The sequence below is a fragment of the Chanodichthys erythropterus genome, chromosome 19, assembly GCF_024489055.1.
Source record: "Chanodichthys erythropterus isolate Z2021 chromosome 19, ASM2448905v1, whole genome shotgun sequence".
NCBI lineage: Eukaryota > Metazoa > Chordata > Actinopteri > Cypriniformes > Xenocyprididae > Chanodichthys > Chanodichthys erythropterus.
The window spans coordinates 23,223,388-23,281,226 of NC_090239.1; the positions used below are offsets into that span (position 1 = coordinate 23,223,388).

Here is a 57,839-nt window from a genome sequence, read left to right on the forward strand (position 1 = left end):
GTATCCAATGGATCAGATAATTGGTTCAAATGTAGACAATATGCAGATGAGGCCAGTCCTTTTGAATTTTCCCTCTGCATGCATGATTTTGCACTAGTCTGAAATGCAGCCCACTAGAAATCAAATAAACTATTTTGAGTTCCTGTGTAATTGTTTTTGTTGTGTTTAATCCCAAAAATTGGATACATTTTAAGATATGCTAAAGTAAAAATAATATATTTCTTTACCATTTTTTCATTATTTGTTGATATCTCTTGAATAAAATGATTCATTGTTTCATGACAAGAAAATACCTTCATGGTGCTTTTAGCTGAAATTTATTTCCAGAAAAGCAAAAGATACACAACCGTTTAAAAGTTTGGAATAATTATGCAGTTTTAATTATTTACTGTTTTGAAAGTAGTCTCTTCTGCTCACCAAAGCTGCATTTATTTGATCAAAAATACAGTTAAATCTGTGAAATATCATTACAATGTAAATCAGCTGTTTTCTATGTGAATATATAGTAAAGTGTAATTTATTTCTGTGATCAAAGCTGAATTTTCAGCATCGTTACTCCAGTCTTCAGTGTCACATGATCCTTCAGAAATCATTCTAATATGATGATTTGCTGCTCAAGAAACATTTATGATTATTATCAATGTTGAAAACTGCTTCATATTTTTGTGGAAACCGTCATACATTTAATTTTCATTATTCTTTGAAGAATAGAATTTACTTGAAATATAATCTTTTGTTACATTATGGATGTATTTACTGTCACTTTTGATTTAAAGGGTTAGTTCCATTAAAAAATGAAAATTCTGTCATTAATTACTCACCCTCAAGTCGTTCCACACCCTTAAGTCCTTCGTTTATCTTCAGAACACAAATTAAAGGTGCAATATGTAATATTTTCTGTCCGCTAGAGGCCTATTCAAAACAAAGGCGTAGCTTGATGATGCCAAGTTTGAGAGTGGAATCTTGGGATATGTGGTCTTCACCTCACAGCCGGTGGAAAAGAATAGGGATTGGACTCGTGAAGAAATCATGTTCATGGATGTGATTATTAACGTTACTGTAGTATGAAGCAGAGCAGGAGCGAGTGTTGTGGAGCTGAATGAGGAGCTGGAGCGATTGATCAACATACGCCTCACGAGCAGAGGGACTTTTATTATGACAGTCGTCGGTGCCGCTGCCGCTTTTCCGGTCATGAGTATGAGGTAACGCAGCTCTGTTTATCATATTACTTACATTTGAGAGTGTTGAAAATGATGTTATAACGTTACTCTGTGCGTTCGCTCGCCGGCTGCTGTGAGACACTGTTACACACTGCAGTAAGATAGATCCATTTTACAATATCAGATTAATGCTGGATGATTGTGTTGATAAATGACATGCAATTAATTTTAAAACGTATTGTATGATGGAGAAAATGCTGTTACTAAAAATAAAGCTGCATCTGATTATGCTATGTTAGCTACTTCACAAAATAGTGTTTTTCTCTGAGGCATGGTAGTCGCAAAAAAATCAAGAAAATTAGATTTAAACAATAAGACTAAACGTGTTGAGCTATATAACAATAATTAGTTTTCTGTCTATAAATATATCAAAACAGTTGTCTATTAAAACATGTAAATATTAAAGCGTCTTTGGTGTTTCCATGGTTTCTACAAAATAAAACTGGAAACCGAGGGTAACGCGGGTATGACGCCATTGACAGGCGACTCCTCACACGTCCCGGGCCTTGGTTAAAATTGCAATTTTCTTACGATTTACAAATAGTTGCAAACATTTGGGATATTGTAAGTACTCAAGTGAACAAAATATATTACACTGGCCTAGTGGTTTTTGGATATTTTACTGCAAAAATATTACATATTGCACCTTTAAGACATTTTTAAAACAGTCATGTGACTGCAGTGGATCAACCTTAATGTTATGAAGAGATGAGAATACTTTTTGTGCACAAAAACAAAACAAAAATAACCACTTTATTCAACAATCTCTTCTCTTCTGTCATTATCTTATGCAGTAACACAGTGAAGCTTCCATGTTTACATCCGAATGCCGGCTCAGTATTGGCCAAAGCTGGTCATGTGATCAGCACGACGCATGCGTGTGAAGCCGGCCAATAACGAGTCGGCGTTCTGACGATGAACCTGGAAGTGCTGGACGTAAACAACGTTTGAGAATGACACAGAAGAGAAGAGATTGTTGAATAAAGTGGATATTTTTGTTTTTGTGCACTAAAAGGATTCTCGTCTCTTCATAACATTAAGATTGATCCACTGCAGTCACATGACTGTTTTAACGATGTCTTTAGTTCCTTTCTGGACCTCAAAAGTGTTGATTATATTGCCGTCTATGGACGAGTCTCGGATTTCATCAAAAATATTTTAATTTGTGTTCTGAAGATGAACGAAGGTCTTACGGGTGTGGAACGACATGAGGGAGAGTAATTTATGACAGAAATTTAATTTTTGGGTGAACTAACCCTTTAATTTAACCAAACTATATGATATTTTCAATAGTTGAAATCAATATGCTTGACACAAATAAGAGTAAATTACGTTATTATATTGATTATAATTCAAATGCATTTTGTCTTATTAACCACAGTTGTTGATACATTGTTTAGAGGGGTACTTTTGATTAAGTTAATCAAATCACCCGCTGAATAAGCGCTTCAATTAGTGTCATTTAGATTTTGGATTTCCAAGAAATCATTTTCCTCCAAATATAGCAGTGCATTATTCTGTCAGTGGGTTCAGTTCCTCCACAGAACGGGTCTGTAGCGCCACCCTCTGGCAAAAACAACAAAGTGTTTCTATGCAGAAAATAAACTGATCATTTCAGGTTATAAAGGTTCTTTTTATTATAAAGCATTGTTCAGTGCTATTACTCTATGCCTGGCCGCTTTTGTAAAATACTTAACTTAATATACTGTACATTTCATCAACATAAAGTCGAAGGAAACCAATGAAGTGAAAATAACCAACCAAACAAATACAGCAATTGCCAAATATCAAATTAATCTTACAATCTGACATGCATTTAACACCATTAGTCTACAACACAGTACAGTCTATGCTTTACATTACTGTAAAAAACTATATGAATCATGTATATGTCATTCATTATTGCACATAAAATGTAAACAGTTCATTTTGGCAGTGCAAAGACAATTGTTACATTATTTATTCTTATGGATTTAAATGAGATTAAATATGCAAAGCCTAAAGAGTTGATGAAGGATTCAAGTAACGTGACCTCATGGATCATGTTTTCCTACGGTAAAATCAGTTCTTTTGTACTTTTTTCCCAAACATTTTGCTGGAATTCTACCTTTTCTCTTCACAGTGACATTCATACTTTGCATTTGACTGAATGCAAAATGATTCATTAAAAGCAAATAAGTTAACAAAATAATTTAATATGTATTGAGATTATTATAGATATGTCGATGATCAAACTGTTCCAGGACTTTTGCATGCTACGGTTAAAGAACAGGGATCAATAGCACAAACAAAGGCACTCAGCAATGTAATTTGTGTCTCATTAGAACTGACATAGAGAAAAGATACAGAACCTCAGGATCGATTCGGTAATGACTTCTTAATACAGCACAGAGGGCAAATACAGCAGCAGACAGTTTCAACACGTTTCTACTGAATCAATTTGGCTGAAAATACAGAAAATACTGCAAAAAATTATTTTCTCATTCAGTGTTTTTGTCTCATTTTCCAGCACAAATATCAAAACATTCTTAAATCAAGATGCATACTGGAGAAGCAAAATGACTGAAGATATTAAGTGTTGTTTTCTGAAAAATGTGTCAAAATGAAGTGAAAACGAGAACAAATATCTGAAACGTACAGTATGATAACCTCTTATATATCAAAAGCAGGAAAAGTTGATTTCTCCTGTAATATCTTCAGTCATTTTGCTTCTCCAGTAAATAAATCTCCTTGATTTAAGAATGTTTTGATATTTGCACTGAAAAACAAGACAGAAATATTAAGAAAGAACATCATTTTTTGCACTGTTAATGCATGTTTCTAATGTGATTTCAGTGTTTAGATGAACAAAATTGGCTTGTGTCACATTATATTCTCTAAGATTGAGGAAAATGGTTCATTCATCCCAGTTCCGGTTCCAGAATATGTTTTACACACACATTGTCAGCACATTAATAAACTAAAACTCACAGCGTCACCTTCAAACAACAGCACAACAAAAACACAACATTATGCCACAGTTATGAACCGCCTCGAATCAAAGCTTAAAGCCGTGGTGTGAATGCGAGCCGGTCTTCAGCAGTACTCTTCTCCCTGTGCTGGAGCCGGCAGATCATTGAGGTCCAGGAAGACGGAGCTGGAGGAGAGCTTGCGTCCGGACGCGGACAGGTCCAGAAACTCCTCGGCTGTGCTGGGGACGGAGCTGATGTACATGTCCCACACCTGGTCTGGAGAGTCCAGGTCCAGCAGCTTCTGCTTGATCTTCAGGTTCTTCTCGATGTTCTTTCGCTTGTGTTTGAACTCCAGAATAGTCTTTGTGTATCTGTTTATGGTGGTGACGGACGACGCCATGCAGGCGGTGAACGAGCTCCAAGCTAAGCTGCGGGAAAGACCGTCGACAGGGTTTCAGATCAGCATTTTAATTAGATATCAAACAATGAGGCATCATCAAAGATGGATCATTAAAAATACCCATGCATCTTGGAAGTAATACAGACACTAACATGGAACGTTCTGGCAAGGTTCCCTCAAAGTTATGAACAAACGTTCTTCCAGTAACATTAATAGAACATTTGTACGAGAACCTTTGGAAGCCTGTTCTTGCAATGTGAATTATATTATATTATATTATATTATATTATATTATATTATATTATATTATATTATATTATATTATATTATATTATATTATATTATATTATATTATATTATATTATATTCTTATGTTAAATAAGAATCTATGATTTATTTGGTCAAGTTAGGGCTGTTCAACGATAACCGTGGTTATCTACAAAATAAGAGTCTGTGTTTATGTAATATATGTGTGTTTGTTTTGTGTATAATTAATATGTATATATAAATACACACACTAAGAAAATATAAGCATGTATGTATAAATATATAAATATATTTTATTAATATATTTACAGACTCTTATTTTGTAGATGATAACCACGGTTATCGTTGAACAACCCTAACTTGACCAAATAAATCATAGATTCTTATTTAACATAATAATATAATATAATATAATATAATATAATATAATATAATATAATATAATATAATATAATATAATATAATATAATATAATATAATATAATATAATATAATATAATATAATATAATATAATATAATATAATATAATGAAAGATTTTCTGTTAAATGTTTGGACACAAAATATATCAAGAAGTCACAAAACGAGATTCTCTATATTATATTATATTATATTATATTATATTATATTATATTATATTATATTATATTATATTATATTATATTATATTATATTATATTATATTATATTATATTATATTATATTATATTGTTTTTAGACTTATTTAACTTAATGTCCCTTAACCAAGTATTGTGTACATTTTTATTTATGTGAAATTGAAATAAGAATCTATGATTTATTTGGTCATGTTTATCAATATTTTATATATATATATATATATATATATAATACAAGGAAAAGGTATTATTATATTAGCCTTAACTTTTATTATATAATATAATATTATATTTTAGTGTTTAATATTATATCTGTCTTATTTAAACTCCCCCTGTAGTCAATAATTTTATCCCTTAAAACTAATCTTTGATCACCAATAATACATATTTAAACATTTTTTCCTGTGAAAATAATCTTCATGCCTTAAAATAGCTTTAATGTAACTCTACACCCTTGCCTCATTTAGTATACACGGATCTATGAATATGCTAATTAGCCCCGCCTCCACTCACTCACACGAGCTCAGAGATCCACTCGGTCAACTTACTGAGGTAAACCAGGGCCGTCGGCAGAACATATAGAATGGGGGGGCATTCGGTTTCCATAGGGGGGCACACATTTTTATAATCTGATAAACAGACGTTCGCCAAAATAATAATGCCCCGTATTTATTATTAATGAAATAGACTTCTATAATGAAATAAAGTTCTATATTACCACAAAAACACAAGATACTCGATCCTAATTAAACTACACCAAAAACGAAACCCCTTTGCACTATGGCAATATAATTTGCAAACACGAGACACAAAAGCTTTTCAATTCCTCGAACAGCACAATAATAAAAATGATACATACCAAAACAGCAATAAATAGGCTAGCCTACATCTATAGCATATTTAAGTGTAACTAAGACTTTTGAGTGCACTCACCATTAAAATAGTTGAAGGCGGCAGGTCTCCGAGTGATAGTCATTAATAAATACGGCCTAATTATGTTTCGAGTTCCGTTTTGTGTAATAATGCGTTAAATATGAATTTTATGCTCAGGCGGAGGGTGAACCAACTCCAGGAGATGCGATTTCCATTTAAAAACATATTTAAACAGATTTCCTCGAAATAGCTTTAACTTACTTGTCACAGCACAACCTACATATCCCAACATAAACACTGCTGATAAATTATTATTTGTTAATAAAGTGTTTACGTTCACAAACCACTGTTAATTTTAACAGATTACGCACACGGAATTTGGCACAGAGTGCGCAAAAGGCGCTCTCTTTATAATCAGTAAAAAATCTCGCTCATCTTAGTTCATTGCGATCTCAAGAAGTCCTGTAACAATGAATTAAACTGACTGCATAATTACGTAACAATTTACATAATTTTTTGTTAACCAAAATCTGTTTATTTCGGGAACGCAATGACCAGTCAGAGGTGTTTAAGTTAGCACTGAACAAAAACTCGTTTTCGGCGAGTGGATTTTGAGTTGTAGACGCTGGCAAATATTCCCTCATTATAATTCGTTCTAGAAATCAACAGATTTGTTCGTGATTAGCTACAGCGCTCAACACTCCAACGTTCTAAAGTATTGTCGTTCTTCAGAGCGCAAACACAGAGGCGCACTGGATCATTTGCCAAATATGTTTCGCCAATATGCTAATATTAACTGATCCTAGACCAGTAGTTATGTGCAGTTTTTCCCTCTACAAGCAATCAGAAGCAGCAGCAGGTAGGCAGTGGTTTGAGTGAGAAAATAGTCTCAAGTCCATCGCCGAACCGTTGTAGAGAGAGTTTTCCTATGAGCTAAATGCTGCTGAAGACATTTCGTTCTGGAATATGTAAATAGCCAGATCCACAAATAAGGTTTTTGCTCTCAATCAGAAGTTTGCTGGATGACTATTAGGGGGGCACGTTGTGTCATCTGGGGGGGCACTGCCCCCTAATGCCCCCCCTTGGCGACGGGCCTGAGGTAAACGCTGCACAATGTATCGCTCTTTACAACGTCGGACACATAACGGTAATTAATATGATTAGGCTTTTACTTTAGTACATTATCAAACAGCCAATAATAATGTGCTGCTAATGTTATACAAACAATGTTCCCGTTCCTGTTTCTATCCTCAGAAACACTTTGAACACCTTAGAGAAAGCCATATAGATCATAACATCGTAATATACATCATACACCTGCTAAATCTACACTTCATATCAACTGAAAAATATTCTGGGATAACCTTCGCTTGAGACCCCCTTGCTTCAGATCGGTCATAGTTAATAATATGCTAAAGCCCGCCCACACATTGTTGTGATTGGTTACAAGGTAGTTTGTGACGTCAGAAACACCAGTGATTTCAAACCGTGTTTTTGAGAAGTTGCATGTATTTCATCCTTGCACTTACTGAACCTAGACAACACAGAGCATGAGTGAACGCACATATAAGACCAACTGTAGTCCCAGTTCTGTGGTTTCCAGTCCTCAGGGCCCAGACTCACGGTCAGCTGGAACGCTGTTGTGAACATCATGTGTGCTACCATACCGAGAAGACCTGTGAGAGAGAGCAGAGCAAACACAGTTACAGACTGTTCCCTCTCTCACCAGCAGGAGTCAGTGCTGAGCTGTGATAATAACACACACTCACATCGAACACTGAGTTAAAGGGCATTTCATAATTCATTATTTAATGTAGTTTGTATGAGTTCATATCAATGAACCACATTAACTAGTGTCTCGTTAAATAATTCATTTCAAAATCCTGTGCATGATCACAAATTTAATAGAATGTGTAATAGAGTATTAGAATAATTATAATTGTATCATGTCAAATATATAAGTATTTTTAGTAGCACTTTACAATAAGGTTCATTAGTTAAACATTAGTTAATCTAACATGAGCAATACATTTGTTACTGTATTTACTAATCTACGTTAACGTTAGTTAATGAAAATAGAGTTGTTCATTGTTTATTTTCATGTTATTAAGAGAGTAATAATGTATTAGAAAATGTTGAAATTAACATGAACAAAGATTAATAAATGCTGTAGAAGTGCAGTTCATTAATGAACCTTATTGTAAAGTGTTACTGTATTTTTTTTTTAAGTAATACTTAAAAAAGATTCACTTGAGCAGCAAAACTGTGTAAGATTATATATGGATATATTGTTTATAGAGTATATATATATATATATATATATATATATATATATATGGAAGCTTGTTTCTGCCACTGAATAAAACATAAAAAAGGTAATTGCAACTTTTTTATCTTGCAGTTCTGATTTTTTTTCTCATAATGGACTATATGAGCGTTCTTTAGAACTTCCGCATTAATATAATCCAGCTGGGAAACTTCCGGTGAGAGTCATTTACTGGTGTGTTGAGCATCAGTAGTGTAATACTTAGTTTATAATCAGAATATAATCACTTAAATAGTCAGGCATAGCATAATTTAGTTATTCAAACACAAGACGGCATTAAAAATAAATAAATAAAGACATTCCTCAGTGTTGTTCCTCGGCTAAATTCAATGCGACCATCAGTTTTCACACTTTTATGTGAAAAAAAGCTTCAAAAATTAAATATTTATTGTACACTTTAGTTAGATAAATTGAATAAAGTGTGCTGAAATCATTGATCTTGTGCCGCTCTGACTGACAGCTGCTGTGATTATAAAGAGAGAGCGGCGCTCGCTTTCTGTCATTCATTCACAAGAAAAGTTATTGTTTTTCAGGAGATTTTCTGAGTGTTTCATACTTCACATCGACAAAATGTGTTTTTAAACCTAGTTATTTTATGTTTAATATTTAGTCAAAAACGATTAGAGGAAATGGCTGATATATGCGCAAATAAATGCTACTTTGCCGCCACCTGCTGGTTAAAGTGGTAATTATTGTCTTTTTTATTTTTAAATAGGTTTTTTCTATCAAATGTTGAATTTCCTACTTTTTTGAATGTTCGGTTTTACAATGGAGACAATCTCAGAAGGATGAACAGATAATGTTTGTGTTCATCACATTAAAAATAACATTTGAAGTGCTGGAGAAAATAATGCGTGTGTGTGTCTAATTACAGACACTGTGTTTTTAAACGATCCCAATAGCTTCATCTTTATCGCAATCAATAAAACTGGTTTATTAGGTAAATGTGAAAACTGCATTAAAATATGAATACAACATTAAAAAGTCAACCATTGATAGTTTTGTGTCGATGTACAGCGACTACAGAATGAACATTTAACAGTTCACCAGAAACGCCCGAGCTGGCTTAACAACAACCAGGAAGTAACTGTGCATATAGCCTATTGCATGACAATAAACTTTTTATTTTTTATTCAGTGGCGGAAACAAGCTTCCATATCTATCTTGAGGAATTGTCAGGATAAAAATAGGGGTATTACCATGAAAAGGTTCACCCAGTTCTACTAAAATGGATCGTCTAAGCAAATTTCATAAGTGTTTCTGCACCTGCTAGTGAAATAACATGTTCATTAAAGAGTGTGTTTAAAGCTGACACACACACCATGGGTTTCCATGTTTTATGGGGACTCTCCATAGGCATAATGTTTGTTATACTGTACAAATCGTTTATTCTCCCCCCTACCGTCACAGAAAACTTTTACATTTTTAATAAAACATCATTTAGTATATTTATTAATCCATTTCCCCCATGGGGACTGCTGGAAACATGCAGTATGTTACTCTCAATGTCAATCAAAGGACACAGTCCGGAATATTTCTGAATGAATGAACGAGTGTGAAGCAGTTTCACAGGTCAGAATCCTGCTTAATGGAGTCAAAGCAGTCTAAACGCTCTTACCAGATGGCAAACTGGACATAATCCACACCGCCATCATGTCAGGACAATCAAAGTCACCTCTCCAAAAACAGCAAGGACAGAGGTAAACCTCACATTATTTACAGCCTACTAAGTGTGCATACTGAGCTGCTGCAAACACACTGAAGAAAGGTGAATCAGAGAATCCAGTGGGGAAAAAAGGGATCACAGAGACACAATTTGTGGCTCTTATAGTATCATGTCCGACTAAATCCAGTCATGCGCGTGTCTGAGAGCATCTGACCGATAACCCTTATGTCTCCATGACAACTACCGTGAGCCGCCTGCATGCAGACATCATCATAAACACACACACACACACACACACACACACACACACACACACACACACACACATAGCGAATGATAATAATAATGCACTTGTTAACTGCATTATTTCATGAATCAGCAAAATCCCAGGACAGTGCAGCCCCCGTTCACCACAACAACCCTTCATATTTCAGCACAAATAGAGCAGAGTATGTGACTGATTCCTTCAGGATGAATATATAACACTAAATAGATTCTCAAGAGCCCTTCTTACTTGTCAAATAATCTTATTTGCCCTTCTGGATATTCAATCCTGCCACATTGCATTTGGGCACGAGGCACTTGAAAACCAGTGAGCTGATTTAAATTTCAGTCTTTTCCCTCATACTAAACTATATTACTTGCCATAAAACGACTTGTTAATGGTACTTTTATGGTGCTTTTTCTCCTTTTTGGAGAACATCAAATATTCTACATGAGAAAGAAAGTCATGCAGGTCATTTTTGGGCGAACTTTAGGAACATACAGAATGTTTATTGGGCATTAAAGTACTTTGGAGTTTTGGCAATGGGTTATTAGATTCACAAAACATAATTAGCTATGTGACTAAGCTCATTAAACGCAAAACTTTTCAATATACATCATGCATGAATGCATCTAAATGCTGCGGTGTGTGTTCAGAATACAGCCGAGCGTCTGCTGATTGTGTCAGATGAAGACAGGAGCTAATTGAGGTTTAGTTCCCTTCCCATGATGCACGGCTTTCACGAACCCATTCTCTCACGAAGCTCAACAAAGACATGACAGTAAGTCATAAGTTCATCCCTCATTATGCAATAATAAAACTCTAACGTGAGCACAGAAGCTCTCTGAGCAAACTCACTCGCTGATGCAGCGCTTGACAGATCAAAGCCTCGTTTCAGTGCAGAGGTGTGATGATGTCATGAGTCAGTCTCAAGTGTGCAAGAGGTACGATAATATTACAAACACATTAGCATTTTTATATTATCACTTTGACTACATAATATAATATGTAAAAATTAGAGATTCTTTAAAGATTCTTCATAATATAATATAATATAATATAATATAATATAATATAATATAATATAATATAATATAATATAATATAATATAATATAATATAATATAATATAATATAATATAATATAATATAATGTCAAAATTATAATATCTTACCTTTAGATCTATAATAATAATATCTTATAAATTCTTCATAATATAATATAATATAATATAATATAATATAATATAATATAATATAATATAATATAATATAATATAATATAATATAATATAATAAAAATAAAATATATAATATAAAATTTAAAGAAATTATAGTCTTACCTTTATTATTTTTATTATTATTATTATTAGTAGTAGTAGAAGTAGTAGTAGTATTAATAATAATACTAATATTATTAATAATATTTAAAAGGTGATATATTACCAGTTTGACTATTCATATAGATTCTTCATAATATAATATAATATAATATAATATAATATAATATAATATAATATAATATAATATAATATAATATAATATAATATAATATAATATAATATAATATAATTATTTTTATATTATATTATTTTATATTAAGATACTGTAATATTAATAATAATAATAACATAAAGGTAGGATACTGGCTGTGCAACTCCCACTCAATACAATGTACATGTATAGTATTGCTACACTGAAATATATATTATATATATATATGTAGAGCAGGATTTAAGCAGATTGAATTTTGATACATATGTCACCATAAGCCCTTAAATTGTGAAACTGTCAAAAATAGCCTGGATGACATTCAAGAGCTTCCCAATACTGTGAAGCTTATATGGGATTTTGAGCCGGATGTTTTTGTATGTATCCAGGGAATAGTCAGGGCTCTGAGATAACACACAAACGCAAAGGCATTCGCCACAAAAGACAAGCAAAGGGTAAATCTACCAATAATTGCATCTCTTTAGTTGTTTTCATACATTTTGGGATATTGCACAAACCAAATGCTGGACATAAACAGCAATGAGCGCATAAACTATAAAAATGCACATAAAAATATATGAGGCGGATAATTTCCTTGTCCAGTAAGAAAACGAGCGCATAAACTACAAAGGAAAAAATTAACAGGAAAAAATAAATCCCTTGATGCAAAACAAAACACTCAGCAGAGGCTGTGATTGGATAACTGGACTGACCAGCGGACCAATCGCATCGCAGCATCTCAAATGTTGTTCTGGTGGTTCTGAAACATCTGAGTCAAAGTCTGTCATCAGAATGATTTGGTTTAATTCCTCCAGAAGCGTCTCGCACGATTGTGTTCCCAAACACCAAGAGAACATGACAGCGTTTGTTGTGTTTCGTCTGACGCTCTGAGACCAACTCATTTATGATGGAGGAGAAAGAGCCTGACTGAAGAAACTTACATTTATATTACTGATATTCTGTGGCAATTTAGAAGAAAGTGATGAATTTGTTCTCTTGAACACTTGGGACGGAAATGCTGCTTTATTAGCAAATATTTTATGCCAAATTCCAAGTGAAATTCACAACTTTGGATGGAAATGCAGCCAGTGAATGTTTTTAGATAGCTAGTATGGAGGCGGGCTATTTGCTTGACCTGTTTTTTAAATTGGACACAATATGCCTTGAATGTGGGATTTAATCACAATGAGTCAGGTGACCTTTGAAGGGCAGAGCCGAGGATAACATATACAGCAGGACGTCAACAAGTTACCTGACAAGACTGTGAATATGGCTGCAAAGGCATTCAGTTTGAGTCCATCGATGACGTTTCCGAAATGGCAGACCTCTATGGACATGAGGATCCCTCCGGTGGCCAGCAGTAAGATGTAGAGACACTCGGCCACGATGCAGAGCCACAAGACACCTGTGAGGATTGGAGAGAGAGAGAGGGAGTCGCTGACGGCCCCGGAGGGAATTATGGATGGAAGACTCTGGTTTTATCAGGATGAGCTCTAGGAAGCGGATCGAGTCGCTGATTAAGATGAGGCGGCGCTGCAGACGCTCATGGAGACTGGCAGAACCGCTGGGGCTCATTTATGGGGAGCGTATGAAATATTTATATATGAGGAAACTTGACACGGAGATTTAAAAGCAGGATTCCATTTTGAAAGCATGCAGATACATCTACATATTTCATAGAGTTCTCCTGAAATGTTCATGATGCTACATGCACTTTAGCTGGGATGATGATGATGATGATGGCAAAAATATTCACACAAAAGTATGAAATATGTCATCTGTGTCCAGTTACCTAGTTTCAGACAAAGTACAAATGAAAACAAGGCTGTGAGGGACAGAAATACAGGTTACTGAATATAATGAAATACTTTTTTATTGTTATTTATGCTCACCGGGGCTTCATTTATTTGATTTAATACAGTAAAAACAGTGAGATATTTTTACAATTTTAATCAGCTGTTTTCTATGTGAATATATAGTAAGATATAATTTATTTCTGTGATCAAAGCTGAATTTTCAGCATCATTACTCCAGTCTTCAGTGTCACATGATCCTTCAGAAATCATTCTGATATGATGATTTGATGCTCAATAAACATTTATGATTATTATTAATGTTGAAAACAGTTTCAGATTTGTGTGGAAAAAGTCATACATTTGATTTTTCAGGATTATTTGATGAACAGAAAGTTCAAAGAACGGCATTTATTTGAAACATTACTGTCAGTTTTGATCAATTTAACGCACCCTTACTGAATAAAAGTATTAATTTCTTTAAAACATATTACTAACCCTATAATTATATTAAATTATATATATGGAAATCTGCTTCCAACATGCAGAAAAAAAACCCATCATAACATCATAGAGATGGAAAATGGCAAGTTTTATAAAATCACATGAAACCATAATTTCAAAAAAATTTTAGAAGTTATTTTTTCTACCCAAGTTCTGGGTTGAGCCTTTTGGGGCAATTATTTTGGGTCATTTTCCCAGCGTTTGGGTCATTTTCATGTTACCCAGATCCTGGGTCGGACGTAACAACCCCGTGTTTTTTGTGTTACCCAAATCCTGGGTCAAACGTAACAACTTGGCGTTTGGGTCGTTTTCATGTTACCCAGATCCTGGGTCGGACGTAACAACCCCGTGTTTGGGTCTTTTTTGTGTTACCCAAATCCTGGGTCAAACGTAACAACTTGGCGTTTGGGTCGTTTTCATGTTACCCAGATCCTGGGTCGGACGTAACAACCCCGTGTTTGGGTCTTTTTTGTGTTACCCAAATCCTGGGTCAAACGTAACAACTTGGCGTTTGGGTCGTTTTCATGTTACCCAGATCCTGGGTCGGACGTAACAACCCCGTGTTTGGGTCTTTTTGTGTTACCCAAATCCTGGGTCAAACGTAACAACTTGGCGTTTGGGTCGTTTTCATGTTACCCAGATCCTGGGTCGGACGTAACAACCCCGTGTTTGGGTCTTTTTTGTGTTACCCAAATCCTGGGTCAAACGTAACAACTTGGCGTTTGGGTCGTTTTCATGTTACCCAGATCCTGGGTCGGACGTAACAACCCCGTGTTTGGGTCTTTTTTGTGTTACCCAAATCCTGGGTCAAACGTAACAACTTGGCGTTTGGGTCGTTTTCATGTTACCCAGATCCTGGGTCAGACGTAACAACCCCGTGTTTGGGTCTTTTTTGTGTTACCCAAATCCTGGGTCAAACGTAACAACTTGGCGTTTGGGTCGTTTTCATGTTACCCAGATCCTGGGTCGGACGTAACAACCCCGTGTTTGGGTCTTTTTTGTGTTACCCAAATCCTGGGTCAAACGTAACAACTTGGCGTTTGGGTCGTTTTCATGTTACCCAGATCCTGGGTCGGACGTAACAACCCCGTGTTTGGGTCTTTTTTGTGTTACCCAAATCCTGGGTCAAACGTAACAACTTGGCGTTTGGGTCGTTTTCATGTTACCCAGATCCTGGGTCGGACGTAACAACCCCGTGTTTGGGTCTTTTTTGTGTTACCCAAATCCTGGGTCAAACGTAACAACTTGGCGTTTGGGTCGTTTTCATGTTACCCAGATCCTGGGTCGGACGTAACAACCCCGTGTTTGGGTCTTTTTTGTGTTACCCAAATCCTGGGTCAAACGTAACAACTTGGCGTTTGGGTCGTTATCATGTTACCCAGATCCTGGGTCGGACGTAACAACCCCGTGTTTGGGTCTTTTTTGTGTTACCCAAATCCTGGGTCAAACGTAACAACTTGGCGTTTGGGTCGTTTTCATGTTACCCAGATCCTGGGTCGGACGTAACAACCCCGTGTTTGGGTCTTTTTTGTGTTACCCAAATCCTGGGTTAAACGTAACAACTTGGCGTTTGGGTCGTTTTCATGTTACCCAGATCCTGGGTCGGACGTAACAACCCCGTGTTTGGGTCTTTTTTGTGTTACCCAAATCCTGGGTCAAACGTAACAACTTGGCGTTTGGGTCGTTTTCATGTTACCCAGATCCTGGGTCGGACGTAACAACCCCGTGTTTGGGTCTTTTTTGTGTTACCCAAACCCCGTGTTTGGGTCTTTTTTGTGTTACCCAAATCCTGGGTCAAACGTAACAACTTGGCGTTTGGGTCGTTTTCATGTTACCCAGATCCTGGGTCGGACGTAACAACCCCGTGTTTGGGTCTTTTTAGTGTTACCCAAATCCTGGGTCAAACGTAACAACTTGGCGTTTGGGTCGTTTTCATGTTACCCAGATCCTGGGTCGGACGTAACAACCCCGTGTTTGGGTCTTTTTTGTGTTACCCAAATCCTGGGTCAAACGTAACAACTTGGCGTTTGGGTCGTTTTCATGTTACCCAGATCCTGGGTCGGACGTAACAACCCCGTGTTTGGGTCTTTTTTGTGTTACCCAAATCCTGGGTTAAACGTAACAACTTGGCGTTTGGGTCGTTTTCATGTTACCCAGATCCTGGGTCGGACGTAACAACCCCGTGTTTGGGTCTTTTTTGTGTTACCCAAATCCTGGGTCAAACGTAACAACTTGGCGTTTGGGTCGTTTTCATGTTACCCAGATCCTGGGTCGGACGTAACAACCCCGTGTTTGGGTCTTTTTTGTGTTACCCAAACCCCGTGTTTGGGTCTTTTTTGTGTTACCCAAATCCTGGGTCAAACGTAACAACTTGGCGTTTGGGTCGTTTTCATGTTACCCAGATCCTGGGTCTGACGTAACAACCCCGTGTTTGGGTCTTTTTAGTGTTACCCAAATCCTGGGTCAAACGTAACAACTTGGCGTTTGGGTCGTTTTCATGTTACCCAAATCCTGGGTCAAACGTAACAACTTGGCGTTTGGGTCGTTTTCATGTTACCCAGATCCTGGGTCGGACGTAACAACCCCGTGTTTGGGTCTTTTTTGTGTTACCCAAATCCTGGGTCAAACGTAACAACTTGGCGTTTGGGTCGTTTTCATGTTACCCAGATCCTGGGTCAGACATAACAACCCCGTGTTTGGGTCTTTTTTGTGTTACCCAAATCCTGGGTCAAACGTAACAACTTGGCGTTTGGGTCGTTTTCATGTTACCCAGATCCTGGGTCGGACGTAACAACCCCGTGTTTGGGACTTTTTTGTGTTACCCAAATCCTGGGTCAAACGTAACAACTTGGCGTTTGGGTCGTTTTCATGTTACCCAGATCCTGGGTCGGACGTAACAACCCCGTGTTTGGGTCTTTTTAGTGTTATCCAAATCCTGGGTCAAACGTAACAACTTGGCGTTTGGGTCGTTTTCATGTTACCCAGATCCTGGGTCGGACGTAACAACCCCGTGTTTGGGTCTTTTTTGTGTTACCCAAATCCTGGGTCAAACGTAACAACTTGGCGTTTGGGTCGTTTTCATGTTACCCAGATCCTGGGTCGGACGTAACAACCCCGTGTTTGGGTCTTTTTTGTGTTACCCAAATCCTGGGTCAGACGTAACAACTTGGCTTTTGGGTCGTTTTCATGTTACCCAGATCCTGGGTCAGACATAACAACCCCGTGTTTGGGTCTTTTTTGTGTTACCCAAATCCTGGGTCAGACGTAACAACTTGGCGTTTGGGTCGTTTTCATGTTACCCAGATCCTGGGTCGGACGTAACAACCCCGTGTTTGGGTCTTTTTTGTGTTACCCAAATCCTGGGTCAAACGTAACAACTTGGCGTTTGGGTCGTTTTCATGTTACCCAGATCCTGGGTCGGACGTAACAACCCCGTGTTTGGGTCTTTTTAGTGTTACCCAAATCCTGGGTCAAACGTAACAACTTGGCGTTTGGGTCGTTTTCATGTTACCCAGATCCTGGGTCGGACGTAACAACCCCGTGTTTGGGTCTTTTTTGTGTTACCCAAATCCTGGGTCAAACGTAACAACTTGGCGTTTGGGTCGTTTTCATGTTACCCAGATCCTGGGTCGGACGTAACAACCCCGTGTTTGGGTCTTTTTTGTGTTACCCAAATCCTGGGTCAAACGTAACAACTTGGCGTTTGGGTCGTTTTCATGTTACCCAGATCCTGGGTCGGACGTAACAACCCCGTGTTTGGGTCTTTTTTGTGTTACCCAAATCCTGGGTCAAACGTAACAACTTGGCGTTTGGGTCGTTTTCATGTTACCCAGATCCTGGGTCGGACGTAACAACCCCGTGTTTGGGTCTTTTTTGTGTTACCCAAATCCTGGGTCAAACGTAACAACTTGGCGTTTGGGTCGTTTTCATGTTACCCAGATCCTGGGTCGGACGTAACAACCCCGTGTTTGGGTCTTTTTTGTGTTACCCAAATCCTGGGTCAAACGTAACAACTTGGCGTTTGGGTCGTTTTCATGTTACCCAGATCCTGGGTCAGACGTAACAACCCCGTGTTTGGGTCTTTTTTGTGTTACCCAGATCCTGGGTCAGGTTTTGGACAGGTTTTGGAGTCAGTCACAGCATTTTTCGGCTATGAGTGAAACGCAGGCAGCAGTCTGAAGTTATCAGTTCCCCCGCCGAATGCGAGTCATCTCCGGCACGAGATCCAGCACCCTTACGGTGGAAACAGAGACTGGTCCATTACACTTGAATTATTTCTAAACGTTTCAGTTTTAATTCTAATATTAGTTAAACAAGCTTCAATGTAGGCAATATGTATTAAAAACAATATAAAATATGCTGTACTATAATATATGATAATATAAAGTAAAATTATTATAAAGTATAAATTATAAAGTAAAAAATAAAGGAATTATCATGCAAACCAGTGTTGTGTGGAGTATTTAAAAAAAGTTTAGAGGATTTAAGTTAATCCGTAAACATTAATTAATGTATGAAGTAAAGGATAAAATAAGCTAGTATTATAGTAAAAATGAATAAACCCACTATGCTGGGTTAAATAAACTTTAACCCAACATGTGTTCTGTCCTACAGTATATTTACCCAGCCCTTGGGTTGAAAATAACCCAAACAGAGTTGTTTTTAACCCAATGTTTTTTAGAGAGTATATTCTTTATAATAATTTAGCACATGTTTAAATTATATTTTTCTTTTCTTTTATCATGGACACTCCTATTTGTCATTGACCCATATATCAACAGACTGTACATGTTTCCCCCACAGCTAAACACAGAGTAATCATAATCTCATCAATAACACTGAGACTATAATCCACAAGAATATGATTATATGGATACTACATGCGTTTAATTTCCAGGGATATAAAACCTAAAAGTGATTATTTCTCACTCCTGATTTAGACTTTATCTCTGCGTTCAGAGCAGAATGTTGAACTGAGCTGAAGTCAGGCTTTTATTGTCATGATTAATTATCATTATAGCTGATGGATCGTTTGCCTGGATCATGTATCTATCAATTATCCTCAGAAACAATTGTGCTAAAGATGCTGGCGCTGCCTGCTGAGCGAGTGAAACTGTATTGGCATGGTCATATATCCACATGAATGAGAATGAGGCGGGTGTACAGACTTGATTAAAACTGAGTGGACCTCCAGACACGAGCCGACAGCAGGAGAACGGCTTTCATCAATGACCCAAACGACACCCTGTTTAATACATCATGCAGAATCTGAATTCCCCACAGTTCGTAATTAAGAATGACAGAACGTACCTCTCTCATGGGGAGGAGCGACGTTTATGAAGCTTCTGCATTTCTCACCTGCAAGAGGAAAAAGAGTTTGAATACACTGGTGTGAGATTAATGGACTGTGAGAGATCAAAACTGAAACATTTGATTCATTTTCCTTTCAGTCATATCAATGCTGTAAAAAAAGTTTGTCTTTTTTTTTTTTTTTTAAGAGAGAATGTAAATGTTACTGTAAAAACCTGTTGGTTACATTATTATATAACAGTTTCACTCTGATATACGTCATAATAGGGAAGAAAAGTCTAGAACAACTTCTGTTTCATGCTGATTTTAATACTTGTTTTATGTAATATGTGCATTTTACTCTCATGTGTTTTACCTGTTTTGTGTTTGTGTCATTAACACCGTACTCTGTTATTATCTGTTGCTGAAGACTCATCGCATGGTCTTCCATTGTGTTACCAACACATTTCACAGTAACAAAAATATTTTAATATATTAAGCAGTTTGATATCACACTCTAAAAAAACAACCCAAGTTATGTTGAAAATGGACAAACCCAGCGAATGGGTTGTTTTAACCTAACAATTGGGTTGATATAACCTAGTTATTGGGTTGTTTTAATCCAGCAAACAAGTTGATTTGACCCAGCAATTGGGTTGTTTTGACCCGGCGATTGGGTTGTTTTAACTCAGCGTTTGGGTTGTTTTAACCCAGCGATTGGGTTCTTTTAACCCAGCGAATGGGTTGTTTTAACCCAGCGAATGGGTTGTTTTAACCCAGCGATTGGGTTCTTTTAACCCAGCGATTGGGTTGTTTTAACCCAGCAAATGGGTTGTTTTAACCCAGCGAATGGGTTGTTTTAACCCAGCGATTGGGTTGTTTTAACCCAGCGAATGGGTTGTTTTAACCCATTGTTTTTGTGTTCATGTTCCTGTTCATGTTTGTATTTTGGGTCATCATTAAATACTGCACTTTGGTTCTATCTACACACACCTTCAGTGGACTCCTACGTTAGATTGGGTTGATTTAACCCAGCGATTGGGGCGTTTTAATCCAGCAAACAAGTTGATTTGACCCAGCGATTGGGTTGTTTTAATCCAGCAAACAAGTTGATTTGCCCCAGCGATTGGGTTGTTTTAACCCAGTAATTAAGTTGTTTTAACTCAGCAATTGGGTTGTTTTAACCCAGTGATTGGGTTGTTTTAACCTAGCGATTGGGCTGTTTTAACCCAGTGATTGGGCTGTTTTAACCCAGTGATTGGGCTGTTTTAACCCAGTGATTGGGCTGTTTTAACCCAGTGCTTGGGCTGTTTTAACCCAGTAACTGGGTTGTTTTAACCCAGTGATTGGGTTGTTTTAATCTAGCGATTGGGCTGTTTTAATCCAGTGATCCAGTAGTTTTAACCCAGTGATTGGGTTGTTTTAATCTAGCGATTGGGCTGTTTTAATCCAGTGATCCAGTAGTTTTAACCCAGTGATTGGGTTGTTTTATCCCAAAGTAAGTTGGAAATTAACATTTATTAATATGTTTAATGAATAATAATTAAACAGTAACCGTATTAAAATAAATGTTCACCTTTTGATTATTATTGTTGCCTCTAGTAATTATGTGTCTGATTTTTAATTTTCAACCTATTTTGGGTTAATTTTAATCCAGACATATAGTCATTTTTAAACAATAGTTGAGTTAAATTAAACTACCCAGCACATTGGGCAAACATTTAACCCAACTGCTGGGTTGTTTTAATTGCTGGTTGTTTCACCCAGCATTTTTTAGAATGTAATATTATATAATTTAAATGACACATTTATGAACTGTACAATATACACTGACCGGACACTTTATTAGATACACCTGTTCACCTGCTCATTAACACAAATATCTAATCAGCCAGTCACATGGCAGCAACCCAGTGCATTTAGGCATGTAGAGATGATCAAGACGGTCTGCTGTTCAAACGGAGAATGAGGAAGAAAGGTGATTTTAGTGACTTTGAACACTGTCATGGTTGTTGGTGCAAGACAGGCTGGTTTGAGTATTTCACAAATGGCCCAAAGGAAGAAAGAAAGAGAAAGGTCCAAAAAAAGAGAAAATATCTAGTGAGCGAAAAATGCCTTGTTGATGTCAGAGGTCAGAGGAGAATGACCAGACTGGTTCAGCTGACAAAAAAGCAGCAGTAACACAAATAACGAGGTCTGCAGAAGAGCATTTCTGAACGCACAACACGTCCAACCTTGAAGCAGATGAGCTCCAGCAGCAGAAGACACACCGGTGACACTCCTGTCAGCTGAGGCTACAATTCACACACGCCCACCAAAACTGGACAATAGATGGTTGGAGAAATGTGAGTCTAGATTTCGGCTGTGACACTAGGATGGTAGGGTCAGAATTTGGTGGAAATGACATGGATCACATGGATCATACTGCCTTGCATCAGTGGTTCAGGCTGCTGCTGGTGTAATGGAGTAAGGGAAATTTTCTTGGCACACTTTAGTACCAATTGAGCATCGATTAAATGCCACAGCCTGAGTATTGTTTCTGACCATGTCCATCCCTTTATGACCACAGTAAACCCATCATCTGATGTCACAAAGCTCAAATCATCTCAAACTGGTGTCTTGATCATGACAGTGAGTACACTAAACTCCACAGTCACCAGATCTCAATCCAATAGAGCCGCTTTGGGATGTACTGGAATGGGAGATTCACATCATGGACATGCAACTCAGTGATGCTTTCATGTCAATATGGACTAGAATCTGTGAGGAAAGTTTCCAGCAGCTTATGAATCTGTGACATGAAGAATTAAGCCAGTTCTGAAAGCAAAACGGGGTCCGACCCGGTACTAGCAAGGTGTACCTAATAAAGTGGCCGGACACTTGTGCAGCATGCAGTTAATAATCAGAATAATTCCTTTTAAATAATAAAACAAATACCAAATGCATTTATTTATTTATTTCAAACAAGGTAAATCACAAGAAAAATAGCCTATTTAAAGAAAAAATATTATAAAAGAAATACGCACTATTCAAACACAAAATTTCTGTTCCCAAAGGGAAGGAGCTGTATTTGACTGAATGAGTAATGTGGGCAGAAATAGGTCAGTGGGTCCAGTAACTGTGATAGACAGAACTATGAAACAGCCAAACAAAACCCACCCAAAAAAACAAAGATCACCTGTCAAATAGTTCATCACAACATAAGAAAAAGAATGAGAGCATGTTGGGTTAAAAACAACACAAATTGGGATGAAAATAGACAAAACCAGCGATTAGGATGTTTTAACCCAGAGGCTGGGTTAAATGTTTACCCAATGTGCTGGGTAGTTTAATTTAACTCAACTATTGTTTAAAAATTACTCTATGTCTGGCTTAAAATGAACCCAAAATATGTTGGAAATTAAAAATCAGACACATACACTCTAAAAAATGTTTGGTTAAAAACAACCCAAGTTGGGTTGAAAATGGAAAAACTCAGCAATTGGGTTTTTTTAACCCAGTGGTTGGGTTAAATGTTTGCCCAACCTGCTGGGTAGTTTTATTTAACCCAACTACTGATTAAAAATGACTATATGTCTGGCTTTAAATTAATCCAAAATGAGAAATTAAAAATCAGACACATAATTACTAGAGGCAACAATAATAATCAAAAGGTGAACATTCATTAATAAGCAATTTAATAAATGTTTATTGTATATTATTCATTATGTTATTAATAAATGCTCATTTATTAAACATATTAATAAATGTTAATTTCCAGCATATTTTGGGTTCATTTTAAGCAAGCAATACAGTAATTTTTATACAACAGTTGAGTTAAATAAAAACTACCCAGCACGTTGGGCAAACATTTAACCCAACCACTGGGTTAAAACAACCCCTATTGTTGGGTTTGTCCATTTTCAACCCAACTTGGGTTGTTTTTAACCCAGCATTTTTTAGAGTGTAATTACTAGAGACAACAATAATGAAAAGGTGAACATTAATTAGCAATTTAATAGATGTTTGTTTAATTATTATTCATTAAACTTATGTTCATTTATTAAAGATATTAATAAATGTTAATTTCCAACGTATTTTGGGTTAATTTTAAGCCAGACATACTCAAACTCAAACATTTAACCCAGCCGCTGGGTTAAAACAACCCAGTTGTTGGGTTTGTCCATTTTCAACCCAACTTTAACCCAGAAGGAAAACAGAAATGTTAAAATCAGGCTTAAAACAAGCTTCAAAAAAGCGTTAATAATAAGGAATATCTGATGGGAATGAAAGCCGCATCCTTACCGACAAGGTCGACGTTCTGCTCACAGGAGAACCAGATGCCGGTGTGGAACTTCCTCAGAACAAACTTATCCTCGCCGGTCTCCCAGATATACTGAACCAGCCGGCTGTCGTTGATGTTCGAGCTGTTGTACCGAATGCAGTGCGACTGTTTCACGGTCGCCGGTCCGGTGCAGAAGGGCTTGACAACTTTCCGGTTGCCCTCGCACCAGTAGCTGGTGGTCAGAGCGCATATGGCGAGGATCAGCGCGAGCAAGTTCAAGGTGAGCGCGAGCGAGGCTCTCCGCCGCCGGTCCATGCCCATGATTGAAACACAAATCCAGCTGCTGTGAGTCCCGTCCGACCCTCAAACCTGGTTCGTCATGTAGAGTCCTCCAGTGCGCTGCGTGCTCCTCAGTCAGTTCTGCACACTGCGCTTCAGTTCTCATGTGATGTCAGCCTGACACAATGAACGCAGCGAGCTCACGGTGGCCAGTCAGATCATTCCCGTCAAATATGTAAATCAGCATGGATCCTACATCTCTTTAGAGCTGAAACTGAACTGAATGTTTGCTTTTGTCTCTGCAGCAGTATTCACAAGACACTCCGTTATTTCCTTGCGTGCACAATTTAAGTAACAGGCCAGAATAACTAAATATAATCAATTATTGGAATTAACATGATATTTTCTTACAAAGCATGTTTTTCGCCTTCTCAGCTAACAAAAATATGTTGAAATCGCATTATGTATAGTAGACACTACATTTGGATTGAAGCTCTTACATAAAAAAAAAAAAATGAAATTGTGTGTAGTAGCTATGAATGAAATTAAGGCTACTACAGCCGCCATTTTATCAGTAGCTGGGTTCCAAACATGAAGCAAATCTTTTCAAAGTTCAAAAACAAAAAAAACAAAACAAATGCGAACTGACGTTTCACCGGGAGTTTGATTGACAAGCAATCTAACCAATCATTACGCCGAATCCGCCATTTTGTCCGACAAAGCAGTCAGGAGTTAAAAGATTAAAGGATTAGTTCACTTCAGAATAAAAGTTTCTTGATAATTTACTCACCGCATGTCATCCAAGATGTTCATGTCTTTCTTTCATCAGTCAAAAAGAAATTAAGGTTTTTGATGAAAACATCCGGGATTATTCTCCTTTTAGTGGACTTCAGTGGCCTCCAGATGGTTGAAGGTCAAAATTACAGTTTCAGTGCAGCTTCAAAGAGCTTTTTGTGTTCATAAAGCATATATAGTTGTATTTTTTTAGTAAATGGCCAATCGTTTCTCTAGATAAGACTCGTATTCCTCGTCTGGTATCGTTTAAAGCTCTTTGAAGCTGCATTGAAACTGTAATTTGGACCTTCAACCATTTGGGCCTAATTGAAGTCCACTATAAGGAGAATAATCCTGGAATGTTTTCATCAGAAACCTTCATTTCTTTTCGACTGAAGAAAGAAAGACATGAACATCTTGGATGACATGGGGCTGAGTAAATTATCAGGAAATTTTATTTAAAAGTGGACTAATCCTTTAATCTCAGTGGACTTGAACTTGAAAAATGGTGTGTACTGACGTTTTTCCGCGTTTGAAACAACATTCTTTCTGATGTTCATTCATGTTTATTTGATGCTATAATTAACTAGTAGGAAGAGATGATCGGTTCACGAGCCGCTTGAGCTGAGGCGCTACAGCGATCGACACATTAAAGAGCCACAAAACAATTTTTATTGTTTGAATTTCTTAAAAAATGACATGGTTTGAAAGCTGAGACTTTGTTTAATATCATAAGAAACCTGCTCTGTCTTGTCTGTCGACGTGTTGTCAGTGTCCTCTTTGCTCCGCGATGTATTTTTCACTCTGGACAAAGCAACAGTAACTAAGGCTGGCGGGTCTTTGTGAAGAGTCAATCAGGTGCGTTTCCATCAAGTTCCAGTAGATGGCGGTGGTATTGGTAACATAGTAACCAACAGTAAACATAGTAACCTATTTACTGTTGGTTACTAAACCACCATCAGCGGAAATAGCTGATTAGTCACGTCAGAATTTATTCGGCAAATGTGTTAACTCTTTTTCGCCAAAAAGTCAAAAACCACCTGAAAATGTGCAAATTAAGGGATTTTCTCTGAAATTTGATGTCGTTTCTGATGTGATACTTCAAAATGCGCATAAAAACAGCATTTTTATTAGCGTAAAATTAGCTAGCTATAACAAGCTAATCAGAAAAGGATCATTTGCTAACATGTTAACAATAGCATGTTATAACACTTGCTGAATGAGTACAGCAATATAAAGCACTTAACATTAATCTTGCACAAAAAACATTATATAACACTTCATTTTAGCATTTACTCTCCCTTTTGAGTGCCATGGGCAAAGCATGCTGGGAAATAGAAATCCCAGCCTAGTTTGAAAAGAAAAGTTACGACACTCAAAGTTCAATGCAAAGAGAGATATTTTTTTTTTTACAGAAATCATTTTAAGGACTACAACAAACGGCTGGTAGGGACTACAATGAGCTTCTTCCCGGGTTAGTGACATCACCAATCCTAAAATTTACATAAACCCCGCCCCTGAGAACACTCAACAAAGGGGGCGGGGCCATGTTGGTCTGCTTTAGAGAACAGGAACAGTTGTTGTAGTCGAGTGTTGTTGTCATGCCGTCATTTTACGCCGGACTGCTTCACAAACGAGGGTCAATTCAACACAAAAGATGAACATGACGGCACATGCTAGTGGATGAGTTGAATCAACTCCACAGCAACTACATCAATTTATCCACTAACCATTCAGAAACGTCTAAAAGTTGTAACTTCTTCCTGAGTCTCTCCATCAGTGTCGACTCCGGTTTGAACAATGTAAGGCTGAACACTTTCCTCATTTTGGCTGCGTGAGATTCTCCAGCTTTGTTGTTGTTGAGCTGTTAAAGCTCCGCCCTCTTCTGGAAAGCGGAGCTCATTTGCATTTAAAGGGACACACACAAAAACGGCGTGTTTTTGTTAGGAACATTTTAGTGCAAATGTTGCAAACTCATGGCAGGTAAAGCTGTGAGTGTTTTATCATGTGTTACATGAAGGATGTGGTGCAAAACAAACTGCTTCATTTGTGACCTAATTTATTTCTGTGTGTTGGATATGAGACCAGCTGATCAATACTAGCGACAGAGCGCTGAAGGATTTGAAACAGCCTTGTGTCGACTGCAGGTCTCTGGAGAATAAAGTCAGCATCGCAAGTCTTCGACATGTTGACGCCCAAGGACAGAAAACTTACAACATGAGAGATGCATCATCACAGTTTATGTTCCCAGTGTCGATACAGTACTGAAGTCTTGTGATGAACGTCATTTTGTCTCAGTTCCTTCCTGAACTGCCTATTTTTGATATCAGGTTTGAGTAAGGAAATGGCTTGTGATTTGGTGTGGAATTGCTTGCCATGCTGGAAACAAAATTGTGTTTATAATTGACATACGTGTTTACTATTGTTAACTAAAACTACAGAACATGAACATGAAAGTATTAAACAATCATTTGACATAAAGTGTTCTTTAAAATTGAGTCGAGAACCCTAGAGTTCTATATGGAAAGTCACTGAACCTTCTAGTATCTGAATAATAGTGAAATAACTCTGTTGTCATCATTAGTTCGATTTATCTGTGGCCTAGAGAGCAAAAGGCCAGGAAAGAGCAGCGCAAACTCTATCAGCGAGAAGAATGCTCCGGTTAGATTACGCTTTACCTGACCCTTGGGAAATCACCACGGACACATCATGAGTAGACATGGAAAAAGCTGGAGAGGTTTATTACACATACGTATACGTGTGAAGTCAGAATCAATATTTTTAAAGAAAACAGACCTGTGCGAGTGATACAACGAGACTGACCATTAATGAGTGGTAAACCTCTCTGTCAGTCATGGTTTACGGTGTCTTTGGGACAGTTATTTGCTTAATTAGGTGAAGCTTAGCCATTTACAGAGGATCGTATGTTAAAATGGTGGACAGTAACCTTACTTTACTACACTCTAAAAAATGATGGGTTAAAAACAACCCAAGTTGAGTTAAAATGAAATTGGACAAACCCAGTGATTGTTAAATGTTTGACCAACGTGTTGGGTAGTTTTATTTAACCCAACGATTGTTTCAAAATGACTATATGGCTGACTTAAAATGAACCCAAAATACACTGAAAATTAAAAATCAGACACATTATTACTAGAGGCAACAATAATAATCAAAAGGTGAACATTTATTAATAAGCAATTTAATAAATGTTTATTTTTTAATTCTTATTCTTTAAATTTCTTAATAAATGTTCATTTATTTAATATAATAAAAGTTAATTTCCCACATATTTTGGGTTCATTTTAAGCAAACAATACATTAATTTTTAAACAATAGTTGAGTTAAATAAAACTACCCAGCAGGTTGGGAAAACATTTAACCCAATCGCTGGGTTAAAACAACCTAATCGCAGAGTTAAAAAAAAAAAAAACAGATGCTGGGTTAAAACAACCCAATCACTGAGTTAAAACAAACCAGTCGCTGGGTTAAAACAACCCAATCGCTGGGTTAAAACAAACCAATCCCTGGGTTAAAACAAACCAGACGCTGGGTTAAAACAACCCAATCGCAGGGTTAAAACAACCCAATCGCAGAGTTAAAACAACCCAATCGCTGTGTTAAAAAAAAACAGACGCTGGGTTAAAACAACCCAATCGCTGGGTTAAAACAAACCAATCGCAGGGTTAAAACAACCCAATCGCTGGGTTAAAACAACCCAATCACTGGGTTAAAACAAACCAGACGCTGGGTTAAAACAACCCAATCGCAGAGTTAAAACAACTCAGTCACTGGGTTAAAACAACTTGGGTCATTTTTAACCCAGCATTTTTCAACATGTACTATGTTGACATTATATAATAATGCGGTATAGTATGGGTATTTAGTACTGTAAAAATTATATGATCAGCATGTTTTTCCATTACTTCAACTCATCACCGGATAGATAGATAGATAGATAGATAGATAGATAGATAGATAGATAGATAGATAGATAGATAGATAGATAGATAGATAGATAGATAGATAGATAGATAGATAGATAGATAGATAGATAGATAGATAGATAGATAGATAGATAGATAGATAGATAGATAGATAGATGAGTCTTATTAAGAGATACGATTGCTTTATGAACAGATTTAATTTACACAGAATTTTCCATATTAGGTTGAATTAAGTGTAATTTTTTTCCAGTGTTTGTTTCCGCAGTCTCCACCAGGTTTGTTTGCTGTACGTGTGTTTTCACAGCAAGTAAACATCTCTGAGGAATGAGAAAGCTGGATGACAGATTTCTGTGAGATAACAGAACCTACTTTTCCATGAATCTTCAAAGAAAATCTTTTAGCCCTTTTTCGAATGCTTCTGGGAATGCAGACAGAGCCGAACCGCATTTGCAGCAACTGTGTCTTTAATTGTCGTCCAGAGTTTGTTTTCAGCACACACACACACACTGTACACACACACTCTTCTGTCCAGAAAGATGAGGTGGAGGTCAGAAAGTCTACAGCGTCCTTCATGCCCATGACGTCCAGCTGATGAGATGATGCTGCCGCTTAATAATGCGTCTAAAACGTCCTTCCGTTTACTTCAAGGTCACAACAAGAGCGGAGAGACTGAGTGTGTGTATCATAACAAAACATTAAGGGTTCTCAGATGACTGGTTGGGAAGTGAATTTCCATCAGAAAATCCGTATTGTGTAATTGCATATCTGTGCTGAAGCTCTGATGAACTGAGTCCCCTAAAGGCACAAGTGAATTATTTACTCGTTAACTTTGACAATAACGGAGACTCCTCGTGCTCCTATAGTTGTGTCTCCTTCACAGCAAGCCATGGAGCTCATTATTATGTCCCGCTATCATAGAAGCTCATTACAATAAGTATGTCATTTATCAATCTTAGGAATGGCGAGTTACAATTACAAGATGGCCTCGGAGAATGTGGTGAAACTGAATTTAAGCTTGGATTTTATACCATCGCAGATGCCAAATGGCTTAAGGTTACTAATCTGAATATGATTTATGAGTCACAGCAGAGAAGCATGAGGACGTGCGTTTGTTTTTAAAGCAAAGTTTGCTCCGCTCAAAGCTTACAGTGGGCCTCAGGTGGCGGAACAGACTTCCCAATCACTTCACGGATATTATCCCAGTGGGAATGAAAGGACTTTGCTATATCAAGGTACATTGAATTGCTGAATGTAATAAAAATCGCTGGGATGCTCAGGAAACGTATGTGTGCGATGATCCATCAGAACACCAGAGAGAGGATTTTAAACATTATATTCATGTAAATAAGTTACAAATTTAAAGGTGCCCTAGAATTAAAAATTGAATTTATCTTGGCATAGATGAATAACAAGAGTTCAGTACATGGAAAAGACATACATTGAGTTTCAAACTCCATTGTTTCCTCCTTCTTATATAAATCTCATTTGTTTAAAAGACCTCCGAAGAACAGGCGAATCTCAACATAACACCGACTGTTACGTAACAGTCAGGATCATTAATATGTACACCCCCAATATTTGCATATGCCAGCCCATGTTCAAGGCATTAGACAAGGGCAGCCAGTATTAACATCTGGATCTGTGCACAGCTGAATCATCAGACTAGGTAAGCAAGCAAGAACAATAGCGAAAAATGGCAGATGGAGCAATAATAACTGACATGATCCATGATAACATGATATTTTTAGTGATATTTGTAAACTGTCTTTCTAAATGTTTCATTAGCATGTTGCTAATGTACTGTTAAATGTGGTTAAAGTTACCATCGTTTCTTACTGTATTCAGGGAGACGAGAGCCGTCGCTATTTTCATTATTAAACACTTGCAGTCTGTATAATTCATAAACACAACTTCATTCTTTATAAATCTCTCCAACAGTGTGTAATGTTAGCTTTAGCCACGGAGCGCTATCAAACTCATTCAGAATCAAATGTAAACATCAAAATAAATACTATACTCACATAATCTGACACATACATGCAGTATGCATGACAAACACTTTGTAAAGATCCATTTTGAGGGTTATATTAGCTGTGTGAACTTTGTTTATGCACTGTTTAAGGCAAGCGCGAGCTCAGTGGGTGGGGAGCACGAGCAATTAAAGGGGCCGCAGCCTGAATCGGCACATTTCTAATTATGCCCCAAAATAGGAAGTTAAAAAATTAATAAAAAAAAATCTATGAGGTATTTTGAGCTGAAACATTTAGGGGACAACATTGATAATCATCATAAATGTTTCTTGAGCAGCAAATCATCATATGATGCTGAAAATTCATCTTTGATCACAGGAATAAATTACACTTTACTATATAGTCACATAGAAAATAGTTATTTTGAATTTTAATAATATTTCACAATTTACAAACTCTGAATCGCTCGTCATCGGAATTGCTTGTGAAATTTCTAAGTATTTTTTGTATTTTTTGAAAAAACGTTTTTTGGCCCTATCGGAACCAAACCAGTGCAGAAAGATTCTCTGGAGTCCGATTGTCAATAATTATCAAAAAATGTTGAAATTTCGATTCATGGTCTCTAAGGGCCGCCAAAACGTTTGAAGTGGGTGGAGCCACTTTTACTTAGTTTTTTTTCAATTGCTAACATGCCTTTGTCCAATCTGTAGTCACATTTTCAAAACTCTAAACACATTTAGCCATACCATTAACACAATTCATGTCGTTTTCACACAAAATGCAGTCAATTAACATGTTTCTAAAATGCTTACATTTTCTTTTCGTATAAGCTTACCCCATACCAAAATCATGGATCTTTCTCATCTTATTTGCAAATGCTTAAACACAGCAAGTCAGAAATGAAGACCTAATGTTCCAATCACTAAATATAGGATAAAACCTGTACTTCTGCAACAACAGCAGCTCAAAAGTATTTGAAAAATATGTAAGACAAATACTGAAACAATTGATAAGCAGTTTTAATTAGCAGATCACTTAAATATTTGGCAGATTCCAGTCTCAGTAAAATAGGACTCTTTGAATCGTATTTGTTCAGTGTGGATGAAGAACAACACAGAGGAGCAGAGAGAAAATAATATCTGGGTGAGGGAGAGGAATTGATGAAGGAGGAGAGGAGAAGTTGGATCAGGACAAGGGAGAAGAAGAGGTAGAGGAGAGGAGGAAGAACGTGTGCTGGATTGAGCATCTCTATGGTTTTCCCCCTTACACATGATGAACCTATGATAGCTTATTTCTGCCATAAATAGAAAATAAAAAAAGGGTAATTGTGACTTTTTATCACAATTCTGAGAATAATAAAAGTCAGAACTGGGAGATATAAACTCACAATTGCTTTTTTTATTCTGTGGTGGAAAAAAAGCTTCCATAATAACCAAAGGCCATGTATGTTGGATTTGTTGTTAATCAATGGCAGCAATTTCATGTTTTCATTTCAGTAAAAGCTTTATACTACAATGATTCCACGACCATTGTTCCATATTTACACAATATATGGTCTGCACAGGGCACTAGCTACCAAGTAGACACCATCCCACCCTCATGAGTGCTCCATCAACACCACACACCCACCCCCAGAAAGAGATTTCAACCAAGAGGGACACTATAGTTCTGCATAAGGGACTCATTTGACCAGTAGCTGCCCTGAGCAATTCTGTTACTTTCTTCTTCTTCTCTTTTTCTACTGCACATTATATAAAATAATGACTCTCTTCTATTGCCAAGAATGCACACATTCAACACTCAACCAAACATGTAGAATGGCTTACGTGCATTATACTTTTACTGCAGGAAAAGGAAACTGAACTTTAAAAACTATGGATTTCATATTGTCTGCAGTTTTCATAATGCCATCAACTGTTAGTATTTTGACAGTCATTGCTTTGATTGACTTTATGTTCATGTTGGATAGAAAACTAGTGCTATGTTTTGACAGAACGAATCAGGTTTGCTGTGTTTTGATAGAGTTAGTATATGTTGAAAAAAGTTTTTGAGCATTTTGAAATGCAGAGTTTGTGTTTATTTAACAAAATATGGTTTTGGGCAGAAAATTAACTATTTGGCTAATTGTGTGATGTAGGTGTGTTGCTGTGTTAAGAGTTTAGAAAAAGTACTTTAAGTATTGGTAAATGCTTGTTAGCAATTGAAAAAAAATGTAAATGGCTATAACTCGTGAACGGAATGAGATATTTTCACCAAACTTGGTACATCTATGAAAGAGCTCATTCTGTGGTCGCGTGAAAAAGGACGCAGTAACTGGCCACTTGGTGGCGCTATAAAAGCAAAAAAAACATGAAAATGGCTATAACTACTTCAACGTTAGTCTTGAATCAACTTGAAAATTGGCATGCAGTGTCTTTACCCAAGATGCCATGATTGTCTGTGAGGACATTGGCGTATCTCAAAAAACATGTCCGACATCGGCCAATGAAGTTTGAGCAGCTATCAGACAAGCTTAACAGAGGAAACTCGCTGGGTCTGTTTGACTCACGGCTCTAATCTGTGAGTAAACGCTTGTGTATCACATGATTTTTCGCACATGCCCATGACATTCGCACCACATGGTAGAACTGCTCATTTTGAGCAACTTTGCCTCTAGGACCACCATTGCCATTCGAATAATTTGTCTTATTTCAAAAAACCAACTTAGTTGGCAAACTAGTCCTTTTTTGGCTCAATCTTGATAACTGTTAAAAAGCTTTAAAAACCATATCTTTTCTATGGTAAATTGCCTGTATTTGCTGTAAATGGTCTTTTCCATCTATGATCGAGAAGGTTACAGGCTTGCTAAATAAAACATAATACCTTTTTACACATATGCTTAAAGGCTTGAACCCCAATAATTGCTGCTCGCAGCTATATTTATTATTTTTATTTTATTTATTTATTTTGTGCATGATGCTGAACCACATTTTTCAAAAACATCAAAAGGAGTTTTAATACATAAATGACTTTCATTCACAGCAACTTTCAGTGCATTTGCGCTGTACATTTTGCCAGTATGTGTCTTATTTTAACAGCAGGCTACTTCAGAAACGTCTTAGTTCAATCATGTCAGGAACTCATTTTCAAAAGAGACCTTTGCTACAAAAGGCAGTAAGTCAGACTGACATATCTGGGCTGAAGTCTGATGTGGTAAATCGCCAGCGTCTTTGACAGTCCATTCAAGCTGCTGGTGAGAAATAATCAGTTCTGTGAAGATCATTGAGCAAACTGACTTTAACATTCACGTTTCATCAACAGCTCTCGTTTGTTAACATTTGTTAATGCAATAACTAATGTACAACACCTGATTGTAAAGGCTGCGAAAACATGAATCACAAAAACATGCAAATCAGATGCTGTAAATCTGTTTGATCAACCTCTTTATGAAATGAGCTATAAACTGGTTTGTGTTTGCCTTTCACTCTTTCTGTTTTGCACTGACTGAATGTTTATACACACAATGAAATTATTATTCTGCACTGTGATGACAACCACACTCATGAATAAGAGGGTTGAAAACCTCCCTGTTAGTCCCTGGCAAACAGACACTCCATGTAAGTCATCCTGGATGAAGGACTGGGCAGAGCAGATAAATAATGCATGTTATCAGTGATAGTTGGAGGATTGGACGGATGGAGAGCGACAGAGACACCTGAAGACTGATCGGACGAAAGAAGAAGAGACAAAACACTTTAAACATGATCTCAAATTCAAAGCTGGAATGAGCAATATGAAATATCATTTCAATGTAAATCAGCTGTTTTCTATGTGAATATATAGTAAAGTGTAATTTATTCCTGTGATCAAAGCTGAATTTTCAGCATCATTACTCCAGTCTTCAGTGTCACATGATCCTTCAGAAATCATTTGATGCTCAAGATTTATGATTATTATCAATGTTGAAAACAGTCATATTTTTGTGGAAACTGTGATACAATTTATTTTTCAGGATTCTTTGATGAATAATTCAAAAGAAATGCTATTTTTATTTGAAACAGAATATTTTGTAGTATTATAAATGACTTACTGACACTATTGATCAGTTTAATGAGTCCTTGCTGAAAAGTATTAATTTCTTTAAAAAAAAAAAAAAAAAACCTACAGACCCCAAACTTTTGAACAATGGTATTATTTATTTTTTGTATATCCTCTCAAGACTGGTTGGAACTGAAATCGCCTGAACATTTGAGATTGCGTGTGAAAAAGAAAAGGCTGGTTTTCTACTCTGACATTTGCACACTGTTGTTTTTTGAATAAAGGAACTTGCAGCAATCTCTCTGTCCTCAACCGAAGCACAAGCTCCATTCATCAACATAATGGAAAACCCAAAACAAAACCATATCAGGAACTTCTAAATCCCCCCCAAAAAACAGAACAATAAACACTCCTTCTTTTTCATCTTGCTCAAAAAGCATTTCATTTTAGCATTTACTCTCCCCATCCTATGGAAGCTCCGCCACTCAAAAAAAAGTAAAGAAGGTAATTGTGACTTTTTATCTTTAATTGCGAGAAATAAAGTCAGAATTGTGAGATATAAAGTCAGAATTATGTGATATAAAGTCAGAATTATGTGATATAAAGTCTGAATTGCGTGATATAAAGTCAGAATTGTGTGATATAAAGTCTGAATTATGTGATATAAAGTCTGAATTGCGTGATATAAAGTCAGAATTGTGTGATATAAAGTCTGAATTATGTGATATAAAGTCTGAATTGTGAGATATAAAGTCAGAATTGTGAGATATAAAGTCAGAATTGTGAGATATAAAGTCAGAATTGTGAGCTATAAAGTCAGAATTGTGTGATATAAAGTCTGAATTGTGAGATATAAAGTCAGAATTGTGTGATATAAAGTCAGAATTGTGTGATATAAAGTCAGAATTGTGAGATATAAAGTCAGAATTGTGTGATATAAAGTCAGAATTGTGAGATATAAAGTCAGAATTGTGAGATATAAAGTCAGAATTGTGTGATATAAAGTCTGAATTGCGTGATATAAAGTCAGAATTGTGTGATATAAAGTCAGAATTGTGTGATATAAAGTCAGAATTGTGTGATATAAAGTCAGAATTGTGAGATATAAAGTCAGAATTGTGTGATATAAAGTCAGAATTGTGAGATATAAAGTCAGAATTGTGTGATATAAAGTCTGAATTGTGTGATATAAAGTCAGAATTGTGTGATATAAAGTCAAAATTGCGAGTTATAAAGTCAGAATTGTGAGATATAAAGTCAAAATTGCGAGTTATAAAGTCAGAATTGTGTGATATAAAGTCAGAATTGTGAGATATAAAGTCAGAATTGTGTGATATAAAGTCAGAATTGTGTGATATAAAGTCAGAATTGTGTGATATAAAGTCAGAATTGTGTGATATAAAGTCAGAATTGTGAGATATAAAGTCAGAATTGTGTGATATAAAGTCTGAATTGTGTGATATAAAGTCAGAATTGTGTGATATAAAGTCAAAATTGCGAGTTATAAAGTCAGAATTGTGTGATATAAAGTCAGAATTGTGAGATATAAAGTCAGAATTGTGTGATATAAAGTCAGAATTGTGTGATATAAAGTCAGAATTGTGTGATATAAAGTCAGAATTGCGTGATATAAAGTCAGAATTATGAGATATAAAGTCAGAATTGTGAGCTATAAAGTCAGAATTGTGTGATATAAAGTCTGAATTGTGAGATATAAAGTCAGAATTGTGTGATATAAAGTCAGAATTGTGTGATATAAAGTCAGAATTGTGAGATATAAAGTCAGAATTGTGTGATATAAAGTCTGAATTGCGTGATATAAAGTCAGAATTGTGTGATATAAAGTCAGAATTGTGTGATATAAAGTCAGAATTGTGAGATATAAAGTCAGAATTGTGTGATATAAAGTCAGAATTGTGAGATATAAAGTCAGAATTGTGTGATATAAAGTCAGAATTGTGAGATATAAAGTCAGAATTGTGAGATATAAAGTCAGAATTGTGTGATATAAAGTCAGAATTGTGTGATATAAAGTCAGAATTGTGTGATATAAAGTCAGAATTGTGTGATATAAAGTCAGAATTGTGAGCTATAAAGTCAGAATTGTGAGATATAAAGTCAGAATTATGAGATATAAAGTCAGAATTGCGTGATATAAAGTCAGAATTGTGAGATATAAAGTCAGAATTGTGTGATATAAAGTCAGAATTGTGTGATATAAAGTCAGAATTGTGTGATATAAAGTCAGAATTGCGTGATATAAAGTCAGAATTATGAGATATAAAGTCAGAATTGCGTGATATAAAGTCAGGATTACGAGATATAAAGTCAGAATTGTGAGATATAAAGTCAGAATTGTGAGATATAAAGTCAGAATTGTGAGATATAAAGTCAGAATTGTGAGATATAAAGTCAGAATTGTGAGATATAAAGTCAGAATTATGAGATAAAGTCAGAATTGTGAGATATAAAGTCTGATTTGTGAGATATAAAGTCTGATTTGTGAGATATAAAGTCTGATTTGTGAGATATAAAGTCTGATTTGTGAGATATAAAGTCTGATTTGTGAGATATAAAGTCTGATTTGTGAGATATAAAGTCTGAATTATGAGATATAAAGTCTAATTTTTTTAAACTTTGTATACAGTGGTGAAAACAAGCTTCAATACCTTTGAATACTAAGAAAGTCATGTTGCTGTAAATCTCAAGTCTAAATCTCACTGTGAATATACTGTATATGCACAACTGACTGGTGTGTGTAATGTACATAAAACTTTCCTTCATTTCTTAGGTTCAATTCACACTTTAAATTGGCTGCTGCCAAAGGCACTCATCTGAAACTTGTGACAAAGGGGATTTTATGTGGGTCAAGATCAAGAGCGAATGCTCGCGGGTCTCAATGGGGAAAAGATAAGGCAGAAACAAAGAGACGTCGCACACATTGATCTCACAAGAACCATTGAGTCATGATATATTAAAACCGTGAGTCAAATCGGTCAAACCCACTTCAACAAGTGGCAGAAAGCAGGTTGAACCCTCACCTCGGGCACGAGCGCTCGCAGTCGGCCTGGCGAAACCTACTTCATCACACTCGGCTATCCGCACCGCATCACTGGATGGAATGGATTCCCGAGGCTGCTGGAGAACCACAGATTGCCTGAGACCTTTAATTTGCCGCTTTCCAACCTCCAGCCGTGCCGCAGGGATTCAGCGTGTCAAAATTCCATACCACACCTCACCACGATCGTGCATTTAATTAAGATTCATAATCCATAGCAGTAATTACTGCTAAACTCAGTTTTGAAGGAATACTGTGAAATGTACATCAAAGACCAGTCATTTAATGAGTTTAGTACCAGACATCATTAAGTATTACCTGAAGTCGAAAGCCATGACCCAGATATTAAATCATGAGACGTGAAAAAATACATCACTGATTCATAGACTCTCTCCATCTCAACTTCATCTGTGCCGGAAGAAAGCAATCCAAAACTTCTGCGCCAAAATTGCTGTTGGTGAACTCATTATTTCTGAGTCAACGACTAACTTCAGGGCTTTGTATTTTCTTCTTGAGAAAGAATCATGGGAAGTCATCAAATTCATATCAGGTTTACATTAATTGCCCTACAGGAAGAAGCTCACTTCTTTTGTCACGCAGAAGGTGTTTTTTCACCATTAATAAATCTTAAAACTCTAAAGCCAACTGTTTCATAATTTATGATCAACCCGATCAAAACCTTGCTGATAAACCTGACACACACAACCTTCTGTCGTCTGATTGATAGTTGATAGCAATTAAAAGCCTTTTTACTGATTCTTATGAAGGAAACGTAAGATTAACTAGTTAATATTTCAACTGAGGTACATTTGATTATCCAGAAATCATTTTCTAGAGTATCAAATATGATCATCAGGCTTTTGAAAAAGGTTTATTTATTCATCTGTCAATCATCATTGTATTGCAACCGCACATATACCGTTTCTTACAGTGTACCAAAGTATTTTTACTGCAGGTTTGGCGGACGATGACCAATAACGTTCACCCAGTGCGAACAAATAGATTTATTCATAATGTTGATTATTTTTTAAGGATATGCATTATTGTTTTGCTGATTATTGTGTCATTCATGCATAATTTACATTAAGAAGCATTTCATTTTAGCATTTACTCTCCCCATCCTATGGAAGCTTCTTTCTGCCACTGAATAAAAAAGGTAATTGCGACTTTTTATCTCACAATTCTGACTTTTTACAGTTCTGAGAATTGCGAGATATAAAGTCACAATTGAGTTATAAAGTCAGAATTGCGAGATATAAAGTCACAATTGAGTTATAAAGTCAGAATTGCGAGATATAAAGTCAGAATTGAGTTATAAAGTCAGAATTGCGAGATATAAAGTCAGAATTGAGTTATAAAGTCAGAATTGCGAGATATAAAGTCAGAATTATGTGATATAAAGTCAGAATTATGTGATATAAAGTCAGAATTATGTGATATAAAGTCAGAATTGCGAGATATAAAGTCAGAATTGCGAGATATAAAATTAGAATTGAGTTATAAAGTCAGAATTGCGAGATATAAAGTCAGAATTATGTGATATAAAGTCAGAATTGCGAGATATAAAGTCACAATTGAGTTATAAAGTCAGAATTGCGAGATATAAAGTCACAATTGAGTTATAAAGTCAGAATTGCGAGATATAAAGTCAGAATTGAGTTATAAAGTCAGAATTGCGAGATATAAAGTCAGAATTATGTGATATAAAGTCAGAATTGCGAGATATAAAGTCAGAATTGCGAGATATAAAATTAGAATTGAGTTATAAAGTCAGAATTGCAAGTTATAAAGTCAGAATTGCGAGATATAAAGTCAGAATTATGTGATATAAAGTCAGAATTGCGAGATATAAAGTCAGAATTGAGTTATAAAGTCAGAATTGCAAGTTATAAAGTGAGAATAATGTGATATATAAAGTCAGAATTGTGTGATATAAAGTCAGAATTGCGAGTTATAAAGTCAGAATTGTGAGATATAAAGTCAGAATTGAGTTATAAAGTCAGAATTGCGAGATATAAAGTCAGAATTATGTGATATAAAGCCAGAATTGCGAGATATAAAGTCAGAATTGCGAGATATAAAGTCAGAATTGCGAGATATAAAGTCAGAATTGAGTAATAAAGTCAGAATTGCAAGTTATAAAGTCAGAATTGCGAGATATAAAGTCAGAATTGAGTAATAAAGTCAGAATTGCAAGTTATAAAGTGAGAATAATGTGATATATAAAGTCAGAATTGTGAGGTATAAAGTCAGAATTGTGAGATATAAAGTCTGAATTATGTGATACAAAGTCAGAATTGTGAGTTATAAAGTCAGAATTGTGTGATATAAAGTCAGAATTGCGAGTTATAAAGTCAGAATTGTGAGTTATAAAGTCAGAATTGTGTGATATAAAGTCAGAATTGTGAGTTATAAAGTCAGAATTGTGTGATATAAAGTCAGAATTGCGAGTTATAAAGTCAGAATTGTGAGTTATAAAGTCAGAATTGTGAGTGATAAAGTCAGAATTGCGAGATATAAAGTCAGAATTATGTGATATTGTCATGATCACCGTCTGTTCCTGTCACTGTTCCTGGACTACATCTCCCATCATCCTCTCTGTCACTCACCTGCACACACTTCACACTAATCACTGATCACCACACCCAGCTGCAGCTCATTACCTGGACTATAAAGGACTTCCACACACACCACCTCACCGCGAAGTATTGTTTCCCCAGTGTACAATTTCCGAGTGTTTATTCCCTGTTTGCCTGTCTGTTCTCGACCTTGTCTGTTCCTGTTTTTGATCCGTTGCTGCCTGTCCTGATCCTTGCTTTGTATACCGACCTGTGAGTGATATCTGCCTGCCTTGTGACCTACCGCCTGTACCCTGACTACGACCCTGCCTGTCCTTTGCTGCTCCTGTTTGTTCCTGATTGACCCTGCCTGTACGACCATTCTCATTCTTAATAAAACGCTGCACTTGGATCTCCTGCCTGAGCCTCCCATTCGTAACAGATATAAAGTCAGAATTGAGTTATAAAGTCAGAATTGCAAGTTATAAAGTCAGAATTGCGAGATATAAAGTCAGAATTGAGTTATAAAGTCAGAATTGCAAGTTATAAAGTGAGAATAATGTGATATATAAAGTCAGAATTGTGAGGTATAAAGTCAGAATTGTGAGATATAAAGTCTGAATTATGTGATATAAAGTCAGAATTGTGTGATATAAAGTCAGAATTGCGAGTTATAAAGTCAGAATTGTGAGTTATAAAGTCAGAATTGTGTGATATAAAGTCAGAATTGCGAGTTATAAAGTCAGAATTGCGAGATATGAAGTCAGAATTGTTAGTTATAAAGTCAGAATTGCAAGATATAAAGTCAGAATTGCGAGATATGAAGTCAGAATTGTTAGTTATAAAGTCAGAATTGTTAGTTATAAAGTCAGAATTGCAAGATATAAAGTCAGAATTGCGAGATATAAAGTCAGAATTGTTAGTTATAAAGTCAGAATTGTTAGTTATAAAGTCAGAATTGTTAGTTATAAAGTCAGAATTGCAAGATATAAAGTCAGAATTGCGAGATATAAAGTCAGAATTGCGAGTTATAAAGTCAGAATTGTGAGTTATAAAGTCAGAATTGCAAGATATGAAGTCAGAATTGTTAGTTATAAAGTCAGAATTGTGAGTTATAAAGTCAGAATTGTGAGATATAAAGTCAGAATTGCGAGATATAAAGTCAGAATTGCGAGTTATAAAGTCAGAATTGTGAGTTATAAAGTCAGAATTATTTGATATAAAGTCAGAATTGTGAGTTATAAAGTCAGAATTGTGAGATATAAAGTCAGAATTGCAAGATATAAAGTCAGAATTGTGAGTTATAAAGTCAGAATTGTGAGATATAAAGTCAGAATTGTGAGTTATAAAGTCAGAATTGTGAGTTATAAAGTCAGAATTGCAAGATATAAAGTCAGAATTGCGAGTTATAAAGTCAGAATTGTGAGTTATAAAGTCAGAATTGTGAGTTATAAAGTCAGAATTATTTGATATAAAGTCAGAATTGTGAGTTATAAAGTCAGAATTGTGTGATATAAAGTCAGAATTGCGAGTTATAAAGTCAGAATTGTTAGTTATAAAGTCAGAATTGCGAGATATAAAGTCAGAATTGTGAGTTATAAAGTCAGAATTGCGAGTTATAAAGTCAGAATTGTTAGTTATAAAGTCAGAATTGCGAGATATAAAGTCAGAATTGTTAGTTATAAAGTCAGAATTGCAAGATATAAAATCAGAATTGTTAGTTATAAAGTCAGAATTGCGAGTTATAAAGTCAGAATTGTGAGTTATAAAGTCAGAATTGTGAGATATAAAGTCAGAATTGTGAGTTATAAAGTCAGAATTGCGAGTTATAAAGTCAGAATTGTTAGTTATAAAGTCAGAATTGCAAGATATAAAGTCAGAATTGTTAGTTATAAAGTCAGAATTGCAAGATATAAAGTCAGAATTGTTAGTTATAAAGTCAGAATTGCGAGTTATAAAGTCAGAATTGTGAGTTATAAAGTCAGAATTGCAAGATATAAAGTCAGAATTGCGAGTTATAAAGTCAGAATTGCGAGTTATAAAGTCAGAATTGTGAGTTATAAAGTCAGAATTGTGTGATATAAAGTCAGAATTGCGAGTTATAAAATCAGAATTGTAAGTTATAAAGTCATAATTATTTGATATAAAGTCAGAATTGTGAGTTATAAAATCAGAATTGCGAGTTATAAAGTCAGAATTGCGAGATATAAAGTCAGAATTGTTAGTTATAAAGTCAGAATTGTGAGATATAAAGTCAGAATTGTGAGTTATAAAGTCAGAATTGCGAGTTATAAAGTCAGAATTGAGAGATATAAAGTCAGAATTGTTAGTTATAAAGTCAGAATTGCGAGTTATAAAGTCAGAATTGCGAGATATAAAGTCAGAATTGTGAGTTATAAAGTCAGAATTGTTAGTTATAAAGTCAGAATTGTGAGATATAAAGTCAGAATTGTGAGTTATAAAGTCAGAATTGTTAGTTATAAAGTCAGAATTGTGAGATATAAAGTCAGAATTGTGAGTTATAAAGTCAGAATTGCGAGTTATAAAGTCAGAATTGAGAGATATAAAGTCAGAATTGTGTGATATAAAGTCAGAATTGCGAGTTATAAAATCAGAATTGCGAGTTATAAAGTCAGAATTGCAAGATATAAAGTCTGAATTGTTAGTTATAAAGTCAGAATTGTGAGATATAAAGTCAGAATTGTGAGTTATAAAGTCAGAATTGCGAGTTATAAAGTCAGAATTGCGAGATATAAAGTCAGAATTGTTAGTTATAAAGTCAGAATTGAGTTATAAAGTCAGAATTGCGAGATATAAAGTCAGAATTGTTAGTTATAAAGTCAGAATTGCGAGATATAAAGTCAGAATTGCGAGATATAAAGTCAGAATTGTGAGTTATAAAGTCAGAATTGTGAGTTATAAAGTCAGAATTGCAAGATATGAAGTCAGAATTGTGAGTTATAAAGTCAGAATTGCAAGATATGAAGTCAGAATTGTGAGATATAAAGTCAGAATTGCGAGTTATAAAGTCAGAATTGTGAGTTATAAAGTCTGAATTGCGAGTTATAAAATCAGAATTGCGAGTTATAAAGTCAGAATTGCGAGATATAAAGTCTGAATTGTTAGTTATAAAGTCAGAATTGCGAGTTATAAAGTCAGAATTGCGAGATATAAAGTCATAATTGTTAGTTATAAAGTCAGAATTGAGTTATAAAGTCAGAATTGCGAGATATAAAGTCAGAATTGTTAGTTATAAAGTCAGAATTGCGAGATATAAAGTCAGAATTGTTAGTTATAAAGTCAGAATTGAGTTATAAAGTCAGAATTGCGAGATATAAAGTCAGAATTGTTAGTTATAAAGTCAGAATTGCGAGATATAAAGTCAGAATTGCGAGATATAAAGTCAGAATTGTGAGTTATAAAGTCAGAATTGAGTTATAAAGTCAGAATTGCAAGATATGAAGTCAGAATTGTTAGTTATAAAGTCAGAATTGAGTTATAAAGTCAGAATTGCGAGATATAAAGTCAGAATTGCGAGATATAAAGTCAGAATTGTTAGTTATAAAGTCAGAATTGCGAGATATAAAGTCAGAATTGCGAGATATAAAGTCAGAATTGTGAGTTATAAAGTCAGAATTGAGTTATAAAGTCAGAATTGCAAGATATGAAGTCAGAATTGTTAGTTATAAAGTCAGAATTGAGTTATAAAGTCAGAATTGCGAGATATAAAGTCAGAATTGTTAGTTATAAAGTCAGAATTGAGTTATAAAGTCAGAATTGCAAGATATGAAGTCAGAATTGTTAGTTATAAAGTCAGAATTGAGTTATAAAGTCAGAATTGCGAGATATAAAGTCAGAATTGCGAGATATAAAGTCAGAATTGTGAGTTATAAAGTCAGAATTGTGAGTTATAAAGTCAGAATTGCAAGATATGAAGTCAGAATTGTGAGTTATAAAGTCAGAATTGCAAGATATAAAGTCATAATTGTTAGTTATAAAGTCAGAATTGAGTTATAAAGTCAGAATTGCGAGATATAAAGTCAGAATTGTTAGTTATAAAGTCAGAATTGCGAGATATAAAGTCAGAATTGTTAGTTATAAAGTCAGAATTGAGTTATAAAGTCAGAATTGCGAGATATAAAGTCAGAATTGTTAGTTATAAAGTCAGAATTGCGAGATATAAAGTCAGAATTGTGAGTTATAAAGTCAGAATTGTGAGTTATAAAGTCAGAATTGCAAGATATGAAGTCAGAATTGTGAGTTATAAAGTCAGAATTGCGAGTTATAAAGTCAGAATTGTGAGTTATAAAGTCAGAATTGTGTGATATAAAGTCAGAATTGCAAGATATGAAGTCAGAATTGTGAGTTATAAAGTCAGAATTGTGTGATATAAAGTCAGAATTGCAAGATATGAAGTCAGAATTGTGAGTTATAAAGTCAGAATTGTGAGATATAAAGTCAGAATTGCGAGATATAAAGTCAGAATTGTGAGTTATAAAGTCAGAATTGTGAGTTATAAAGTCAGAATTGCAAGATATGAAGTCAGAATTGTGAGTTATAAAGTCAGAATTGCGAGTTATAAAGTCAGAATTGTGAGTTATAAAGTCAGAATTGTGTGATATAAAGTCAGAATTGCAAGATATGAAGTCAGAATTGTGAGTTATAAAGTCAGAATTGTGTGATATAAAGTCAGAATTGCAAGATATGAAGTCAGAATTGTGAGTTATAAAGTCAGAATTGTGTGATATAAAGTCAGAATTGCGAGTTATAAAGTCAGAATTGCGAGTTATAAAGTCAGAATTGCAAGATATAAAGTCAGAATTGTGAGTTATAAAGTCAGAATTGTGTGATATAAAGTCAGAATTGCAAGATATGAAGTCAGAATTGTGAGTTATAAAGTCAGAATTGTGTGATATAAAGTCAGAATTGCGAGTTATAAAGTCAGAATTGCGAGTTATAAAGTCAGAATTGTGAGTTATAAAGTCAGAATTGTGTGATATAAAGTCAGAATTGCAAGATATGAAGTCAGAATTGTGAGTTATAAAGTCAGAATTGCAAGATATGAAGTCAGAATTGTGAGTTATAAAGTCAGAATTGTGAGTTATAAAGTCAGAATTGCGAGTTATAAAGTCAGAATTGTGAGTTATAAAGTCAGAATTGCGAGTTATAAAATCAGAATTGCGAGTTATAAAGTCAGAATTGCGAGATATAAAGTCTGAATTGTTAGTTATAAAGTCAGAATTGCGAGATATAAAGTCAGAATTGTGAGTTATAAAGTCAGAATTGCGAGATATAAAGTCAGAATTGTGTGATATAAAGTCAGAATTGCGAGTTATAAAGTCAGAATTGTGTGATATAAAGTCAAAATTGCGAGTTATAAAATCAGAATTGTAAGTTATAAAGTCATAATTATTTGATATAAAGTCAGAATTGTGAGTTATAAAGTCTGAATTGTTAGTTATAAAGTCAGAATTGCGAGTTATAAAGTCAGAATTGTGTGATATAAAGTCAGAATTGCGAGATATAAAGTCTGAATTGTTAGTTATAAAGTCAGAATTGCGAGTTATAAAGTCAGAATTGTGAGATATAAAGTCAGAATTGCGAGATATAAAGTCAGAATTGCGAGTTATAAAGTCAGAATTGCGAGATATAAAGTCAGAGTTGTTAGTTATAAAGTCAGAACTGCATGATATAAAGTCAATATAATATAAAACCGAAGTGATTTACATTACACTCAAGCTATAAATCTGTTCTTAATTCATGCATTCCCTGGGAATCAAATCCATGACCTTGCCATTGTTCCCGTGTTACAAATCTTTCCAGACGCTTGCTGACAATGCTTAATCATTGAAAATAGTTTTATAATAGAAATTAAACATGCAACCTTTCTTGTAGTGTTGTCACTGTAATTGAAATAATAAATTACACTTTCTTTTAAGGTGTCCTTGTTACAGTGTAATTATACATCTAAGTACTGAGTAATAATATCTACTTACTATAAGGTTAAGCCCAAAGTATACTTCACATTTTATACGTACACAAGATTCAGAGCACGGTGCATGTGACGTGAATTTCGGTGGACACTGTAAAATAAAGTGTTACCAAATTAACAAAAGCATGCTGTGTTATGTTAGTGTATTCAATCCAGATGTGAAGGATTAACCCTGGGTGTAAAGGGATATGTTCACGTTCTCTCATTGACTGTGTGCTTATACAGGAATGGAAATCAGCGAGGCAAACTTTAAACCCCTTTACTGTGGATCTGATCCTCAAACAAAGCCAGCTCATAGGCAGTAAGGCAGGCGACACAGCTTGTGTTTATCCATGCCAAATATCCACACAATCAGCCATGACGAATAAGTCAACACATCCCTGAAAAATATGAAAAGTGTGGCAATGGGGCGAGAATGTGGGAGATATGAGTCAGAGGAAATATTACTCTTCATAAAATGTTATGGTATCTGATCTTAAAAATGAAAGATGATATGTATACAGTACATACATACATAGTATATACTTGGCATATTCATTTGGTTACACTTTGCACTTGCAGATCATTAAATTTCTTGGCTCCTCTTCTTTTCCTTTGTTTTCTGTAACTGGTGCTTTATCTTTAGTGTACAGCTGAACTTTATGAAATTAAAACCAGACGCCTGATCAATAACTCAACGCATCTGCTGTTTTTGCAGTCTAGGGGTGAAGCTCAAAGCACTGCCTATTGTGTACTTAAACTTAACTGTAGTAGCAGCTGCACCTTTACAACATCTAATATAATATAACACCAGAGGAAGAATGATTAATAGGTATTCATTTCACTTTTATTATACTGTTACACAATAAACTGCTTATTTCACTGATGCTATGAGAAGAAATCTATCTCTGAAACACCTTTCCAGGACAAGAGACATGTATTACTGTCAGGATACAGCATCTAAGTGATGAAAGTTGCGTGGCAAAATGATCTCCGGATTCAATTAATGTAGAACTGATCAAAACTGTCATAGAGAGGGATTTCCAGCACAGGGTTAGCAAAATATGCATGCTATTAAATGTGGAGCTGTGAGCTCTAAATCCAGTTTGCAAGGATTATGCTGGACAGTTTTTTCCTGAAATGCAGCCTTCTGTAATTCCCTGTTAAGCACAAAATCCCCCAACTGTTGCATGTATTTGGGATCGATTCCACTTTACTATTCAATTAGTAATTTATTACTATCTCAATCCAATCAAGCATCTGTGGGATGTGCTGAACATGGAGGATCCACCTCACAACTTACAGGACTTAAAGGTTCTGCTGCTCCCATCTTGGTGCAGATCCCACAGCACACCTTCTAGAGGAGTCCATGCCTCGACGGGTCAGGGCTGTTTTGGTAGAAAAGTGGTCCAACGCAATATTAGAAAGGTGGTCATAATGTTATGCCTGATATCTAACACTTTGGAAACATGGAGTCCAGGGAAAAAATATGACATAACTATATTCTCCTGAACTTATTGAAACTCTCTGATGGAGATGACGGAAAATAATCTTTCATAATCCATGTCAGGTGGACCTACAACATTTTCCTCAAATGTAACTTCCTGTGAGTCAAAACAAACTTTAACAGTCCAGAGCAGATGTGAGGAGAGCGCACTGTCTCCAGGGAGGCTTTAATGCTGTGTTTTATCACCACTGGCAGCCTTCAGAGTTTACACTGTAAGAAGATTGGATCAGATCCAGGTGTAACTTGTGAAAACAAGGTTTCATTTCCACAGTCTAGCTGGAAATATTTATTGCCGAGCAGAGTAGGATCATCTGTGCATGTCACTCAAGAGCTGGACGTTGTGCTGAACTACTATAAATGACTTGGAAAGGAGTAGAGTTTGGTGTTCATGAAGGTTTATAGACCAGATGGAGCGTGTGCTAGAAAGGACATTTTCCTCGCTTCTTTTAGGATTCCAGGGTGACTTATTAATATTATACTGCCCTGTGCAGAAGGACAGTCAGCGCTGCCAGAAGTGATCAGACTAATGACATTAGTGCATTTCTGAAGTGCTGCTGTCTGTGAAGTTCTGTTTAATGAAACACTAACTACTAAACACTAATGGCAAATATATAAATCAACAGAGATTTCCTAATAACTTCAAAAAAAAACTAATTGGAAATGGGATAAATGTGTATCGTGGGAGAAATTGTTCAAGTTGTTTACTATGCATTTTTAATTAACCACACTAAACATACTAGAGGAAGGCGAACGCGAGCTAGTCATCGGAACGGATCTCCGTGGGATGATGAATGAGCTGTCACGTCCAATTGTTCCGGGCCCTCGCTCTCCCTGACATCCCACTCTATCTCCTGAGTGCTGAGCCACACGGCTGGGGTCAGAGGTCATCTGAACATGCTTATCTGGGAGGGACAGCAGGTGAGCGCTTACCTGATCTATCTATCTATCTATCTATCTATCTATCTATCTATCTATCTATCTATCTATCTATCTATCTATCTATCTATCTATCTATCTATCTATGTATCTATCTATCTATCTATGTATCTATCTATCTATCTATGTATCTATCTATCTATCTATCTATCTATGTATCTATCTATCTATCTATCTATCTATCTATCTATCTATGTATCTATCTATCTATCTATCTATCTATCTATCTATCTATCTATCTATCTATCTATCTATCTATCTATCTATCTATCTATCTATCTATCTATCTATCTATCTATCTATCTATCTATCTATCAGAGCCTAAACTATTAAATTAATTTGCTATTTATTTTTACATATTATCATCAACACTCAAATAAAAAAATAAAAAAAGTAAATTGCACATAAGGAAGGTTTTGCATTAATTTCTAAATCTAATTACAACCCGAATTTTGGAAATTTTGGTACTTTTTTTTTTTTATTTGAATAAAATGAAAACTAAAAGACTTTCAAATCACATGAGTCAATATTTTATTCACAACAGAACATAGATAACATAACAAATGTTTAAACAGAGAAAGTTTACACTTTTATCCACTAAATGAGCTCATTTCAAATTTGATGCCTGCTGAAAAAGCAAGACATTTTGAAAACATTCAGCTGGGAGAACATCTCGCAACTAATTAAGTTAATTGATATCAGGTCAGTAACATGATTAGCTATAAAAGAGAGGCAGAGTCTCTAAGAAGTAAAGATGGGCAGAGCTGTGAAAGAGTGCATAAAAAGATTATGGAAAACAGTGTTCCTCAACGTCAAAATGCAAAGGCTTTGCAAATCTCATCATCTACAGTGCGTAACATCATCAAAAGATTTAGATAAACTGGAGAAATCTCTGTGCGTAAGGGACAAGGCCGAAGACCTTTATTGGATGCCCGTGGTCTTCGGGCCCTCAGACGACACTGACTGTGTCAATGCCATTACTAAATGGGCCCAGGAATACTTACAGAAACCAATGTCGGTAAACACAATCCGCCGTGCCATCTGCAGATGCCAACTAAAGCGCTATCATGCAAAAAGGAAGCGATATGTGAACATGGTCCAGAAGCGCCGTCGTGTCCTGTGGGCCAAGGCTCATTTAAAATGGACTGTTTCAAAGTGAAAAAGTGTTCTATGGTCAGACGAGTCCAAATTTGACATTTTTTTGGAAATCACAGACGCCGTGTCCTCCGGGTTAAAGAGGAGATAGACCTTCCAGCGTGTTATCAGCGTTCAGTTCAAAAGCCAGCATCTCTGATGGTATGGGGGTAGAAGAGTCTGGGACCTGAGACCTGTGTCAGGCATCAAATTTGAAATTAGCTAATTTTGTGGATAAAAGTCTAAGATTTCTCAGTTTAAACATTTATGTTATGTTATCTATGTTCCATTGTGAATAAAATATTGGCTCATGTGATTTGAAAGTCTTTTAGTTTTTATTTTATTCAAATTTAAAAAATGTCCCAACATTTCCGGAATTCGGCTTGTAGTGAAACGTTCCCCTCGAGAGTTTATTTCTCTAGTGAACTAACATGCTTTGGACACTAAATGACTTGCCTGAGGTAAATGTAATGCTACCTGAGATATTATTATTCTCAAGCTGTTTTATTGAAGTTTTTCCACAGTTGAAACACTGTTTGTGAGCATAGATTGTATAAAACAATGAACATATTGTCCGCGACGTCACCCGTAGGTTCTGAAGGGCATTTTTGAAGCCTAAAGTGGGCAGAGCCGACCATCGCCATCTTGGCAGCACGTAACCCCACATCACCCCTGGATAACTGAAAAGGGCAAAGAGGCAGGACGTGGGTAGGAATAACAGATAGCAGACAATGGCTAGTAGTGACAGCAGCAGCAATCCACCTGTCACTCAAGTGGCCATGCCCTTAATTATGCAGAACTTTAAGGGTTAATATAATTTAAATGGATGAGTTATTAAAAATATTCACCCTCTCACAGTTGTCATGAAGGGCAAAATTAGCTATATAGTCCAAAACCACTTTTTGTACCAGGCTGTAAACTTTTTTTTTTTTTTTTTTCTGTAAAGTTGGGCGTTTTAACATGGGATTGAATCCCTTTTGGAGCCTGTCTCTAGTGGCCAGTCGATGAATTACAGTTTAAATCACTTCCATGTTGGATTCAAGAGAGATACAGGAAGTTTGCCACTTGATTGAGAGATTACACACACCTCTAGAGCGTCTATTCTTAATCTTCTGTGCCTTTTCCTGTTGTGGTGTTTAGCAAACAGTGTTGCATTACCATGCACGCCCCCTTCTGGATTGGAGTGTGGATCGCCTGTCTATCTGTTTGTCTGTCTATCATCTTGTAGACAGTGAATGTACTATTTACATTGCATAATCTACATCCTACAGTGTGTCATATTGCAATAGCAAATGGCTAATGTCTTCAGTGAATAGTGAAAGTCATATAAAGATGGAATCACTGCACTGAGCGAATCATGTCAGTCTCCAAATATTAGCTTTGCACGTGTAACTGAGAGATTCAATGACTCTCCAAGGCCACAGATGAGCACAGTCATTCTTTCAAGTGTTTTGGAGTTTGAGAGAGTCATTTAAGCTTTACTGCTAAGCTGCCGTTGTCACAGTTTAAAGAGTCGAAGATGAGTCAAAAGTTCCAGTCCAAAGGTGTTTAATAAAGAATAAACTCAGATAATCCAGTTTGCGGCTATGCAGCGCCATATGCAACAAACTGTGATGCACTGTGTATTCTGACACCTTTCTATCAGAACCAGCATTAACTTCTTGAACTTCTTGAATGAACTTTCAACTGTCTCTAGCACGGGCAGATGTAATGTAAATTCCCAGTGAGGTTAAAAAAGTCACACTGTAAGTTAAAAACTGTGATATTCAAGGTCATTTTGTTACATTATGAGATCTACAGTCACAACAGTGGAATATAAAGAGTTATTTATTTATTTATTTATTTATGTAATTGAAGCAGAAACAAGCTTCGGTATATTTTTCCCTTTGATTTATGACTTTAAAACACATACCTCAGAAAATTCACTCAAGGGATGAAGCAAAGCTCACATTAAAAGAAATTTTAGACAGCACATTTACTGCTTTTACGTTTGCCGCTGAAATACAAACTGAGGATCAAAGACACTGCTGTTATTCCTCTGCATCATTACTGTGATACAACAAACCACATCATGAGAGCAACCTGGGAAATCTGACAGCACAATAATGTATTATAACTGTGGGTACAATTATTCATGAGATTATACACTCTAAAAAATGCTGGGTTAAAAACAATCCAAGCTGGGTTGAAAACGGACAAACCCAGCGGTTGGGTTAAATATCTGCTCAACCTGCTAGGTGATTTTATGTAACTCAACTATTGTTTAAAAATTACTATAACTCAAAGTATGTTGAAAATTAACATTTATTAACATGTTTAATCAGAAGGCTCTCTCATGCATGATATTCTTCTGAATGATTCACTGCTAAAGTCATTTGACTCATTCAGAGCAAACAGAGCAAACTGGTGGATTGAGATTGCGAAATGTGCATGTGCTCCGTTCTGAGCTCTGATTGGCTGCTCTGCTCGTTATTGTGTGTTTTAATGTGGTCTACATCACTGTGACTCTTTTATATGGACTCTATCCTGTCAGGGCTCCAGCGTCGGCGCCATTAAAACAAGACCCTGACGTTCCAGCAATTAACCGGCATCAGCTCACAAACAAACTGCAGCTCTGCGCTAATGGTGGACTAAACCAGACAGCAACACTATTAGAGCAAATGAGCTAAATGACACAAAACAAGCACTGGGATATCTGTTGTATCTGCCTAATAAATAGGCTCAGTTGCTGTGCAGTTTTGCAGATTTGTTTATGTGTATTTGTTTATTCTTATTAACTAATGCTGCTGCTGCTGCTTCATATTGTTTTGTGGAAACCGTCATACATTTTATTTTTCAGGATTCTTTGATGAATATAAAGTTCAAAAGAACAGCATTTATTTGAAATATAATCTTTTGTTACATTATAAATGTCTTTACAGTCACTTTTGATCAATTGAATGCATCCTTGATGAATAAAAGTATTAATTTCAACCCAACTTGGGTTAAAAACAACCCAAGTTGGGTTGAAAATGGACAAACCCAGCGATTGGGTTGTTTTAACCCTGTGGTTGGGTTAAATGTTTGCCCAACATGCTGGGTAGTTTTATTTAACTCAACTATTGTTTAAAAATTACTGTATTGCTTAATTAAAATTAACCCAAAGTATGTTGGAAATTAACATTTATTAATGTTCAATGAATAATTATTAAACAATAAACATTTATTAAATTGCTTATTCATAAATTTATATGAATAAACTATTAAACTATTAAATTTATATTGATAAAATATTAAAGCTTATTAATAAACATTCACCATTTGTCTATTATTGTTGTCTCTAATTGCATCTGGTTTTTAATTTCCCAACATATTTTGGGTTCATTTTAAGCTAGCCATACAGCAATTTTTAAACAATAGTTGGTTTAAATAAAACAACCCAGCAGGTTGGGCAAACATTTAACCCAACCGCTGGGTTAAAACAACCCAATCGCTGGGTTAGTCCATTTTCAACCCAACTTGGGTTGTTTTTAATCCAGCATTTTTTAGAGTGTAGAATGATTAAACACTGAAGACTGGAGTGATGATGCTGAAAATTCAGCTTTGATCACAAGAAATAAATTACACTTGATAATATATTCACGTAGAAAACAGTTGTTTTAAATTGCAATAATATTTCACAATTTTACAGTATTTTTGATGAAATAAATGCAGCCTTGGTGAGCAGAAGCAACTCAAAAATATGAACAAATCTTAACGTTTCCAAACTTTTTAGTGCATTTCTCTATAAAGAGGTCTGTGATGGCAGGAGAATTTAATCATTAGCAAAAGGTGATTAATTACTTTACATCATGAACCAGAACATACTGTATATTCAAGCATTCAACTATCCCAAGTTGGACCAATTTCTGTTTAAAATTAATTATTAAAATGATTAAAAAGAGTGCAAAACATCTAATGAAGTATTAGCAATATACATGTTGCTTGCAAAACATTTCATCAGAATACATGTTTTGAATGGTCATCAACGCTGTCTGGAGTTCATTTTTCACCAAAGTGACCTCCTTTATTACCGCAGCCTTGATTCAGCATCGATCAGCGGCGCATACTAAGTGCTGATACGCTTACAGCAGGTCACGCTGATCTCTGAGAGAGAGATTAAAGGTCTCTGACAGAACGCTAATGGGATGATGCAGTCCAGTTAGTCGAGCGACAGCAGGATCCAAACTCACCTAACTGTGGGAATGAAACTGAGACCCTGCTGATTTCCCAATGGATTTTTCTAGCAAAGATGTCGAGTTGCTTTGTCTTGTTTTCATTATAGCTTCCAGGTCACTAAAGGTGTTGTTTGGCCTATAAATGTTTTTTTTAAAGGGTACCTATAATGCCCCTTTCACAAGATGTAATATAAGTCTCTGGTGTCCCCAGAATGCATCTGTGAAGTTTCAGCTCAAAATCCCCCACAGATCATTTATTAAAGCTTGTCAAATTTGCCCCTATTTGGGTGTGAGCAAAAACACGCTGTTTTTGTGTGTGTCCCTTTAAATGCAAATGAGCTCAGCTTTCCAGAAGAGGGCGGAGCTTTAACAGCTCAACAACAACAAAGCTGGAGAATCTCACGCAGCCAAAATGAGGAAAGTGTTCAGCCTTACATTGTTCAAACCGGAGTCGACACTGATGGAGAGACTCAGGAAGAAGTTACAACTTTTAGACGTTTCTGAATGGTTAGTGGATAAATTGATGTAGTTGCTGTGGAGTTGATTCAACTCATCCACTAGCATGTGCCGTTCTGTGCAGCCAATGACAGAACAGTTAGTATGCTTTGCTTGAACTTTTTACATGGTGTTAGAACTGGTACACTTTTTTCGCTTGCAAAAACAAAATGGCGGTGGAAATGTGCAGATTAAGGGGTGGTAATAATGTAATAGGATCCCCTTCCTATGTCACTAGGGAAGAAAAATCTGAGCGGCTCATCTTTCACTTGCCAAAACAAAGTTACTGGATTGTCCTTTTTCACGTTTTCTGGGTTGGCAGATGCACCGGGGATCCGATTATAGCGCTTAAACACGGAAAAAGTCAGTTTTTCATGATATGTCCCCTTTAAAGTCACCAAGTCTTGTTTTTATGGAATATTGCAGTGTTTATCTAAATGATTTATCCGTGCACATAATTCATGTTCCTTGTAATCTTAAATCAGAATAACTTCCCCTCCCTCTTCTCTGATGACATCCAATCAGTTCACAACAGGCAAAATCAAGCCCCGCCCTACATTTGTTCTTGTTTGAGAAGCAGTTTCACTCAGATATACGTCACATTAGGGGAGAAAATACTAGTGCGACATCCTGGCTAATGATGAACAAGCACATGATAATGGAGGAAACATCAACATTAACCCAGAGTCACATCAGAGATGGAGAGGTCGTACAGCTTCGCTGCTAATGAGCGAATCTGCCGGTTTGATCTCTAACAGAATGGATGTCAGTTTACCAATTCTGGAGCTAATCATCCATAGAGCCCCAGAGCCCTCTGATGTCTTCTCTGACCTAGTCGAGGATGATATCCCTCCCTGAAAACAACGTCTCAAAGTCAACAGTGCGGAGAGTCACTGGCATCGCTTTACTACAACTGTTCAAGGTCGATCCATTGTGCCCCATGACAGGCCCTAATTTAAATTGGGGATAATGGCAGGGTACTAAGTGCCACAGACGTTTCAAACCAGCAAATCAATACGCTGCTATTTCTGAGGGTCTGGACGTGCCGCAGAGATGACCCGGTGTTCATCATCATTACACACAGTTGCAGCACAGAATTCAATTGTTATTTTCTTCCAGAATTTGTCTCGAGTCACAGGGAAGTGGGAAGTTGTCTGACTGTCTGATGTGGTGCTCAAAAATGTGTTTTAATTAAATTCAGGACCTAATATACTTTTTTCCATGTTCACTTTCTGTCCCTCCAGCAGGAGTTATTCTCTGTTTCTGAACTCCCTGAAACGCCTCATTTAAATAATTCATATGTATAATAAAGGGGCGGGGCCTGCTTGAGTTAGTTGAAACTGGCGGTTATGGTAAAGGGCGGGACTTTTCCCAAACACCAATCACAACAAACTGCTCCAGCCGACCAATCAGAGCACATTGTGCTTTTCAGAAGGAGGGGCTTCATGGAGACAGAGCGTTACTGACAGATTGGGAAGAGAGGAGCTGCAACAATGGAGAATATGAGGAAAATAATCAACATTCAATCTAGTAGAGCACAAAAACAACAACAAAAAACTTTGTAAAAGAGCATTACACACTAGGGGTGTAACGGTACATGTATTCGCTCCGAATCATCATGGTTTGGTGCATACAGTCCACACTCCAATCCAGAAGGGGGCGCACGTGGTAATGCAACGCATTTTGCTAACTGCCACAAAAAGGTTAGTGTCTAAAATGAAATGAAAATTCTGTCATTATTTTCTCCCCCTCATGTCGTTCCACACCCGTAAGACCTTCATTCATCTTCAGAAATGAAGATTTATTTGATGAAATCCGAGACTTGTCCATAGACAGCAATATAATCAACACTTTCAAGGTCCAGAAAGGTACTAAAGACATCGTCATGTGACTGCAGTGGTTCAACCTTAATGTTATGCGCAAAAACAAAACAAAAATAATGCCGAAGAATGCCAGCTAAGTATTGGCCAAAGCTGGTCACGTGATCAGCACGACGCATGTGTGTGAAGCCGGCCAATAATGAGTCGGCGTTCTGACGATGAACCAGGAAGCGCTGGACGTAAACAACATATGAGAATGACACAGAAGAGATTGTTGAATAAAGTGGTTATTTTTGTTATTTTTGTTTTGTTTTTGTGTCACATGACTGTTTTAAAGATGTCTTTAGTTCCTTTCTGGACCTTGAAAATGTTGATTATATAAATGAGACATATACCTCTCAGATTTCATCAAAAATATGATGAATGAAGATGAATGAAGGTCTTACGGGTGTGGAACGACATGAGGGAGAGGAATTAATGACAGAAACTTCATTTTTGGGTGATTTGAATGTTTAATTATACAATGAGCAGTAACATAAATAAGCAGTAATTAGGAGTTTATTGAGGCAAAAGTCATAGTTAATAGTGAAAACTGAACCCTAAACTAAAGTGTGACTATTTTTCCTATTGTACCGAAATTGTACCGAACCGTGACTTCTGTGCACCGTTACACCCCTAAAACACACTCAAGAAAGATGAAAAAGCATAATAGGACACTTTTTTATAACCGCTAAAATGAAGAAAGGGCATGTGAAAAAATGTATATATAAATAATAATAAACAAGTAAATTAATAAAAAATGAGTGTGCATTTGTAATGTAATGTAATAGGAACTGTCGTGCAAACTCATTTCAAAACCCCTCTAAGCTGTTTCACACTCCATTCTCATTAGCTTTCATCATTATCCCGTGGTCAGCGGCAGCCATAAACAGAAGCGAATCCCAGCGAGTTACCGAGGAGAGAAAAATCCATTGGTACAGGCTGTAGACTACCAGTAATTCCTTCATGTGTGTGTGAAATGCTAATGTCCCTCACGGCTTTAGTCCTTTTATCCTTTACATGTCCAGACAGCAGGAGCCAGACCTCCTTCAACACTCCTCTGCTGCTCAGCAGAACATACTAACTCAACAGCATCAATAATTCAGCGTGTCAGCCTGCTCTCCATGCATCAGCTGTCCACGGCTCCACTGAAGACACCTGCACAGGTCTGTCCACAGGAAACACAGATGGAAATAGCTTTCTATTTCCTGTG

General features: G+C 36.1%; 1 protein-coding gene across 1 annotated transcript; it reads right to left on the reverse strand.

Moving 5' to 3' along the window:
* Positions 1-4,295: 4,295 nt before the first annotated feature.
* Positions 4,296-24,246, reverse strand: gsg1l2b (gsg1-like 2b). Its single transcript, XM_067369756.1, has 5 exons — positions 23,946-24,246; positions 19,683-19,730; positions 13,328-13,480; positions 7,892-8,003; positions 4,296-4,599 (listed from the first exon to the last, which is right to left on the reverse strand). The coding sequence occupies exons 1-5, from the start codon at positions 24,244-24,246 to the stop codon at positions 4,296-4,298; spliced, it is 918 nt and encodes a 305-aa protein (XP_067225857.1).
* Positions 24,247-57,839: the final 33,593 nt, after the last annotated feature.

Excerpts from the sequence above, each read along its gene's own strand:
- gsg1l2b (XM_067369756.1), bottom strand. The coding sequence starts at position 24,246 with ATGGGCATGGACCGGCGGCGGAGAGCCTCGCTCGCGCTCACCTTGAAC. Across the intron at positions 8,004-13,327 it reads CATATTCACAGTCTTGTCAG|GTCTTCTCGGTATGGTAGCA; the intron begins GTAACTTGTTGA and ends TCTCTCTCACAG. Across the intron at positions 4,600-7,891 it reads GACTACAGTTGGTCTTATAT|CTTAGCTTGGAGCTCGTTCA; the intron begins GTGCGTTCACTC and ends TCTTTCCCGCAG.